Raw genomic sequence first — 71208 nt, forward strand, 5'->3', positions numbered from 1 at the left:
CTTCCCTTCTCTGCTAGTGCATGGGCTGTGCATGAGTGGCAGGCAGTGCCAGTGATACAGGCAGGCTGCGCCCCTCAATGCCCCAAGCACCCTGCCTGCTGCTGTGCCACAGGGGGAGTGTGGGGAGGTCCCCACACCCCACCACACATACACAACCCCCAACATACCCTATGCTCCCCCACACAGCCACACACCCTCACAACCCCCCCACACCCACACCCTACCACACTCCCACCATACACATCCACCATACACACACATCACATATACTACACACACACTACGCACCCTCCACACACCACAGGCACACCCCCCCGCCCCACAATATACAAAACTAAGAATTGATTTTTGAATTATTATGCACTCACCTCTATATACACTATGCAAACACAAATCATGAAAAAACATTTTTTGTAAGATTAAAATGTGTTATAGTATGTGTTTGACTTTTAGTGATTTGTTTTTTTCTGGTTCCAAGACAGCAATCCCCGCTCCCATAAAGAGTATTTCTAGGGAAAGACTTCTGGTGGCAAAGATCTGGGGTTAGGAAGTGGGACTTCCGGTCCCAAGATGGCAACAAGGGGGTGGGGCAACTGTGAAGGTGTGGGACTACCACGTGGCCCTTGACAGCTCACCAAAACTCGTTAAGCGGCCCTCTGCCCAAAATAATTGCTTGCCCCTGCCATAGAGGAAAATTCTTTGCTGGCCTAAGTGATCAGTAGGGATCCATGTTTTCTCTGATTTAAAAAAAATGCCCAATTTTTGGTTAAAGAAAAGTAAAGTAATCTCAAATACACATTTTTTCGCGATTTAAATGAAACACCAGTAATGTGTCTATATTTAGTGATGTTTCATTTTAATCATGGAAAAATGTAGATTCGGGGTTACTGTTTTTAAACTGAAAGTTGGGGATTTTTAAAAAATCAGAAGAAACCAGGTCCGAAAGGCTGGGTGGACTGGTATGGCAGAGGGCTTGGCCACTTGGTAATGGATATGATCAGTGGCTTAGGACCCCTAGCTCCTTGGTCTGCTTTGCACAGGGGTTCTTGAAGCTGCTGTTGCCTAGGATTGGCAGTACCTCTCCTTTGGAACCGTCTCCCTAAAAGAGAGGAATGGAGGGGACAAGGGACTGAGGGATCATTCTGTGCCCCAAAATAAGATGCCTGCATGGAACTGGGACTAATGGTTTCCTAGGAGCTGTGTCACTGGTTCTTCCTCCATTTTCTTCTGTCTGTGAAGTGTTAATGAAGGAAGATCTTCTCTTCAAACTGTTTCATTTGGCATTGCATGTGTGGGGTAGACTGACACACTCCAGCTCTAAAGGAGGTGTGGGGGTTGGGAATATCCCCAAAGCAATGTGGTTGCTGCAAAATGAGATGTCCATTGCTCTGCATATGCAAAACTCAAACAGGCCGTGGAGCTGAGGCCAGCTCCCAGCTGGTGGAGGATCAGGACCAAGCTTTTATTCTTATTTATTTTCCTTCACTGAGTAAAAAGGAACAGCATATGTTCCCCTATTTCCAGGGGCCCTTCCACTTTCTGGAAAACACAAACAGATCTTGCAACTAAACCAAATCCAACAGCAATCTCTCCCTCACCCTATAACAGGAAGGGAGCCAGCCAACCTAATTTGTCCTGCAATTTTTAGGATACCAATGTCCCTTTAATTTTATCCTTCATCCACTCTTCAGCATGCTTATCTATATTAAAAGATAATAAATTCTTAGCTGAGCTTAACACAGCAACAGAATTTGCATTTTCAATGCACAGCTATTCAGATTTCATCCCCTTTAATTATTCCACTTCACGGAATGTATCCAATTTTGCCACTCGCTGTTACGTTTTTACAGACAGGACAAGTCCTAGAGACAGAAGAATGATCAAACTCCAAGTTATTCTGTGTATTTATTTAAATATCACCAATTGCCATATTTGATTTGAAATTTAATCTGTACTTCAGATTGGAAAGCGCCAACTTGGGAAAATTATCAGTCTAACTCCCTTGAATGCACGCATTGTTGATCACATTTAATTTGACTCAGCTTACGTGAAGCATGACCCAGTACAAGGGTATGTTCCCAAGTTTGGCTCACGGACTCAGATCTCTGTTAAATGGCACATCAGGACTAATTTATACATTTTGAATGCTTTTTACTTGGATACGCATAAAAAACAACACAAGGAAAAAGAAATTTGCCAGAAGCACCCCGACCTCCTCCTCCCAGTGTGTTCATCATAATTAAAATATTTTAAAATTTGCTCAGTTTTGTACCTCTTACTTTTCCATTGTTTCCTCTGCTATGTGTCTACATTTTGGACCACAGATTCTTTAAGTTAGCCATCTGCATTGCACAGTGCCACATACCTACTTGGAATTAAAGAATTAATAACATGTTATTTCTAAATCCCTTCAGTTTTCAAATGTTTGGATCAGGCTGGAAGTCCTCCTTTGATACTGTAAAGCTTTTTCTACCAAGCAGCCCTTTCTCATCTCAACTGGAGTTTCCCATAACCAGAAGAAGGGGTGCTTTAGGTTTCCTTGACCAATAACATTATATATTTACTACTATTAAAGTAAATATAATACCTGGCCTATTCACAGTACAGGTACAGCATAGGAAGGAACAAAGCAAGCTTCCTTCTCCAAACCTTTCTATGGGCCAGATACAAAAATCTTCCCTTGACTTCAGTGGGATTTAGGCCAGGGCTTATACATCCCACCACTGGCCTTCATGGACTACGTATAGGATAGCTCAGTGTACATGCTTTTCAGGGATGAATCCTAAGGGGATGCAGTACCGTAGTTGCACCCCCTTTCAAACCACACTGCGGGATCAGCAACTGGGGATTTTTAAGTCACCAAAGCAGGTCAGAATCCACCCCCTTTCAGTGCCCCCTTCCCTCCTCTCCCCTCCCTCCTGTTGCTGCCACTGTCCCTGACTGACCTGGGGTTGAGGGAAGCTCCAGATCCACTCCTGTCTTACTCCAGTTGGGCTGTGCAGGGAGCCAGGCTCAGCTAAGGACAGTGGCAGCAAGGATAATGGGTTCACCCTGGGTGTTTTCCACCAGCCCAGGAAAAGGAGCAGGGAGGGAAAACCTGCCAGCCACTGCCATTGTCCCCTGCTGAGCCGGGCTCCCCATACAGCTGTTTCCTGAAGCCCTGGCTGGAGCAAGGCAGAAGCAGCCAGGACAGTGGCAACAGCAGGTGAGTGTCCCCTTCCTACCACCAGAGGCATAAGTAGAGATGGCAGGGGGAGAATGGGAGGGGAAGAAGAAAGATCACTGAGCATAAAAGGGGTGGGGGTGATGAGAGCATGGTGGAGGAATTCTTTCCTGACTCGGACTAAAAAAAAAAGCTGTTGGCTGCTGTACCTATGGTGTGGCCTGTCCACCTTGGTGCAGGGATGTGTGTGGGGGGGAGCCACAGGAAAAGCTGGGAGCAGAGGAATACAGCCACGCTGTTGCCACTAAAATCCTGAATCCACCCATGAAGGGGTCCTTCTGGTCAGACATCCAACAAGTCTGCCAGTTTTGGTGCGTTTTGTGATGCAAACACTTGTCTACAGAGAACAAGGCTGAGACCATGTACATAAACACTAAACATCTGTGACATGGAAATGACTTTTAGTCCCGGTCTACCAGGACTACAGAGAGAGGCAAAGACTGAAGGGTGGGGGGGTAGGGGGATATTTGAGATTTGCTACCAATCCCAATTACCCATGTTAAAAGCTTGGTGTGATAGTGTGCAAAGAAATTCATGGTTCAACCAACTGAACTGCTCGCTTTGTTCAATCCATTTTCTGAGAGGAAATGGCATGACCCAACACAAAGTATCACATCTATTTTGGAGTGCTTCTGTAACTATACTCTGAGGCAACAAGCTAAAGAGATAAACAACTCAGAAGTTATTTGCTGGGCTTTGTATGTGCGTAAGTATAAAGAATGTGTTATTTAAATTAATTCAAATGTACCTCCTTAAAAATTATCCCCAGATGCTTAAACTCTTCCAGCTTGTTATCTGTTTTATTACCGATCCCAAACTACTTTTTCCCTTCTTTCATCTGGTAGTATCATCCACCACAAACCTCATTAAGATTACAGCCCAGAGGTACCAAACACCAACCCTTAGGGTGCACTATAATCCCTGCTCTCATGGCAATCCCCTAAAGTTTTTAAAGGCCATCAAATGAGACTGGCCATGAGGTAACATATTATAGACCTTACTGCAATATGTATTCTACATGGAATACGTAGAATTGAGTCGCACTCAATATTTCTCCTTACATAAATGCTGCTTACAAAAAGTTCTTGTTAAAAGATTGACTTAGATGAAACTCATTCCTAGAGGTGAATGTATTTCTTTCTTTGTGTTACAATATAGCAAGGGAGATGTGCATGGTTATGTTTGTTTATAAGCTAGCTGTACACCAGTATAAATACAGCAGTAGATCCATCTAAGTCAGTTGGCCCCATATGTACCTAGTAGCAAACAGCATGACTAGTCCTACTTGGTTCCTTGTGTAGGATGTGAGCAGCAGGATCATTAGCAACAGTCCATGATTAGGGGATTCTCAGGCAGGTGGAGGCTTTTCAAGTGTTTCTAACTTTACAGAAAAATTAGCCTAAGGCTTGATTTTTCTCATGTTTTTCTCAGCTTGGTTGCATTCTCCTTGGTGCAGAAAATATGGCAAAATTCTGCTCTGCTATTCTTCCATGACTTACACGCAAAAGGAAAAGTGTTTTTAACCCTTAGGAAACTAGGCAGCTGCCAGATGACAACCAGCTAGCGTTTAGCTAAACTTCTGTACCACTACATCACACTGAACCAGGCTGGAGCAAAGGGCTGGAAGGATGCAAGACCAGTTCAGAACACCTGGCCAACATTCTTGGATGCTGTAGAAGGGTATGAGGGGAAAGAAGAGGAGCAGGCCAAAATGTTTAGCCAGCCCCTCCCCTTTGGGGGACAGGCACTGGGCGGGATCAGGGGCTGTGCTGATAGAAGCATGCCCTGAGGGGAGGCTGTGACCTGCAGAATCAAGTCTCTGGATGTTTGATTGCAAAAAGGCAGAGGAGGTAAGGTCATCAAGCAAATGGTAACCTAGAGCTATCACTTCTCTGTCTCATGATTCAGGATGCTTTAGCTTTTGGTAGTCTGATTTGAGGTTCCATGTCTGACAGGCCTGATTTTCAGAAAATGGTGAATAATGAACTATAAGAATAGGTCTGTTTAAAAGTGCCATAGGCACCTAAACATTGGGGTAACTGAAATTATTAGCAGTTTTAAAATCTTGATTCTGTTTTTCTTGGAACTTCATGTTTCATGCCAGAAACTAATATCCTCTGGCCAGTTTTTGTGCTTTGTTCCACCTCCTCCTGCCAGCAGGTCTCACTTCCTTACTTAATCAAAAAGCCAACAGTTAACTCATTCAGAGCAGCAGTTGCTGGGGCTGAAGTCATTTTGGCATGGATGCCAAAACATAGGAAGCAGACCAGTACTGGTGATGTGCATGAGTGTTGACAATTATTTCACAATATAAGTTTATTTTAAAATAATCTTATGATCTCAGTAAAACTGTCATTGCCATATTAGATGGAGCATCCTGGACTGCAATGATACTGAAAAGGCATTAGGGGTGGTGGTAGATAGCCAGTTAAACATGAGTTCCTGGGGTGATGCTACATGTAAGAGGGCAAACACAATCCTTGGAAGTATAATCAGAGCTGTAAATGAAGTGGAATTTTGTATTCAGCATTAATGAGACCACTGTTGGAATACTGCATCCATTTCTGGTATCTACATTATAACAAGTATACTGAAAAACTGAACAGGGCTATAAAAGAGCTACAAGAATTATTTGGGGCCTGAAAAACCATTTGTATCATGAGAGTCATAAAATAGCTCAATAAAGTTAGCTTATCCACGGGAAGATTAAGACAGGACTTGACCAAGCCTGCAAGTACTTCCAAGGAAAATAGATTTCTAATAGCAGAAAAAGGCAAAATAGTAGAAGGTAAAGGCAGACAAATTCAGACTAGAAATAAAAAATAAATTCTTATTAGTGAGGGCAATTAAACTGTAGAACAACTTCCCTAAGGAGATAGTAGTTTTTCAATACCTGAAGTCTTAAAACAAATCTGGATGGCAGTTTACTAGTTGAGATTATCTGGCTCGCATTATGCAGGTTTCCTTTAGTTTCAAAGCTATGGTCCTGAGACTGATGTTACCTGGCCTTCTGCACTGTAACTGTGTTCTAGGCATGAACAAATGTATTACAACAATTATTTCAATCACCTAAAAGCAACAGCATTTTGAAGAAGTGATGTTCTATGCACAGTATTACTATAAATTTCAGGTGTTTTCAATGACTTGCCATGGAAGTATTGATGCACCTCATTTTATCTGAAATGTATTTTTGCTGGTAAGTAGTGTTGCTAAGGTAAAGCCAGATTATGCCAAGTTTACTTCTACTATGTCATAGAGAGTACTCTGTGGAATAGTGGTGGTAGAATGAAAAATAATACATCACACCCAACAAGATAGTTCTGATCTTACTCAAAGCTTGCCTACAGAGGGGAATCTTTTGGTACAATTATATAGCTACAGTTAATACTTGTATAATAGCTCATAGGGATGTATAATAAATAGCTCATATGGACACTTATTTGGAATAACAATTATCTATTTTGGTTCAATTTGTATTATTTCCAAAATGACAAATGAGAGTAATGTTAAAATCAGTGGCACAGGGAAGAGATCAGTTCAGACATCTGGCAGCCTCTGTAGACTGATTTACTTGAAAAGATTCCTTTCAACTAGGAAATGTAATGGAAACAAATAAAGGTAGCCACAAATCTTGTAAAAATACAGTGAAATGACTAATACTATTACCTACTTAAGTTGCAGACAATCTGTTCTGATAACAGGTAAATAAAGAACAATTGAGTTTTGTTGTCGACTTAGTCTAAATAATATTCAGAAGTGAGCTGATGTTTGCATTTGCTTGTGCATTGTTAAGTTGAAAATACCAGTCATCAGTAACAGAATTTTGGTGCCCTCTTGCGTTTCAAAAATGGAATTTCAGCACATGCCAAAGCTTACCACCTCGTCAACATTAGAACTTCCACTTATGAATACTCAGTAAGAAATCAAATAAGAGAATGGAATCACTTTAAAAAAAGAAACAGAATTTCTAACCGCTGTGTTGTTCCACAGTACTAAGCACATATAATGCCTAATATGGACCATAGTTATAACAAAATATCATACAGGCAATAGCTCAATGTCTTTTTATTTTTAAGCCAACTTTAATAAACTATCTTAGGCGAGTGGTTAGTGGAGTGATCAAAAGGCTTTTGTCTGGATGCCATCACACATCTTACCACAAGGAAAGCTTGCAAAACCATTCACATCTTAGCTGTGAAAATATCCAGAGGCAAACTGAAGACAGGAAATTAGGATGATATCTTCTTTCTGAAACAATTTTGATGAATGTTTGTAAATAATGTAACTTCTGGAATTGATACATATTGCATTTCCTCCCTAATAATCCTTTTTGACCTTCAACCTCAGGTCAGGAAAGCTAGCCCAAGTTTGTTAAGGTTCCCACTGCTCTAAATAAATTTTGGATGTGTTTTGAGAAATTCTAGGACACAGTGTGCTCACAGGAGGAAGCCAGACAGTTGACCACTTCACCTGAATTATATTTTAACTTGCAGTTCAAAGCAAAACTCAGGGAGAAGTGAATCACATCAAGCAAAAAAAGTTTGTAAGTAACCAGTAAAAGCTGAGACCATAAAACTTTAAACAGCTCAAGTACACATGCTTCTTTACTAATAAACACGTAAAGAACATGGGTATTTTGTATAAATTTGTTTCCGTCATGTCAGAGCCAGACAGACAAATGCTACAAAATAAAGTGAGCCAACAGGATAGGATGTTGTACAGTACTAGCTAATGCCATGTTGGAATGCTAAAACAAAAGTTAAAAACAGTTAATTTAATAGCCATAGAAACATGGATTTCACAGTGCATTGTAGGCACCTAGGTAGCAACATGGTTCAAAGCATCTAAAATGTTCTCTAGTACAAGTGCTTATAAGTTATCAGTGAGTGTGCACATAAAGAGGGTAGTCTCACAACATGCATGCAATCACTCAGAAGTCGTCTTCCCACAGGGAGCCTGCCAGGCCTTCTCTGCATTGTTTAGCTTACGAATGCACACTAGATTTTCCATAGGGTAAGCAAATACTTGCATGAGCTTGCCTGTTCTTTCCATGAATGCTGAAAATTTTTCATGAAAACGTTTAGAATTTTCTACTATGATACAGTTTTTGTACTTGCTCTTCTACTGGCTTTCAATAAACCCTGGCTAGAAACTAAACAAATAAAGTCTATGACAACTATGGTTGTGTTTTGCTAAGCTATCCAGGAAGACACTAGAAGCAGAAATGCCTCAATTCCATTTTGCTATTCATCTGGTACGTACAAGACCTTCAATTTTGTTGTAACTGGTGAAAAAAATCAGAAGTTTGCTTGAGTTGCACAGCACATTGGGTTAGCATAGTTAAGGCACATCAGTTTTTATAGCCAATGGCTAGTAGCTCTGGCTAGTATGCCTGCCCACTTCTGGCTTCCCAGCCTTAAATCCTATCTACAGATGGGTCAACTGGCAGACCTTCAACATGAGCACAGAGTGAGGTCCTTGACTTATGCCATTTAGGACCATAGCAGAAGGCTGTAAATACTCTACCAAAATGCCCTGGCACTGCTATTGGGTAGCAGACAAGAAATAAATTTTACTTAACCCAACCCAGTAACAGGAGCAGCAACAACAATGTTAATAATACTCTGTTAAAGGCACAAACAAGTTAGTCTTGATTTTAAAACAACAATAGATGCATTAAAAACATCTCTCTGACAAACTGATAGATTTCAAGGATTTTAAGTCCTCATATTATGCTGCCTGACCCCCCCTACTTTGTGCTTACCAGCACCCCCATTACATCACAGGCAATACAGGACTAAATTTAATCCATTTACTCCTGTATGGAGCCCAATTACTTTTAGAAGTATGTGCAAGGTATCTGGCTTCAATTTGAAGATCTAAAAAATATAAATAAAATGAAGAATTTGCCTGTTCCTTGTAATTTCTTTCAGTGATCTAATCACTCTTAAACATTAAAAAATTGTGTTTTTTTAACAATTTGTAGCTTCAAATCTCCTGTTGTTTTAATTTATCTTTTCTCCTTCTAGATTAAATAATAACTTTCCATATATATTATACTGGCTCACCATAAGCAAATCATTTCTTGATTTTTTTTAACTAAATAGATATTGCTTTATAAGTCTCTTGTTAACTTTGTATTTGAAAACATAAGCAGTAGTTTAATGATGTAAAAAGAATTAGTATAGTTGAAAATGATTTATACAATTTTCATATGCAGGTTTACTAAGAATTAATTAAGTTGCATTACTCAAACAAAAATATCTGGCAAAGTATAAAAGATTTATGTATCCCTTTCTAATGCAAGAATTTGTAGCAAGAAAGAGACCTCAAGAGTAATGAGGCATGAAATGAAAAAGGACACAGAATTCTAGATTCCATGTAAATAATTTTAATTCATTGACTCAATTAGGCAAAAGTTACTTAAAAACATTTTTTTCCTACAAAACATGATTTAAGACCTGAAGTTCAAGTTTTCCCCATTATAGACCCTGTCATTATCAAGGTACAGAAAGAAGCAGAGCTTCCAAATTAAGCCACACTGTTCCACATAGTAAATCATGGATTCATATTTTAACAAGTTATGCTAAAAATCTGCAACACTTTATGAAATCACCTTCAAAATTATGTGAATTGAAATTAGGATGGTGTAGCAAGCTAATGGATGGATCAGTAACCTCTTTTGCTGGGTCACAAGTGCAGAGGCAAAAAGGAGTTTGTATCATCCTAATCATTTCTAATGTGGACAGATGCCTATAAACAGACACATTTTTGGCACTGCTAACCATTGCTGCATGAGAGGCCTATGACTAGAATAGCAGCACATTCTACCAAACTGGATTTATCCTTCATTTTGATTAAAAATGAAGTCGCTATATGATGCTTTCTGTGGTCTATATGTGTATAAGGAAAGACCAAATGAAGCATCACATAACAATATTACTTGAAACCTGTTAATAACTTATACAGCACCCAAAAGTGCACTAGAGTCTTTCACCCACTCCCTGCCAAACACCCACCTAGAAACACACACACACTGTCCCTTTTCCAAAGAGCTTATAGTGTAGTTTCAGGGTGAACAAACAATAAGGAAAGGTTAGGGTAAGGACAGATAAAGATTTTGCCATGAGACCTGATGGCTTAATGAAAGGCTTGGTGTAATGGTTTTTAAAGTAACCACTGACTCACTTTTTCTGGGCAGCACCGTCAGATAAAGAAAGGGACCTCTAGATTACCTAAATCAACAATTAATCTTGCTGAAATCTGGACATCGGCCTCCAAAGCAGAAGTGCAATTCATTTTACATCTATTTGGTTAAAAATGATCAATAAAAAATAGTGACTCTGAGGAACAAATCTCAAATCCTTTTAATTACATGTCTTACTCTGAGAAACAGAAGCAACTTTAAGCTAAGAAGAAGTTTGCTAGCTAGTCAAGAGATGCCACAGAAAGTTCTCCAGGAAAGGAACACATTGACCAGTCATTTACTAGATGAACAATTGTTTACATTTTGTCACATTCATGTAACAGAGTTTATTTAAGCTGCTACCTGTGCACAACGTATGTGTAGTTGTTGTGCAATGTCCTTCTGCAATGACTGATGCGCTGCTTCTATGGGGAGGGGGAATAGGAAGGAGAGAAACAAACCAAGAAAAAAAAAAATCACTAAGGGCACACCCACATGAGTGCATGCGTGTGGTCTGTACTGCATGCAGTTTGCAGTGCCACATGTGCAACTGTTTGTGGCACTGCAAATCTGCAGCATGATGCCAAAATTTGATATCAGGTACTCTCAGTATCAGAAAAAAACACTGAAAAAAAAAAAAAGGATGTGGCTCACGCTCCAGAAGCGTGTGCCACTAGACACAGACGCTCAGTTTTCCAGGGAGACACTCTGGCTGCCAGCCAGAGCATTTACACTGCTTTAGGTATCTCCTGGCTCCTCCAGCAAGCTGGGAGCTGGGAAGAGCAGTTTCCCCGAAGCGGGGCATTTTGCCCCACGCCAAACCCCATGTGCAGGGGCATACGCAGTGGCAAGAGGCAGAAGCAAAAATTTGTGCCACTGCTATTTTTGCTGTGGCAAATGGGCACCCCTGCATGTGGAGATGTATCCTACCAGTGTTTTCTGTCTTCTATGTCTCCCTATCACTTTAACCACATTTAGGAGGGTCAAGAGGCAACATGCTAATTAGCACAAAAAACTAGTGCTAACCACCTAGTAAACAGACAACACTCCTGAACAGCACCTTCTGTTTGAGAATTTGAATATCTCAAAAGTACAAACAGAATTTCAATTTTTGTATCACTTGTAAAGCACCGGCCAGAACACCGTCTTTTTCAGCACGACTGAAAACCCCGCTTTGTTTCTTTGGGACCAGACACTCCTAAAGAAATAACTAGACAGGGGAAAGGAGATTTTTAGATGTTTCACTAATCTATTACAAACTGCAGCAGTTGTATTTCCATAAGGATTGGGACCAGCAGGAAGGAAAGGTCTTCCAGATTAAAGTGAATGCAACTTATTCAGTTTTAGTAGATTTGATACTGAAATAATCAGTATTACAATTGACTATGAGTACATACATGACACGGGATGTTTATTAGAATAATTTTACTTTCTATGTTCCTTTATGGGAGGAAATGGAATGATTTACCTTGCTTGCCTCTCAATCTCTTGAAATAGATGAGGCATGAAGACAGAGGATGTGTCCAGATTCTCAAAGATGGACCCAATTATTCACCTGGGCAAGTCATTCTTGCCTAAGTTGCAATAGATCAAAAGAACCTGAGCTCTCTTTGCATCTTCTCTATTGAAAAGAGGGCGAATCACAAGATTGTACAGCATGAAATCAAAAGCCAATCATTGTGGACTGGGCATGGAAGAAAGATCCTAGTACAAGTCTGTAGCTGGAAAAGCAGATAATTGCTTATCCAATTCAAACCCAAATTGTATTCAGAGAAAGAACTAAAAAGACCAAAGAGTCTGGAAAAAGCTATAGAAAACTACAGGCTCTATATTATGAGAAACTACCTACTGAAATGTTAACAGAAGTTCCTCAAAAAAAGTAGAAAAATGACTCAAGAGTGAGAAAACCATCAATGAAAATCTGAAGACAGAATAAAGACAGACAATTCACTAAAACGAAAGATCCAGAGTCCAGAATAGGTAAAAATTCAGACACGTATGAATTTCAACAACATCAGAATAAGAAAAAGTCATTATAAACCTCAAGTGTCTAATGCTGGGTAAAAGTTTCTCAGAAAACCCTCGATATGTGTATCAGGAAACTCAAGTTGTTGAACACACTGAAGTTTACCTGTCAGGCCTTCCCTACATAGAAAACCTGAACTGATTAGATCAGTTTCTAATTTAATTTTTTATTTAGTTAAAATTGGTGCCATGTTGCTGCATAGACACTTAATTCAGTTTTAAGTGCATCATAATCATTTCATATAAGTAATTATGGAACATAATCTTAGTTGGGACTGAAAACTTTGACTTCAACAGCAGCATTGGTAACTACTTAGGGAAGATGCCAAACATGCTAAAATGTCAATATCAGCCTTGAGTGTCAAAGATGTCACTCCCTTGCTGCATCTGCCTTTCATTTATTGTACTACATCAGCATTCAAGAAATCCTGAGCTGGAGTCTGTGAAGTTACATGTTTCTCTCTACCAGTTAGGACGTTTGGAATGAGGCTAAGCATAGATGCACCTCCAGGCACTTCAGGTCAGTGACTGGCAACCTTTCAGAGCCACCAGCTGGATCAATCTGGCTTGGGTCTGAAATGGGTCAGTGCCCGAAATGAACTTCTAATCACTGCTGCTTTTCCCTGGTGCCCTGCTGTAATGTGAGCAAAGCCACCTGGTACTGGAAAGTTGTGGAAGCTTCCTGCTGCCGCAGACTGGATTCAGCCACAGGCCATATGTAGCAAACCCCTGGTATCAACAGGATGTGTCATAATTTAACCAAAGAAGAAAGGGTGGGAGGGAGGGGGAACTACGTTGAAGTTTAAAATAATGGTTAGAAAGTAATAAAATGGAGCAAATATGCTCACGAAATACATTCTTCAAATCCCAGTAGCTAACAGAAATGAAACTCACACAAAGAACAAACAAGAAAAATCCCTGAGATTAACAAAAGAACATATAAAAGAAAAAAGACAGGTCACAAACCAGAGCCATCTGTTTTATGGGTCCTCGGAGTGAAACATCCTGCGCTTGTGGAAGGTAGAACAGTCTGCAATGAATTTAAGAAAAACCCACTTATTGCCAAAAGTGGCTTGTGCTGAATGAACCGAAGAAATCCATTAATTTAAAGGTACATATTTATGTACTTGTTGTGATCCAATTGCCGCTACATAAATTGCTCCAGTCTTCACATTTACATCCACAAGGTGTGGTTTGACTTCATCAGCCATCTGGATTATGTTTACCACAATACAGTCTCCAATGGATCCTACCGGGGGCGCTGCTAAGATGGATACACGGTTAATATTCAGCTGAGCTACAATTAGATACTTCTCATTGGGAGTTAACCTATAAAAGACAAAGAGAAACCGAGTTTACAGGTTGTTTACAACACCTCATGGTAACTTTGTTTATGTGCTTTGAGAAATCAGTTTTAAACCAATGCAAGGAAACAGCATTCAAGAAATCTACACAGCTTCTGTGCTAAAATTGGGAGCACTGCCACAAAGCATTCCTTGCTCACTTTTGTTGTGCAAGCACCAGATACTAGATAAAAAGCAATGCAGCCATGTCACAGGAACAAAGAGTGGGTGCGTCCAGATGAGCCCGTACGTGCCTCTTGCAGTGTCTCAAACTCCTTTGAGATGATGCAAGAGGCACGTGCAGGAAAGAGTAAAATGCAGGGCAGGGACTGTGCCCTGAGGCAACCAGAGGCTGGGGCCTCCACAGAGATCCTTTGGCTGCCAGAGCATCTCTATGGTTGGCTCTCACCCTAGTGCTGAAGCATGCTGCCTGCCCATGCAGGGCAGGCAGCGTGCCAGCAGCAGGGAGCTGGATCTGGGCTCCAGGACTGATAAGTAAGGGGTCAGGGGGCTGGAGGAGGGGAGAGGGGACCACACAAGGGACCCCCACTGGCCCCCCCCTGCTTCCCCACCCCAATTCCTGCCCTGCCCAGCCCCACCCAGTCCCAGCCCCAGCCCCCTTGAGTCCTGCCCAGCCCCGCCCCACCCCTCTGCCTGCCCCTTTGAGCAACCCCCCCATTCCCTTTCCTGCCCGGTCCCACCCCCCACCTGCTCCCCGAGACCCCGATCCCTACCCTGCCTGGGGGCTTCAGGGGGTATAGCCCCTGTGAGGGGGCTGCAGCCCCTGTTGGGGGGGCAAAACGTATAGGTATTTAGAATTCATTTTATGATGATGAGAGACACTGGTAGGCTTCCAAATTGCTTTAACACTGTAGATATATCAGTAAAACATCGCCCAACTGATCACTGTCTCTGTGTCTCTCACTCACTCTCTATCTCTATATATAGTGGCCTTTTGTTTTAATTGTGGAGGAACATGGGTTTTGGGGTATTTTACAGAGTGTCTTTGGGATTTTTTTTAATCAGGGATTTTTCAGTTTTCAAATAGAGAACACCAGAATTCCTGCTAGGGAGGCAGGTGGCAGGACCCAGGCAGAGGAGCCTGCTCAGAGCTGGCACCTTGGATGCAGCTAGACACACTTTGACTGTTCAAAGCAGGCCACCACACAGGGAACATCTTCCAGGAGCTGTCCAGGTGGCCGGGCAGGGGACACACATGCCAGTAGTGCCACACAAAGGCCAACTCTGCAGCCACAGCCCACTGGCAGCTGGCCCAGAGGGTAGATGCCTCTATTGGCTCTGCAGTCCCCATCCGGGTCTGGCAGGTGCGCAGCAGGTCACAGCCAGGCAGCCCCCCACTGCCAGACTGCTGCACAGGGTAGAGAGTGCAGGGAACTCTCAGGGCTGCTTCAGCAGTCCAGCTGGCACAAGGGGTAGTATACCCAGGTACCAATTGGCCAGGCCCCAGAAGCTCCTGAAAGTGAATAGCCCTGAGCTACTTGCCAGGGCAGCTTCTGATACTGATGGGGCCAGGACAGGACAGCTTTTTATATTGCTGGGGACAGCACAGGTGTTGGCCCTGGGTTCTAGCTCTCCCTGGCTGCAGATCCAGGAGGAGCCAGGCAGGGCTATTTTGCCCCAAGTGGCACAATTTACCCCACACCAAAGCACATGCCCGGGCATGTGCGCTGAGGCAAAAAGCCATGGCTCAAATTCGCACCTTCCATTTGAGCTGCTGAAAGCGCATGTGCATGTACACACCTAGTGTGTTCTAAGAAGCAAACCAAAGACACTGCATGCAAGAGAGGTACTGGGCTGGCACTCAGTGCCATTTTATTGCTTCCTTTCCAGGATTTGGTGCATGTACAGTGGGAGTGAGAAAGTAAGAGTGCTTCATGGTAGCACACAGGGACCACAGACATACCCACCACTCTGCTCTGAACATGAAAACCTGTGGTTTTGGTCATAGTCATTTGTCATTCAGGCTTCAGTCTCTTGTAACTCAGCTATTGACCTCAAGAGAAATGGAAGCCATTCTACTACTTTCAATCTTACAATATTGCAGAGTAGGTGTATAGACTTGCTCTACATGCTGTTGCTCCTTGTTACAGCAAATGACACAAAGAAGGTTTGGGCCTATGCCTATTGTCCTTTAACGTATGATTAGGACTGCAAACATACAGATCTTAACAATGTTCTCCAGTGTTACAAAGCCCAACAACTTCAATTAAAAATGAAGGACTCATCCTGCAGCCTAAACTATACGAGTCCCTCTACCACCCTACTGAGCCTGAAAGTACCACTAAGGATGAAAACCCCGCCCACTTGTTCCCATTCTACATGTATACAAGCCCAGTGATTATGCACTGCAAATATCTTGTGGAGGTTGCAAAGAACCCACCATTGCTGTCAGGCTTGGCAATAGGGGCAGGGTGCACGCTCAGGACTGCATAAACCTATTTTTGCTTCCTACCTGCCCAGGCTGGGAGGACACAAGCCAGGAGTGACTCTGATGGTGGTCCTGGGCTCAGCAGAGAAGTAGTAGTGTCTAGATAAGACAGCTGAATTGGGAACTTCACTGTAACTTAGAGCTGTTGATATCTGTAGCCCTGGAGAATCTCATGCTGCAGTCCAAATCATATATTGAAAGACTACATGTAATCCCTATAAAGTGGGGCCCCATGTAGATGCAAGAACTTGTCTTTATATGATTAAAATCCAATTCTGTCTCAAGTCCATTGACTAAGCACGATATCAAGCATTTATGGTGGCAATGGTCAGCCAACTTTTTGGGCAGAAGGCCAGTGACCCAGTTTGGATCAGAAGCAGGCAAATGGGTGGGTGCTAGGACCCAGCTGCTGCCAGTACTTTACGGCACAGTAGCAGTCAGTGAGCATCCACAGCCACTGCTTTTCCCCAAGGCAGCACTACATAAGCAACTGCTGCCTAAACTCCCTACCGCTGACTGCTATCGAAGCCCTATATCCACAGGTTGGAGCAAATGGCTTCTCAAGCCAGATCCAACTCACAGGCCATAAACTTCTGACCCACGTATCACAGAATCTTTCTAGTAAAAAGTAAATTTCAAAGTAAACAAAATGTTTGCATGGAAATGCATCATTGCAATGCTTACAGTACCTGACAGAATAGGGACCATCTTCTTTGAAACAGCTACTCCAAGCCCCTAGCCACTCGCCTGTGACTTTATCAAAAACCTGGATTCTTTTGTTTGCTCGGTCAGCAACCCACACCTATTGTGCACAATAAAAGTGATTATTAAAAAAAAAGAAAGAAGCTAAATCAAACGAATCAGCTTTTCATACATAATGGGTCAAATACTCTTAAGTACAGAGAACTGGAGCAAGAAAGAATTTCCTCAACATTCATTTTCCAAGCTAAGAAAGTGTTAATGCTCACACAAAAAATTCTTAAGTCACAATTAGATGCATAAATCATCTCCTTCTGCTCCAAGAGACTGACATCTCATCTTCCCTTCTTCTGTGGACATTTTTTAAAAACCTTCAACCAAAGAAGGTGCCTTTTCAACCAAGCACAACCTTACACATACACAGAACATGATTATGCAGCTAGTCAGGACTCCCTCCTATATCTAACAAAGCCACATCAAGATAAAACTGTAAGTTTTCAAGGAAAAGACTTATTCTTTACCCGTCCAACAGAATCCACTGTTACACTGTGAGGAATCCTGAACTGAGCAGCACCTGTACCATTTTCTGCATGCAGCCACATCACCTTGAAATCTAACGGTTATAACAGTGAAAAAATATTAAGGAACATTCATATTACACTACAGAAGTGAACCATTTAATTTAGTCCAAATTATGCTGAGCAATATTTAAAATTTAAGCCAACGCAATCATTTGCCTAAGTCCAAGGGAGCATTGCCAAGAACTTCAATGGTGCCAAAACAATGGACTTTATAATTATGATTATGATGATGAACCAGGACCCCAGAGCATGAGGTTCTGCACAAACACAGAGATGTTTGGAGACTTGTACCTAATTTCAAGTCTTACAGTTCATAAAGAAAAACTCCACTTAGTTTTAAATGCAATAAAGTGCCATTTTAACATTTAGCTACAATCTTTCAGCTGGTATGAGAGAAAGAAGAATATTCATGGTCAATAACTTTTACTGGACCAACTACATACCTGGGAGAGACTTGGACAAGTTTTTGAATGCAGTGCATTCTTCTTCATTATTCAGTGTATGAGCACGTTTTTGCTTAAGAGAATGCTATTATATAAAAGAGCGAAATACTAGACAAAAGTAGAATGTGTCCATATTCTAATAAAGCTGTTAATGCATAAAGTTTCTCATCCAAAATAAGTGAAAATAAAGGATACATTTTTGGGAAAAAATATCATAATAGACAACACAAAGGAGGTCTATTTTTACAGAAAAAGTAATTCATAATAATTAATGCAGTGCATTGATTTAAGAAGTATCTGTTGCTTCTTATAAGCAAAAGGTTTGTTTTCAAGATACACAAATAGACTTGTATCTGAGAAACAACAGTACAGGAGTGTATTATAGGTCCTAACCCTGAAAACACTCACTTTAAATGCTGTTAATTTTAACCATGTAAGCAGTCCGAATCACTTCAAAAGACTCACTCACATGCTTAATGTCAAGTCTCTGAGTACTTGGAAGATCATAACCTTAGTCTTAATCACATCAATTACAAAACAGGTATTGTAAAAATGTTTGGATGCTTATAATGTTCCTAAATTACACACCATCTATTGAATTACTATGGCACTTACAGGTTCTAAATTGGAAAAAACAGAGAAAAAACATTCTCTTTCATGAACTGTATTAAGCAGACCATAGTTGTCAAGAACAAACCAATATAGATCTGTTACTACAACAAAACTTAACAATTCAAATCTCATTTCCTCAGGACCTACTGAAAAGTTCCACTGGTTGTCAGTGTTTCTAATGACTGTAGAAAGTTTTAATTTTACACCATACCAGATCTGAAGGTACAGGAGTTTTTAAAAAAATGGCCCCTCTTCTTACTGTGGAAAGAAGGAGCTAAAAATCAGCAAGACCCCTTAGTTCTCACATCAAGCTACTGAGGTAGAATCAAGTTAGAGTACAGAGGCTTTTGCTGAGTACAAATATTTACCATCTAATCATCATGGAATCCCTTTTCCATCATATCCACTACCATAGGCTGAGCAAAGACTTTCAATTTGCCATGCATTGTTGCGCTGTTCATGAATAACTACACTCTAGAAGTTATGATCAGTACTTTGGCAGCTGACAGAGGAAAATCAATGGAGAATTCTGACAGTTTCATATTATAATCACGAACTGCTTGGTGACATACATGCCAGAGAGGAGCAGGACTTTCTCTTCAATTGGAGGCAGAACTGGAAGAAACGTCATATATTTTTGTAGGGTTTTTAACTCCTCATCCACTATTCCAGCAGCATTAACAGCAACTTACTTGCTTTAGTTGCCTCTATTTAAAAAAAAAATCCACTGCATTCAACAATGATAAGAAAACAGCATGAATGTTTCTGAACATAAGGTAGTTAATGAAACAGATCGTGATCCGTAGTACATTAGAATTGATGGAAGCCTGCAACTAACTTCAGCGGGCACTGGATCAAATTCATAGTTAGCAACATTGAGGTTTAAAAGTAGCATTATTATGCCTCAAAGATTTCACATGTTATATACCATTGGCCAGTTCTGTAAATTCACATATTACATACCATTGGTCAGTTTGAGTAATCTGTTGTTCAAGCCTCCATCTCCATCTACAATATAGATATCCCCATTTTGATCTACAAATATTTCTGCTGGCTGATCAAACTGCAGTGGAATCAGAGCTGAACCACGTTTACCAGGGGTGCCCAAGGTTCGCACTGGTTTTCCAGAAGTACTGTACTGTTTCACAGTATGTCCATACTTCCCTACATCAAAACAAAAGGCATTAATATTTCTCAGTAGAACCATGTCTTATAAACATCAACACAGTGCTACGAAGATAAAATCCACTGTCACTTTAATTTAAAAGTAATAAAACTAAACTAAGGCAACTTTGTAATAACTTAATGAGTGCAGATTAATCTATCTGCAAATCATGTACATATAGGATTGGAGCCACCAGAATTGGAAAGAGAACAAATCAGACTGAGATGCAAGCCCCTTTTTTGAATGAAGGGCTGTGAAAGTTTGCCAAGATTATAAGTCATGCCAATGACCCCAGGGTGCAATTCAGAAGCCTTCAAGATTCTGTATTTCGTGCAGCACTGGAGCAGTGTTCAACAAACTCAGCACCAGAGAACTGTGAACCTGACTTAACATTCTTAGGGTAGTTTAAAACAGATGTTCGGAGGAATACCTACAAAAGTGTTATTTTCTTCCCAAGCCAATCTTTTATTATGCAACAATCTGACATACCATTTCCAACATCTGTGATCCATACTGAGCTATCAGTACCATTGCTGACTACAAAAATACCATGAGGCATTTCAACTGTAGAATTCCAAGCTTGCCGGAAATCTCCATTCTCTGAAAACACGAGAACTTTTGGCACGTTAACCCCTTGCTGTAAAGTATAAGAGAAGAAACCTAATTGAAAAAAAAGATTATTGCAAACAGTCTTATTGTTGGCAACTGTCTAATTTTTAAATGTTTTTCATGTCCAAAAACCTTTACAGACACTAACTCATAGTTCTCAGGCTCATGAGGGGGACAAATATCACTCATCTTATTTCTGCAGCTGGTGAAAGCAAGGAACAGAAAGATAAAAATTAGTGGCTACTCTTACAAAGTTAACTTTTGACATAACTTGAGGTATATATGGTTTGATTGAAGTGGGACAAACCCCTGCAGCTCTCACCGTCTTTACACTCAGGTCTCTCTTCATGCGAGGGTTGCATTCCAAAAAACCCTTGCATAAAGCAAATTTGCACAAAGCGAATCTATTATTGCATGCAATTAATAGATATACATACCAGCCTCACTCTACTGCCCCCTGCCCCAAACCATGACAAATTCAAACAGTAATCACACAAAACAATAACTGCTACATGGAGCAGCTGCAAGCTCCATGCTGCAAGCAGCAGCACAGAGTTTGTGCATCGCCAGGGCAGCGTGGCGCAGGCTAGAGAGGCACCCAGGGGAAGGAAGCAGGCCAGCAGGGAATGCCAACTGTTTGCCACTCCTGGCTCCACCCTACTTCCCTTCCAGCCTGGCGGGCGCAACCTGGTGTGGCTGGGAACAGTGAGGCTGCATGGAGAGGCTACAAGCTCCCTGCTGCACCGGGTCATGCCTGCTGAGCTGCAGAGGCACCCGGGGTGGGGAAGCAGGGAACAGTGGGGCCGCACAGAGAAGGTGCTTGCCCTGTGCTGCAAGCAGCAACACATGCAGTGGGCATGTCATCAAGGCAGTGCAGGGTGAGCACCTTCTCTACATGGCCCTGCTGTTCCCTGCTTCTCTGCTCCCGAGCCTCCACAATCCAGCAGAATGACCCAGTGCAGCAGGGAGCTCGTAGTTTCTCTATGCAACCCTGCTGTTCCCAGTTGCACAGGGTCGTGCCCACCAGGCTGGAGAGGCACCCAGGGCAAGGAAGCAGGGCAGCGAAGAATGGTGGCTGCTCATCCTGTGCTGTCCTGGGGACGCGCCTCCTGCTCTTTGGGGGGTGTAGCCCCATGCCACAGGAGGCACATAGCCAGGGCAATGGGGTGCAGGGCACTGGGACCAGGCAGGGAGAAGGCCGAGCCAAGCCTAAGATCAGGGCCAGAACCCACTGTGCCTGTGGATCTGCCCCTTCCCCTTGGAAGTATGCATGGCAATGGGGAGCCAGCTCTCCCCAGCGAGCCAGTGGAGGCTCTGCCCTGCTCCCCGGTGGGGACCTGTAGCTGCACACTGCGGCCCTGGGCCCCAAGCACCCACAAGCTGGACAGCAGCCTCAGCCCTGCCCAGCTCCCTCCCTACAGGGACCTCAATCCCCCTCTTCCCCCACACTTACCTGTCAGAGCTGCCCTCAAGGCTACTTGGGGCCATGTGCATGTACTGTACATGCATGAATCACCCCGTTTCACTGCCTTCCTTCCACTTCCTCCCAGCTCTCTGCAGGCTGGAACTCTACCAGCGTGTAGGGAGCTCACTGTCAGCCAACTTCACTTAAGATTGGATTATTCTCAGACAAAGCGAATTTCGGGTATAAATAAAGTTGTCGCATATAAGCAAATCTGCACAAAAACAATTTGCATAAAGAGAGACCTGAATATATTATTCTGACCTCTGGATTCATTTAATCTTAAGGAGTGGAGGAAAAGAGGGAGGGTAGTAAACTGTATTCAACCTAAAATGGGCCCAAAAGTTTTAACTGCATCTTTTAACTCTGCACCATCCCAAGCACCTCTATATGCTTCCTATACATCTGTCTGATGCACTACTGAAGCAAAAGCCAGGATCTAGACTCCAACATATGGAGCTCACTAGCATAGTTATTTTTTAATGGAAAAGACCAACAGATAAAACCCGTCAATTAATCTAAAACTTGGAAGCCTGTCGTGTTCTGGAGCAAGATGTCTAGGTCACCTCCATTACTATTCTTGTAACTTCACATCAATGTAATCAATAACACCCAGCAGAAAGTTAACTGGCTCTATGATAACACTATTCATTATCTGTAATAACTTAAAAAGACTTTAAGATGTATAAAAGCAACAAACCTGTAATGTCTCATTAGAACTTTCACATCTAGGGCTACTTAAAAAAATTGTTACGTTAGCATAAATACCTCAGTCTTTTTTTTTAAATAAAGAATAACTACTTGCTAGACATATTTTCATATAAAAGCAAATGTGAATGCCAAAGGAAAAACCCAATACAATACCAATTAGAACAGAAATCTAATGTCTTTACTCACTTGTGCAACATAGACCAAATCACTGATAGGGTCAACGCCAACACAAAATGTTTGACCAGTGAAGTATTCTGGAAGTTTAGGCCAGCTTACATCCAGTTTATATAATCGTTGCTCTATCATCCAAGATGAATAGAATGTGATTGTCCTTAATACCTTAACATATAAAAGTAAATGTCCATTAACTTTGAGCAGTAATTTTGTGCAGTCCTTTAGTATTTTATTAGTTATAACTTGAGGAGACTATAATAAAAAGTACAAAAAGACAGGTAAGTAACTAAGGGCCTTGTTACATTGTGAGCCACACAAATGTTGATTGGCTTAGTGCTATCTTGCAGTCACACCTTCAACTTGAGCTGCACATCCGTGGGGAGTGGCTGGGTATGTGGAACAGGAGCTGGGTTATGCAGATCAAAAGAAAATCCTGCCCTGGAGTGGTGTAACTTTGAGCCACATAATGAGTGCCCTAAGCCACTTAAAAGCGTTAACATGCAGAAAATCCAGGTGTTAAGACCTCTAGGAGCTGCCTAAAATTAACATGCAACAAAAACTCTCCTCAACTTTCAATGGAACATCCATCTAACTTTTACCTAAGCCTTTGAAGAATTCCCTTTTAAAAAAGTCAAGTGAATCAAAACATTTCAAAAATGTAAATCAAGTATGTACCCCCTTAGTATGGGAGACTAGCTTTCCAGAAACAAGGTAGGGTTAACTAAACTCAGATAGGCATAAAGCTTTCACAGGCAACAGGTTACTTTGTGAGATGCTATGATGGACCTGTAGGGTACAACAGTTTTAAAAAGAAAGCAGTAATTTAAACACAAAAGGTAGAAAAGGGAGAGGGAACACTACTGTGAGAGGCAAGAACACTGCTATGGTCCTGAGCTGCGGCAAAGCCTCAATCCGCTGCCAGCATGCCCCTGCCTGGATCCAGAGCAAGCTGCCCCCATTGCAAGATCCCAGGGGCTTCGGAGCAGCCCCCTGCTCTATTCTACCCCACACCCAGGCAGCACAGCTGGGGCTGGTCTCCACAGCAACCCCAATCTTGAGCTTTCACAGGCAGCTAGGGTCTCCATGGAGACCAGCCCCAGCCATATGGGAAATGAAGTCTGGCTGCTGGCTGGATTGCGCATTTTGCCCACCCCTGTATTAGACTGTTTTGCTAAGTAAAGAGCGTTATGAAGAGCTGGTTGCAGAAAATGACCTTGGACAAAATGATCACAACTTCATTCAGTTTAAATTAAATGGAAGGTTACATAAAAAAAGCCTTGTAAATACCTTCTTGATTTCACAGAAGCAGAACTGGATTTTTCAGTTCTTCACTAATTAGTGAAGTCAATGAACCTGAGGAGCTCAGGGATGCAAATGCAGCAGAGATCTAGATTTTTTTTTTACATCAATGCTACTGAAAGTATCTGGAATTTTTATACTAAGCCAGGGAAAAAGCTTGCAGGAAAGGGCTCTGAATCAAACTGAATAAATAGTCACCACAGAGACAATATTATGAATACGCAAACTGTCTACAAGGAACGCAAAAGAAAGTGAGAACTGCCCAAAGTCAAGTTGAATTACAACTTGTTATTAGAGAATATTCAGACACATAAATTCTTCAGCTATATAAATCAAGGGAGAACGAGGGAAGAAAAATAAGAATAGGTAGAGATAAATTAAGAATGAACAAAAAGCTAATTAATTCTTTATTTCAGTTTTCACTAAGGAAATATGGTATTGAACACTGCAAAGGCAAGGTAGCTATCAGGAGTGGGATATGGAAATGGAGATTTCCATAACTGAAGCAGAATCTTCCAGAAATGTAGTTAGATCTTATTTGGGCAGGGGTTTAACAGGCAGGGTTAAGTTTAGGGCTACTGTTCTGTCATCTACTATTTTACATCAATATTTGATCTGTTTTTATCTATGTTATCTGTTTATCTTGTTGTTATTGTAAGTTGCCCTGAGCCATTTTGGGGAAGGTGCCATCAAAATCAAATAAATGAGTAAGTCTCAATACACTGGTATCAGTCTACACTGAATACTCTCCATCCCAGAATTCCAAATGCCCTGGCATATGAAAATGCAGGTTCAGCAACAAGTGTTTTTAATCTATCTGTCTATTAAATCAGAGGTATTACCATTGTGACTGTCTACATTTAAAAAGGAGAGTGGGTGGGAAACGATGAAGGTAACTACAGGCCCACTAACCACCTCAACCAATGGGCAATACTGAAAGAGGAAGTCCCAGACTGATGGGATGCTACTAATAGAATTCCTTCAGGACTGCCTTGGGGCTGATCTTGTTTAATGTTATCATTAATAAACCAGAGGTAGAATAGTGGTAAAATTGGCTGGTGACAACATTAGGAAGCACTGTCAGTTACTGTACAGAAAGAACTGGATGACTTTGTGGAGGGAGTAATAGAAACAGGATAAAAATCTGCACCATAAAGCATCACGCACTTCCAGACTAATAACATTTCCTGTAATATACTGATAGGTCATCTGTTGGAAACTACTGAAGAGAAGGGCCTGGTCATTTTAGTTGATCATAGCATGATTATGAGCTGTCAATATGACAAAGATGTGAAAAGGACAAATGCCTTAGGATGCATCAGACAATGCATTTCCAGGCAAAATACTTGCACTACAGACAGGGAAGTATTCGTGTAATTATTTAAAGCCTTGTCAAGATCTCATTCAGAGTACTGTACACAGTTTTGTTCACAATGTTCAGAAAAGGATAATTCACTCTGAAATAGGTGCAAAGAAGGGCTACTTGATGAAAAGACAAATGGAGAATGTAAGGCACATGAGAGAGCTAAAAGAACTTGGCTTCTTTAGTCTAGCAAAATGAAGGTTAAGATAGCATATGACTGATGTCCAGATACACCAGAATATGAAAACAGGGAAGAGGAAAAGCTGTTCAAATGAAAGGACAAGGCAGATACAAGAGCAAACATATAAACTAACCATGAAGAAATACATGCCAGAAAACAGGCTCCTAACCAGAGCAACAGTATCTGACTACTAGTAGCCGGAGTAAAAAAGTAAGTGGCAGGTGGCGGAAAAGGACCTATGTGATGAGGCTGTCATTTTAGCAGGGACACGTAGTTGTTAACCACGGTAGTTTGAACTCAGGCAGAACGTAGGGTAGGGTGGCACCTTAGGCCCCCTCTACACATGCAGGCAAAGATGTGATGGGATTCAATGCATAATCCACACAATTGCGTCTCCACCATTGTGACGGCCAGAACCCAACAAATTAAAAAGCAATAAATATGTGCTTCTTGGAGGCATTTGGAACTTTTTTCTAATATGAAGCTTGTATTTTTGTAACCCGCAAATGTAACTTGTAACTGTTTGTAGAACTGACTAAGCCTCAAAGACAAAGCTCTAACTGTGAAATTAGCTGACCTAATAGTCTTTTTTGCTTAGAATTTAGCCTTGATGATGATAAAAACTGGATTCAACTGCCCAGCTTATCTAGTACATTTCAAAAAAGAACATCTCAAAAAGGCATAGTCAGAGAATTTTGAAGGGGCTGGAATTAGGCGGGGTAATGTTAATTTTAAACCTGAAGATGTTGTGTTGCAATTTGCTTATTGGATAAACCCAAGCTTGGACAATAACTTATTATAATAATTTCTAATGCCTTTTAACCCCATAGGATAACAGCTATAAAGCAATATTATGAATGGCTATATAACTAAAAATTAGCATAATTAGAATATAAAAGAACACACGTCACAGTAACCCTCGGGAAAGACGGAACAGAAGGGTCATTGCTGTCCCATACCCCACAGATATCTCTTACTCCCTGTGGGAGTGAGAACCAGATCCTGACTGAGGGGCTTCCACCAGTATCCTTCAAGCAGCCCAGTTCAGAGACGCCTGACTTTGCTGATTCAACTTGCCGTGCATCTTATAACCGAGGGACTACTGATAAGTTACTAACTAAGTGGGAACTCTTGGTTAATTTCTTTGTCTGTTTTATTATCATTGTCACTTTTAATCTGTATTGTTATGTTGTTTGCTTATTAGCTTAACCTTTTTATTAACTATTATATATGCAAACTATATCTTTTGTTGTCATAAGTAAAATTCATTCTTTTTTGTCATTTTTCCTTTCCAACATCGCCTTCTCGATCCTGAACCAAAAAGCCCAGTGGCTAATAAAGTTGCAGTGCTCAGTCTGCAACTAAATTGATATACTCACAGTGCCCAGCTGGCCTGTGACACACCATGCTACACATGCATGATAGGAGGCATGACTGTGGGACTGTACATTAGAGTCTATCACATTTTATTGTGGGTGCAAGGGGAGCCTAATCCCAGACTCCCCTTGCACCGGCAAAAAGCACGCTCCCATGGTTGGGAGCCCCATCAGTTGACTCAACAATCTACCTCACACCCCTAACAAATACTATTTTAACATGGAAATGTCTCATATGGGATGCTACATAATTACTGATGCAAAAATATACATTTTTTTCCTCTATGAGTACTCTCTGCACTCCAAAATACATTATGCTCTTTTAAAAGCTGGCCTCAATTTTAAGTTGCTAAACTCTTCCAACTTTAGCTAATATGCCCCTGCTGATCCTGTAATAGAGTCAACTTTATTGTATATTATGCTGTTCAGAACTATGCACAAGACAATTTACCACATGAATCCCAGACCCTACTGTAATGATGTAGCTTTGTGTTGGGTAGTGTGGTAACAAGTGTTAAACCCTGTGCTTAAAGAGCTTGTCTGAACTGGATAATAGCTAAATTTAACTTCCCCAATGTGGTTTTCACTCTTAAGGGGTCTTCACTGCACAACACTTGTATGTATGGCAGATGGATATCAAGATCCTTGCTGACATACCCAGAGCATTTAACATGATTCTGCAGCATTATAGTCAGGGCAAGGGCCATAATCTTTTAGGTCCCAAAACACAGACCTGTATGATATCAGTTGAGAGGGATCTCTTTTAGTGAATTCTGATCATAAACTGTAATCTCTTGGTGATCTGCAATACAGGACAATGCTAGTTCATGTATGCTCTCTTGTATATGTAAAACAAAAGCATCACTGTACTCTGAAGGACTCACACATTCATGCAGTATACTTTTTTTAAATACATAGACTCAGGACAGAAAAGATAGGCTATGCACTTACCCAAACCCAATATAAATGATGCTCATTAGGTACACAACACTTAATAAGCACTTTCAGTGCTGTATATTTAATGAACATTGTTTACAATACTGCGTTTTAGCAGCTCAAGAACTAGCTTCGGTTATTTCCAAGGCCACAGGGATGCCAAGCACACGGGCACCTCTAAGGCCACCCCAACCCACTCTAACATGCATCAGGCAGGGCACATTTGCACCTTATTGGATAACTAGATCAGACAGAAATCTTTACAGCTCATTTCATCAAATGCTGCCTGATGAAGTAAGCCACTGCTTAGAAAAGCTGATGCAGACAGCACCAGATGAAGCAAACTGCTGTGTATGAAAGTCTTTCTAGCAATTATTTAGTCCATCCATAGCAGTGATTCTCAACAAGGGACCCACAACACCCTGGGGTGCCTGGATATCCTTTCAAGGGTGCTGTAGCATGCCATGCAGTGTTAGCTGCGCAAACAGGATTTGCAAGAGAAACCCTAAAATTTCAAGTGGGAATCCAGAACATTAATCCCACTCTGACCTACTGCAATCTTTCCAAGCTCTTTACAAAAGGAAAATGGCTCTAGTATTTTCCTGTAGCAAAACGGTGAAAATTAAGAAATAGCATTTTCTGGGAGGGAAAGTGCCTCAGTGGCCTAGAAGGTGTTGTTAAAACTAATAAAAACAAGTTCTTTTTCACACTGCGTGCAGCTAGGTAGAACTCATTGCCACCAGATAGCTGTGGAAGCCAACAGTTTAGCTACATTCAAAAAGGGATTGGACTGATTCTTGGAGGAAAAGAGCACCAGTAGCTACTAAGCATGGGAGTTAGGCAACAGCCTCTGAATCAGAGCTTCTGAGACCTTAAATGCTGGAGGCTGCAAGCAAAAGACCAACAGAGAAGAAGACACCCAGTTCCTATTCTTTCAGCCTCCACTCTGCCCATTTGACACACATCTCAACATGAGCCACAAAGCAAGTTATCTCCTCCCCCTGCCATTAATAGACGGGGCTACTGGGTATGTATCAACTGGAGAAATAAAAGACACACTAAGGATGGGAGTGATGGGCAAAGCCTCACAAGTACACCAAGGGTGGGAGGCTGAACCAAGCACACCAGACACTGCCCACTGGCCCTCAAACCAGTTCATCAGGGGTGACCACTAGGATCTGGGGGAATGTTTGTTCACCAGAGCGCCCCAAGGGATGATGAGGTTGAACAGTCATAAACTACTGCGAGACCGTTTCAGGCTGGACACAAGGAAGACTTTGTTTACTGTTTGAGCCCCCAAGGTCTGGAACAGTCTGCCATCCTATGACCCCAGCTGACTTCCTGCCCTTTGGGTCAGGGGCTGGATTCGATGATCTTCCGAGGTCCCTTTCAGCCCTAATGCCTATGAAATCTATGAAACCAGGGTGCTGCCCAGTGAAACTGCCTGGAGACATGAACAGAACAGGGGCAGGAACTGAGAGACCCAGGCCCGTTTGACACACATGGCTAACATGGTCTGCCCAGAGAGCAACAGCTAGCCCCCAATGGTTAATGGGGGAGGGGGTCCTGGACTGAATTTGTGGGATAAAGACAACAAAAAACAGCAAAAAGGACTGAGGGTCCAAGCACGCCAAGGGGGCAGCGAGCATAGCACAACGAGCTCAAGGAGCCAGTAGACAGAGCCTCCTTCCTGTTCTTATAGATGCTGAGCTGGGCCAGAGCTGGGGGGAGGAGGGGCTGCCCAGGAGGAGCTCAGGAACAACACTGTATTTTTTTTTTTCATCCTTTCCGAGGCCAATCCCGTCTCGGGCTCAAGGGGCAAAGCCCAAGAGTCACGTTGTAAACCTAAGCAATCGCCCGGGACGGCGGCTCTGGCCCCGCACAGGCTCCCCCGGCCTCGGGCACTCCCCACACGCCCGCTGCCCCGCTTCGTCTTAGCCAAGAGGGGTCAAGCTCCAACCCCGGCCCGAGGTGGGGGGGCGCTTACCTGAGCGCCGGGCACGGCCCCGAGCAGCGCCAGCACTAGCAGAGCCAGAGCCATTGCCGCCGTTGCCCTGGCGACGAGCCGGCAGCGGACCCCACCCCGCGGGCGCATGCGCACTTGCACCACCCCCACGGCCGAAGGTCAGGGTGGGAGAGACAGTCAGCAACGCCGCCGTGCGAGGCGACGCGACGCACCATGTGACTAGAGGACGAGGCTAAGCTCCCTGCTCCCGGAAAGTGGCGCGTTAAGTCACACGACCAATGGGATTAGCCCTCCTTCGAAGGTGTTTCCTTGAGTGCCTGAGAAAAACAAAATAAAACAAAAAACCCAATCATGCTGCGGAGGAAAAAGAACTTTGAAAAGAAACCAAAAAAACAAGCTCCGTTGGCTCCTGCAGCAGTCTCGCGACAAACGAGTCTAGTGGCATGAAGGCATAATCTTCAATCGCCTCACGCGGTCGCCTTCGGCCGCATGGAGGGGGCCTCCTAGGCGTTGCCTTGTGACGTCATCGGCGCGCGACCGAAGAGCTTGCGGACCTCTGAGGCGGGTGGTGGGAGAGCGAGTTGTTGCGGGGCTCGGAGAGGCGCGGGCCATGGACGCCGGGGGCCGCGGGACCCGTTCCCACTCTGCCCCTTGCCCCGGGCCGTCGCCGCGCCGGGGGACCATGAGCCTCTTCCCTTCGTAAGCCGCCTTCTCCCGGGGCCGGGGCGGCTTCTGCCCTCGCCCGTCTCGTCTGTTCTTCCGTGGTGCGTCCCCCCAATTGAGGGGCGCGGCCCGGAGGCCTCCCCCCGCGGCTGGAGATGGACAAGAAGTCGTTCGAGACGGTGCTGGATGAGATCCGGAAGGTAACGCGGCTCCTGCGCGTGTCGAGGCTGAACCTCCCAGCGGGGTCACAAGGCGCTTTACCGGAGCGCTTCCACCCCGAGCGGGAGCTGCAGGTCAGCGTCTCGCAACAAAGAGGGGAGTCGCCCGCGCGGGAGACTCGCTAGCTGTGGCTGGTGGCGAGCGCAGGGTAGTGCAGGCCGGACCCCTGGCAGGGGAAGGCTCCGAGCCGGGCGGTTGGTTACGTTGGGTTCAGTGTGAATGCTTACTAAAACGTATATAGATGTATACATCTAAGAAACCTGCTTACTGGGTGAGGCTATAGGTCCATCTTGCACAGTGTCTTGTGTCACAGGGACAGAGAGCAGATGCTGAAATGGAGAAGGGGCTGGGTATGACCGTGGTTTTCTTCCCCCCCCTTTCTTTGCCACTTGCAGTCAGCTCCCTCCCCCCTATTTAAGGAAGTTTTGACTTGGAGGCTGTATCCCTAACTCTTGTGCTCAGTAGCTATGGATGCCCCTTTCCTCCAGGAATTCGAGGACTTATAATTTACTAGCCAATTGCCCATCAAGAATGATGGGGAGAGGGCTAGGATGGAGCATTGCCACCTAACACCCCATGCTGCCACTGTTCTGCCTCTTGCAGGAACGTGGCTGGGGGAGCTGGGGGCAGCCCTGCTGATCTTGGCTTCCCACCCTCTGTCCAGGCCTCAGCCTGGCTTTGGAATCATGGGGGCGCTCCCCCATGCTTGGAGCACTCTGGCTGTTTCCATCAGCTAGTCAGAGTAGGAATAAAGCATGACAGATGCACAGACTTTTATAATTAATTATTTTATAATATTAGAATAGTAGAAACTATAAATGGTTTTCTTTGGGACTGTTAGAAACAAATAGTTTACAATAAAGTGAGCTTTTGTTTATGTAAACTTACATATCTCTGATGCAGTTAGTCTACAGGGCATCTCTCCTTTGCCTTCTGTACATAAATGGGTGATTGTATAACTAATGAAAGAGTGGCAGGTAGGAGGTACTCACTGCATTTCTCGCTGCGCTTGTCTAGATCAGTGGTCTCCAAAGTGGGATGCGTGAAGACAATCCATTGGGGTGCAGGAAGAAAATATTAGAACTTCTATTTATATTTATTTTCTCTCTCTCTCTCTAGTACATAATATATTAGTACAGTAGTACATGTATATAATTTATAAATAAATAACTATACATATATTGAGGGTGCATGCTCAAAAATTTTTTACGGATAGGGGTGCATGATAAAAAAAAGTTTGGAGACCACACTGGTCTCGATCAAGGAAGTAACATGGATTAAGACAGTGTGTGGATTTTAAACTTGGTAGCTTGTTTCTTGAATGACTCCACATGTAGATACTGTTTTATTTTGGGAAGAGTTCTGTGGGCTCAGCTAGAGGAACAAAGCACTCTTGTTCTTGAACAGTAGTGTCTTGATCTGACGTTAATCAGGAGCTTCTCTGAAGATGATGCTATCATGGAAGCAAGCTCAGTTCACTTGTATTTATTTGCAAGATGCTGTGAAGTGTGAAAGGTGTCAGCAAGTGCAAACAATTACAAAGGTTCCGAAACTTCTGTTTTGTTCTTGTGCATTCATTTCATGCTTGTTGTGAAGTATTACTGTTGGTCTCTGATTCTTCAGTAATACATTTCACTCTTAACTTTTTTTCCCATTTGCTTAGAAAATGATGCTGAATGGCTAAGCAGCTCATATTAAACTAGATAATTCTCTACTAAAATGTTTATATTCAAGCAGGCAAACTTTAAATATATGAACCAATTCTTTAGGACCAAGGCACGAATGTGTTGAATAAATTGCTATAATATTATTTTCAAACAGTTTGTCACTTCTTTATTGACTGAGTTTAAGGATTGTCTTATGCAGCATAGGATAGGGTTACTGGAAAGTTGAATGCTAGTGTAAGTCCATATGGGGTTTCACTGACTCTGGTCTTTACCAGTTGCTTCATGCAACGCACCCTGGTTTTTATCAGCTTATTTTTAAATACAGTTTTGAATGCAAGTAACATGAGTGTCCTAGCTTTAAAGCACTCAGTGTGCCTCCCCCCATAATTATCCTATGACTAGGAGGCCTCGTACAAGTTGGCATTTTTTCTTTCTCAGTTAAAATGATAATAGTTTCTTAAGGGGGAAGTTACCATATTCTTTTAAGAACCAAAATGCTCTGAAGAGTTGGTACAAAGAAACATTCTAGTGCTTCAGCTGTTTGGTGTGTAGCCTCTCTGAAAACACAAGCTGCTGCATGTATTGTTTGGTCCTGGGAAGCTCTTAGTTATCGGCGTACATCACTTTTACAGGGTCATAGGACTATAGGTATATCTCTCTGCATTAACTACCTTCTCACCTGCTGTCCCACCTCTCTTCTGAAACTGAATAGACCCAAAATAGAAGTTCTTAGCTTCTTCTCTTCCATCATAGAGAACAGCAGCCTTGCCTTTTCAGGCCGGCATTCTTGCAGTTACTTGACTCTCTCTCCTTTTCATATTTTGGCATTTGGGCCAAGTGGCTGGATGCGAACCTGACAGCAGTGCAGAGTTGCCGTGGCTGCTCTGTCCGGCTCTTTGGGGCCCGCCAAAGCACGGGGCCTGAGGCAGACAGCCCTACAGACAATTTTCTTTATATCAGTGCTGATCCAATATCGGACTGATGCATGGGTGTACCTATATTGATTAATGGACAAAGTTAGATTAATTGCTGAAGATAAGCATAATCTTACAGAGCACGTCTTTCTCTGCCACGGAGCGCTCTTGGCCTGCACCTCCACAGCAGGCTGGGGGAAATCCTCCTTCAGCGTTCAGTCAGGCAAGTATCTTCGTACGTCCCTCTGGTGTGAAAAGTTACCTTGCCCAATTCCTTCCAGTTACATTACCAATGTATGGGTGCCTCATAAACATGATCATAATAGTCTAAGCATAATCATGATCATAATAGTCTAGTCTGATTGGCTTTATTTAAATATTTTTGTTTCACTGAAGTCTTCAGAGCTGGATCAGACCAGATTCTTCTTTGTAGATGTGAAAGGTGTCATTTAATTGGAGATGCATACATTTAGCAGCATGATACTTCCTTATTTTATTTCTTTTACACTACTGTCTCTCTCTCTCAGTTTATCCAAACATTCAATTCTTCATGCATTTGCTATTGCAGCTTTCTGTATCTGGTTCTAGACAGACTTCAGCCCTGGAGTGTTTATAGATGTGTTGGGGGTGGAGTGCTTTAATTAGAGTAGCTCTGAGAGCACCTGGAGCATCACGTATATCAGCATCCTGGTGTTGAAAAATGGTGGTGGGGGCGCTTTTAGTTAATGTGCCCCTGCCACCATTTTTCAATGCAGGGACGCTAATACATGTGACGAAGGTGTCTGCTGGAGCGTGGCAATTACCACGCTCCAGCAGACTTGATTAATGGAATCTGCTTATTACAATGTATTGGAGCAGCCTTGTTGCGCATGTATAGGTGCCCTATGATATTGGTTTCCCTTGAGATGGAAATGCAGGCTTCTGTTATGCAAAATTAACCTGATTAATCTAATTAACTGCCACCTGGCAGTTTGCTGTTCGAGTCAGATAGAGGCCCTCATATGTATCAACTGCTTCAGTTTTCTGATAGCTGCATACATCACAAATGTTAGTTCTGTGCTAACAATGCCTGTATGTATAGTTAATTATAAGGATGTACTTAAGGAATGCCTGGTTTCTTCAGAAGTAGTTGAAGCAAGGTATTCATCTAAGTGCTTTCAGATGTTCATTTTAATTAATTATCAGGTCTTGGTTAGAGAGCTGCTAAACAGTTAATAATGGAACCAATCTATTTAAAATGTGGGAGGAATAGAAAGAGTGATAATGGTGTTCTTCTGAAGTTTTTAAAAGGGAAATGGTAAACTTGACAGAGAAACTAAAGAAGTAAAGATGCATTACTCTGTAGCTTTAATGTCTTCCCTGTGCTCACAAATACCCATGTTATTCTTCAAGGAGTATACAATTCCTTGTAACAAATGCCATCAGTAACAAATGCTAACTTGCTTTGCAACATTAGACATGTTTTTCACGTGAATAGTTTTTTTTGTTTGTTTGTTTGTTTTTTTGCAGATGGTTGTTATAATTAGGTTTTATCAGTTAATTGCCGTTCTCTTGTGTTTTCTAGGCTGTATTGACTGAATACAAGCTAAAGGCTATTGAATATGTACATGGATACTTCTCTGGTGAGCAGGTAAAGTTCTATATACTGCTCTGTATTTTCATAAAATATCAGGTCCTGGGTTCTGTCTGTATACTAACGTACAGACCATGGAAAATTGGATAGAATTTGACTTACCTGAACATCTGTGTGTGCAGAGCACCTCTTGTCAGCCCTGGCACCCTGCCCCATGCAGATCCAAGGGCACATGCCCTCCTGAGGTGTGTGCAGTGACGGGAGCTGCCCTCTGGACGAGCCGTAGTTCCATCCCATGCCCTTCCTCACTGTGGGGGGGGGCCTCAAACTGCCCCCCCACCCCACCATGTCCCTTCCCTCCCCCTTTCCCTGCAACAGACTTACCAGCTGGATACAGCTCTCCAAGCTGCTAGGCTGTGCTTCTTGCTGCCTGCGTGCTGCACGCATGCACAAGGCATTTATCAGTTAAATTATCAACCACCTCAGGCAAAAAAAGCTGATTTCTGATGCAGTCAATTTTCTTTATATTGGTGCTGATCCAGTAGCAGACCAATGTGACAAATGAGTAGAGGTGCACTGATACATGGAGCTAGTCTGGGCACATGCTGAATGCAGCATTACCAGGTCCAGCCCAGGACCCTTTGGCAGTACCATGAACTGGATGATCCAGCCAGATGAGCCCTTTCTGACCAAATGGCTGTATCTGACACCCCTGCTGCAGTGGCATCTGAGGTCCTTCAAATATATCTGGCTGGAATGCATGACTAGAAGGGCTAGGAGGAGGAGGAAAGTGACCTTTCTGTCCTTCCCCCATATCTGAGTGGCTAGGGAGTGAGCTTGAGTGAGCTGGATCTCTGACTCCCTCAGCACATCATTCTACCAATCGCCCAACAGATCAGGTATTATCCAGTCTTTTCTTTGAAGTGTCTTTTGAAACTGGTATTCTGGGCAGCCTCAAGAGTCCTGTGAGGTATATATTGTCAGGAGGAGAAGAGCAAGCGGGAGAGTGTATGACTTAACAAAGTGAGTGCTTGCTTGGAAGAAAGAGAGCCTTTACTTCTAACTTGGAATCCTGCTCCCAGTGAGGCAGAAGCTTTCCTGTACACTGCTGTTTTCCCCATTTTTTTCCTTGTGATTTAGTAAATACAAGAGACTGGCTTTTTTTCAAAAGGAGCGCTAGAGGAAGGCTAGACAATACCTGACCTTTGGCATGGTAGCTAAAGCATCATGCTGACAAATCAGAGACCTAGGTCTCAAATACTTGATGGTGAGGGGAGGCTTAGAATCACTTTCTCTAGCTTCTCCCACAAGTGTCTGGCCACTCACCTGTTGGGGCCAAAAGATAGAAAGCTTTCTCCCTCCTCCTCCATTTTGTTCCCAGTGCACATGCCTAGTTTGTACGTGTATGTAGCTGTTTAATGTGCACAGGCTTTCATGGCCAGAAATAGAATTCCTGCATGCAGATTACCAAAAATCTGCATGCAGGAACGTGGGCAGTGGGGTTCCGCAGGGCTCGGTCCTCGGGCCCGCACTGTTCAACATCTTCATCAGTGACTCGGACAAGGGGGTAAAAAGTACCCTGTTCAAATTTGCTGATGACACTAAGATGTGGGGGGATGTGGGTACACTAGAAGGAAGCAACAGGCTACAGTCGGACCTAGACAGGTTACAAGGGTGGGCGGATGAGAATAGGATGGGATTCAACACAGATAAGTGCAAAGTGATGCACCTGGGGAGGAACAACCGGCACCATACCTACAGGTTGGGGAACGCCCCTCTTGTCAGCACAGAGGCGGAAAAGGATCTTGGGGTCATCATTGACTCCAAGATGAACATGGGGAGGCAGTCAGGAAGGCCAACCATACCTTGTAATACATCCACAGATGCATCTTGAGCAGGTCCAAGGAGGTGATCCTTCCCCTCTATGCGGCACTGGTCAGGCTTCAGTTGGAGTTGCATCCAGTTCTGGACACCGCGCTTCAAAAGGGATGTGAACAGCATGGAGAGGTCCAGAGGAGGGCCACTCGCATGATCAGGGGGCAGCAGGGCAGGCCCTATGAGGAGAGGCTACAGGACCTGAACCTGTTCAGCCTCCAAAAGAGAAGGCTGAGGGGGGATCTAGTGGCCTGTTATAAACTAGTCAGGGGGGATCAGCAGGCATTGGGGGAGTCCAGGAGCGACCAGGAATACCAGTCACAAGCTGGCAGAGGGTAGATTTAGGCTAGATATCAGGAGGCGCTACTTCACGGTCAGGGTGGCTAGAGGAGTGGTGCAGGCTCCTACCCTGGGGGTTTTTAAGAGGAGGTTAGATGAACACCTTGCTGTGGTCGTTTGACCGCAGTACTCTTTCCTGCCATGGCAGGGGGTTGGACTAGATGATCTGCTCAGGTCCCTTCCGACCCTAGAAACTATGAAAAATGGTAAGTTAGATGACTAGGAAGCATTAAAATGCCACCCTGAATGTCTGTAACCTTGTGTGGGACTATGTTTTTAAAAGCGAGTTTACAGTTTTTCTAGTATATATCTTGTATGTTGAGTATATTTGCTTATTTGTATCTTGTGTATATGTTGAGTAGGAGTACATATGTATAAAATACAAAAGAGCATACATATTCATTTATAAATACATTTCCTAAAAAAGCCAACTCTTTTCACTTGAACTAGGGAACAGAAAGCAAAGTGTATATTGTTGTGTGCACCTGATAAAATATCAATGTGCATATATTTAGCAAGATTGCACTGTTCTTGAAAAGTAAAGTAACTTTAGAGGTATTTGATATTGTTAATAAAATGTACATATATAAAAATGAACAGTATGTTTGTCTTTTTCAGGTTGTTGAGTTGTTAAGATACTTTTCTTGGGCAGAACCACAGCTGAAAGCAATAAAGGCTTTACAGCATGTAAGTTTTTTCATGGGATACTACTGTGAGGTGTTTGCCTGTTTCTTCTGCTCTTAATTTCCATTACAACTACTTTTCCAGCAAATGGACATAATGTATAATTGTGTGCTTACCTCTTCACTTATTTCTCTCTTGATGACATCGTACATGAGAGAGGTGGTTAATTGTGTTAGTCTGAAACCAGTCAGAAGGAAAGAGCAGGTTTGCACCTTTAGGCTAACTTAAAGATGGAACTGCTTTCATAAGCAGCATCTTGCTCGATCTAATGAGAAGGATGATCATCCCTTTGTATTATAATTATTGCTTTCCGCTTCCTCTGCTTCCTGTAGTCCCTTGTCCATATCTGATGAAGCAAGCTCCTGATTACAAAAGCTTATGCATCTCTGATTTAGTCTCTAAGATGCAAATCTACCCTGCCTTCTGCCGTCGTAATATATGGCCTTTCACTCTACAGGAGTGTCATTCTTTCTGTACTGGGTATTACAGAATGGTGAGCTGTCAGTGAGTGAATAACTGCTGTTAAGTTGAGTAAATAGAGTGTGGTGATTGTTTATTTAAATTCAGATATAGGGATTTTGCTCTAGACTCATGCATTAAACTCATGAATTAAAATTAAGGGTGCTGTCTTATAATTTGTGTAACCAACCTTTTTTCTTCTGTTTGTACTTGTCAGAAAATGGTTGCTATCCCAGCATCAAAAATGGTTAACATCCTCAACTGTTTCACCTTTAGCAAAGACAAGCTTATCGCTCTAGAAATCTTAGCTTGGTAAGTATCTCTTATGTGTTGTGTTATAAAATGTTATAGTTTTATGACTGTACAAAAAATGTTAGACAAAGGAAAATGTCAAAGAAAGCATGGTGTTCCATTTTAAGGTGGAAATACAACTTCAAAAAAAAAAGAAATTCATGCTTATGAGTAGAAAAAGGATTGAGTAGAACTTTGAACAGGAGAGGACACTCTCCCAGCATACCTTGGTATTGAACTGTGTCACTCTGTGGGCTCAGCTACATGTGAAATTAATGCACCTAAATAAACTCTAGTGCAGTTTGCACCAGAGTTTATTGTTCCCAGATGCAGCATCTTCACATGTGCCTGGGAGTGCAGTACATTGGGGTGGGGTCAGCCCTGCCTGCCAAGGGACGGGGGGGAGGGGAAGTTGTTAGTCTGCCAGCTTGGAGCTGCTTCACCTTGGTTGGGTGTGCTGTGGAGGGGCTGACTTGGGCACAAGGATGCTACTGTGTGGGGCTAGCCAGCTGGCAGCTCCCACACTATAGCATCCTCATGCCCCAACCGACCCTAGTCACCATCAGCACTTGTGTTGTGGCAGAGTTGATTAGTTTACTCCAGCCTAATAGCACCACTTGTGTAGACATTGACTGTTTACTGTGGCATCTATTGGGCATCTCTGCAATAAGTGTCTCATGTAGATGCACCCTGTTACTGGTGTCCTTTATCTGGCTGAGACCTGACAGTTAGCTAAAACTTACATGGTGTATTCAAAAGCCATTTGGAGACTTAAATCTCAAATTCTCTTTCCATTTACTGAATGAACTCTTCCAAGTATTGAATCTACCTAGGTGGAGCTTTAGCTTGCTCTCCTCTATCCTGAGCCTTGCATCTTCTGCATTTTTAGAACCCAATAAATATTTAATTGCACTTGGTAAATAGTTTTTAAGATGTGAGTTATGTGAATGTCTGCTTAAACAGGTGTGCTTGTTTGTTGAATCAGAACAGTATTATAAAGGGTTTTTGTGGTTTTCCATATAAACATTCCTTTGGAATAGTTATTGCTCCCATGGATCTTTTTGTTATATCAATTTATATTTATTACAGATTTCAGCACTGTCTGTTTTGGAGGGCTGTTATGTTAACGATCTTTTCTATCTATATTTTGTGTAAGGGATGTTTTTACCCATACATGAAGTGCTGTTTTTATAGCTTCATGACGTTGACCCGCTTGAGAACTTCTTAGCATGTAAACTCCTGACATGAATAATTATACATTCTTAGGAGGTGTTAGTCTCTTAAACACTTCATACAGGGCTTTTTATGCTTATGCTGCAAACCAGCAGAGTGGAGAAAACTCAGTCCCAAGGTGAGTCGCATCTTTAATACCGGCGTGCTGAGGTGTTTCTGAAAGCTTTTACCAGCTTTTTGGCTGGTCGCATTAGCATTACATTTCCTTCACTTTAATGTCCTTCGTTCCAAACTGTAATGGAAAGTAGCTATACTTCATAAGGGTTCTCACAGTTCTCCCTGATGCTGGTTTGGAACAACTTTGGAAACAATGACCCCTCTACTACTAAGGTCTTGAGGCAGAGCTTGTATGTTAGGGTTGAGGTTGCCTGGTGCAGTTTGTTTTGTTAGGGGGTAGTAGCTTATTCCTCTAATTTAAGTTTAATTGGGGAAACTCCACTTCCATATGGAAGCATCTGAAATGTTTCATTTCTGCAAAGTATGGAGCTAATTACTGAGACTCCTTTCTTTTTGATTCTGGGGAAAACTAGACATTGGATCAGCAGAACACAGGCTGGTAGGGAACAAGAAAATATGCCAAGTTGGAGAGCTTGCTGCTGTGAATGGGTTTGGTCACAATGAATCTGCTAACCTAAACCTCTCGGTGCAGTTCATTCTGTTTAATTTGGTTGTTTCTGATCATAAATTCAGATGGGTATTCTTTTATGTAGTGTATACATTTAGAAAAAATTGGGATACAATATTTCAGTCAAAGTTATGATAGGCATCCTTTAGTCTGAGGTTTTTTTCATTTATTGACCTTTAAGGCAAAGAAATCAAGTTGTGTGTACTGTTAAGAATGATTTTTATGTGGACTGATTATATTTCTTGAATATATTGCTGAGAACTGTTTGGGGGGGAAAAAAAAAAAAGCCCTATTGAAAAACTAAAAAGCCCTATTGAAAAACTCTTGATATTTCTGGTAATCTGTGATAAGTGGATAACTTGACAGTAACTCTTTTTAATTAATGGCTTTCTTTGTAGCAACATGGTTGATGCTCAGAATTATCGTCTTGTTGAAGATCTGTTCAGGATTAATATGTCAGAGAAGAAAAGGTGCAGGAGAATTCTTGAGCAGGTATTAGAGATATCGAGTTATTTCCATGGCCTTTATCATTAATAGCTACCAGAAAGTGCTTGAGGAGATTGAACTAGAGAATGTGAATCTGCAAGAGAAATAAAAAAAATAACTGGGTATGCAGAGAGAGGAAGGTTCTGCCAGGCATTAAGATTATGTACAAGAATGGGTATGGAAACCTCAGAGAATTAGGGGAACTATCTACTTTAAAGACATTTCAAGTGCTGTCATTACCTTCAATATAAGCATAATTGAGCCCAAAGGAATATCAAAACAAGACAGGAATAGAGCATGTGATATGCAGTGAATAGGAAGGAACAGCAAAAAAGAACTGACATAAAGGGTTAGGTAAAGTTGTGGAGAGTTTAGATCTGAGAGCTCCTTGTAGACGTGTTCCTTCTTAATGTAGTATGAATAGCATGACACAGAAATTATACTTTTTAAAAATGCTGAATTTCAGACAGTAAATATTACTGTTCTATTTAGGTTTGTAGTTCTTTAAATCAGTTTTCTTTTGTTGTATTGCAGGCTTCCAAAGTAGGTTGTAAAGCACCTCATGCCATGATATCTTCCTGTGGTATGATTCCTGGAAACCCGTATCCAAAGGGAAAACCAAGTCGCATAAATGGGATTTTTCCAGTAAGCATAGTCCTATTAAATAGTTTTTTCATTAAGTGTTCATTGTGTGCAAATACAAATAATCCAGTTATATTTCTGTTGGACTCTTGAATAAACAGCACTCCATGTATGGGTAAGTGTGGCAGGGCATTGTGTGCACCTGCCACTTTAAGGGCCTGGAGCTGGCAGCTGCCAGGTGCCTAATGAGAGCAGCCATTTTAGATTCATGGCTGCCCATATAAGCAAGGCAGTTCTGCTGCTGGAAGCAGGCAACAGCCTTGCCTGGCTGGAGGGCTGCTGATATCACCTGGAAGTAAGGGAGGAGCTGTAGGGGATGAATAGGAGGCTCCTGGTCCTGGTCCTGGTCCTGGTCCTGGGTACGATCTAAAACTGCACCCCGCTGGGAGTGGGTGGCCCGGTGCGGCTCCCGGTGGCTTGGGAGCCCCCAGGAAATGCCAGACCAGTTACCATCCCGGTGAAAGGCGGGTCGGGGTGCCTTAACCCCTAACCCCCACAACTGGGTGTGTTACCCCTTGTTGGAGGGTTGGGAAGGTGGACCCCGAAGAGTAAGGGCTATTGACTTGGGGGCTGTCTGAACTTCCCCTGACTGGTCCATGCTGGGGCCAGGGCCGGGGGGCCCACCGCTAGGAATGCCCAAGATTCATAGATTCATAGATGCTAGGGTCGGAAGGGACCTCAATAGATCATCGAGTCCGACCCCCTGCATAAGCAGGAAAGAGTGCTGGGCCTACATTACCCCAGCTAGATACACATCTAACCTTCGCTTGAAGACCCCCAGAGTAGGGGAGAGCACCACCTCCCTTGGGAGCCCGTTCCAGACCTTGGCCACTCGAACTGTGAAGAAGTTCCTCCTAATATCCAATCTAAATCTGCTCTCTTCTAGCTTGTGGCCATTATTTCTTGTAACCCCCGGGGGCGCCTTGGTGAATAAATACTCACCAATTCCCTTCTGTGCCCCCCTGATGAACTTATAGGCAGCCACCAGGTCGCCTCTCAACCTTCTCTTGCGGAGGCTGAAAAGGTCCAGTTTCTCTAGTCTCTCCTCGTAGGGCTTGGCCTGCAGGCCCTTAACCATACGAGTGGCCCTTCTCTGGACCCTCTCCAGGTTATCCGCATCCTTCGTGAAGTGTGGCGCCCGGAATTGCACGCAGTACTCCAGCTGCGGTCTGACCAGCGCCCGATAGAGGGGAAGTATCACCTCCTTGGACCTATTTGTCAGGCATCTGCTGATGCACGATAAAGTGCCATTGGCTTTTCTGATGGTTTCGTCACACTGCCGACTCATGTTCATCTTGGAGTCCACTAGGACTCCAAGATCCCTTTCCACTTCCGTGCCACCCAGCAGGTCATTTCCTAGGCTGTAGGTGTGCTGGACATTTTTCCTCCCTAGATGCAGCACTTTGCATTTCTCCTTGTTGAACTGCATTCTGTTGTTTTCTGCCCACTTGTCTAACCTGTCCAGGTCTGCTTGCAGCTGCTCCCTGCCCTCCGGCGTGTCCACTTCGCCCCATAGCTGAGGGCCTGGGGTTCTGACTGGCCTGGAGGTGGGCCAGGGCTAGTAGTTCTGGTGGGGGGGATCACACCCAAGGAAGCAGCCTGGTATGATGGCAGAAGTGTCTGCCGGAGGGGAAGAATCCAGGTGGGGTTCAATAGTAGGATTCTGGGGCCCAGCGAGGGGCCCGGTGATAGTGAGAACAACGTGATGCCGTCGGCGAGGCTTGGGCTGCAGTGTAGGGGAGGAAAGGAGCTGCAGATAGCACCCCTATGGGCAACCTCCCGCTTGATTAACATCTGTTAACTAATTGACATCAAGGCATGGCAGGCGAGAACGTGGATGGTTAGCCCAGGAACAGATGGGCGGGCCACAGCAAAAGCGGCCCCGAGCAGGCCCCTGTTACAGCAAGACACGTTTTTCTGCAAGAAGTAGATAAGATGCCATAAATATGCTTGATGGAATTGTAGGAACTAAAAGTTGACTGTTTGTTTAAAAAATGAGTTGTGAGACGACAATTTAGATCCAATACAGAGTTGATCTCATTAATACTTTCATTAGGTCTAGTGCAGTTTTAAATATCCCAAACAAAATGATGCTATATGTAGTGATGAACTCTGCTGATTTGTCTTTGTAGTGGTGAGGTCCGCCAAGAAGAGAATGTGGGGGAGTTTGGGTCAAAAGAGATGTAGGTAGCTTATGAGCTGTGCAAGGAGCAGGGAGAGAGGTGAGCCACAGGAAAGGCTGAGAGCCACTATTATAAAGCAGCCTAATTAGAGTTTTCTTATTTATGATTCCAACAGCATGAAACAGATCTTTTTGTTAGCTGTTATGTTACTAATTTAACATGATTAGAATAGCTGTGCATTTGAAAACAATTTAGAGAGGCTATTGTGTAAACCCTCATGTAGTGAAACTATCTCCACACCCTCTTGTGTTTATTTTAAATAAATGCTTAATAGCAGGTTGTTTTCATGTTCTAGGGAACACCTGTCAAGAAGGAGAATGAAGACTGCAGTAATGAAGGAAAGGGAATAGCAGCCCGTATACTTGGACCATCCAAACCAGTATGTCTTAAAACAGTAGTATTTATAAAGCCAATTATGAAATTTAAAAAAGAAAGGGGGAGGACAGAGCTTTTTCTCTTGTCTTATTAATATGCACTGATGGCTTTATTTATGCTGTTGAATCTTGCATAGTAAAAATTATGCAGTGACCCCGTATTTTTGTACTTTAAAAAACCAAAAGGGCCAAATTCCTATTCGTATAGTTCTTCCCTAAAGAAATAACATTGGTCTGTTCAATATCAGTAGGATTGTGTGGGGCTTTTCCCTTTGTTAGAGTAACATGCTACTTAACTGTTTTCTCACTATTGCCTCTTGTTTTTTTGTTTGTTTGTTTTCTACATAGGCTCCATCAACCTACAATCCACACAAACCTGTTCCATATCCCATTCCACCATGTCGGCCACATGCAACTATTGCACCAAGTAAGACTTCTTCATGTTTTACATTGTTCTTGTGGTTTTAGCCATTTGCCTTTTTATTTTTTAAATGGCTTTGTAGTGATACCTTTCTGCCATAAACACATTTTAACTTGATTTTATTCTGTTTGCAGGCTCTTTTCATACTAGAAACAACATGCATGTCAGGAAAAGATTAGAATATTAACAGCTATTGAGCTGTTAGGGCTTGTTTGATTATAAATATTTGACTTCTGTACCAGAAAAACCAAGGAAAAGTTTGGGGCTTGTCATATAGGTGCTTTCTTTAAATCTGGCTGGGATGGGGTGGTAAGGATGATGTTCCTTTTTATAAGCCCAAAGGTGACATCTTTAAGGAGTGAGTTCATTTCCATGGTTTTAAGCCACATTTAAGCATGTCACTCTTAATGTGACTGTAGTTAATAAGTTGAAACCTCTCTTTCCTGTGATTGCTTTTAAATAGTGTCCATAACCAATGTGTAAGGTGATGGTAGAAATCATGTCAATGCATCTCCCATGTCCTCACGAAGATTGCAAATCATTTCTCTGACTCTTGGTCCACAGACATCACAGTCTGGGTGATGGGTCACAAACTGGCTGGAGGGCCGCACCCAGAGAGTGGTGGTGGGTGGGTCATTTTTGACCTGGAGTGATGTGGGCAGTGGAGTCCCCCAGGGCTTGGTCCTCGGGCCTCTACTGTTCAACATCTTTAACAGCGGCTTGGACAAGGGGGTGAAAAGCACCTTGTCCAAATTCGCGGATGACACTAAGATGTAGGGAGAGATGAGTATGGTAGAAGGGAGGGACAGGCTACAGCTAGATCTGGACAGGTTACAGGGTGGGCGAATGAGAATAGGATAGGATTCAATACCGACAAGTGCAAGGTACTGCACCTGGGGAGAGAGACCCAGCAGCATACCTATAGGTTGGGGAACTCTCTTCCCGTCAGCATAGAGGCAGAAAGGGATCTTGGAGTCATTACGGGGATTCCAAGATGAACATGGGCTGCCAATGTGAGGACATGGTCAGCAAGGCTAACCACACCTTGTCATGCATCCACAGATGCATCACAAGCAGGTCCAAGGAGGTGATCCTCCCCCTCTATGCGACACTGGTCAGGCCGCAGTTGGTGAACTGCAATCGGTTCTGTGCACCGCACTTCAGGAGGGATGTGGCCAGCATTGAGAGGGTCCAGAGGAGGGCCACTTTCATGGTCAAGGGGCAGCAGGGCAGGCCTTATGAAGAGAGGCTACAAGACCTGAACACCTGTTCAACCTTCACAAGAGAAGGCTGAACTATAACTTATTGGGGGGACCACCGGGGAATGGGAGAGGCCCAGTTTCCCCGAACACTACCTGGAATAACTATGAATAACAGCCACAAGTTGATTGAGAGTAGGTTCAGGCTAGACATAAGGAGGCACTACTCCACAGTCAGTGCAGCTAGGAAGTGGTGCTTGCTCCTACCTTGGGGGTCTTCAAAAGGAGGCTAGGTAATCACCTAGCTGGGGTCGTTTGACCCCAGTATTCTTTCCTGCCATGGCAGGGGGTCAGACTTGATGATCTGCTCAGATCCCTTCCAACCCTACCAACTATGAAACTGAAAAAAAAACTTGACAGTTTTAGCTTGATGGAAGTCATATACACGACTCAGATGGAGAGAGTATATTTCAGAAAGGATTTTGATTGTACATTTATTTTCAGCAGGCTTGAGTATTCTTGCCCCTGCTGTGTGTGCAAATTTGCAAAGATAAAATGTGCATATGCACCCATTTTGGGATTTATGCATTTGTTTCTTATGTCTGATGGTTTCTCTTCACTGCAGTACCTCAGCTGTAGAATAAGACTATATGGTAGCTGCAGCACAGTAGTTCAGTCTGGTTACACTAAGGGCCTCTCTATACATGCAGGTAAAGGCGCAATGGGATCTAGTTCGCGATCCATACAATCACACCTTCTGCCATGCCAGATGTGCATAGCAGGAGGCATGATTGTAGGATCATGTATCCCATCAAGCCTTACTGCTGGTGCAGGAGGAGCCTAATCCCTTAAACGCTTCTTGAACCACATAGTTATTTTTGTATTGTGTTCTTTCTGTCTGCTCTTTCTTATAAGCAAGCATAGAATTGAAAGGAAAAGCTTACTCTCCTAGACTACTTCAGAGTGCAGGAATTTCATTCATTCATCCTGGTTTCCGATTCACTCTGTTCTGTGAACCAGCAGAAAGCTGCTCTTGTAAAAACTTTCATTGGAACACAGACCACTCAGTCTAACATCTAGCATTTGACTAGTACAGCACAGAGTTTCATAGTTAGTAGTGTCAGAAGGGACCTGAGCAGATCATCAAGTCTGACCCTCTGCCATGGCAGGAAAAAGTACTGGGGTCAAATGACCCCAGCAAGGTGATTTGTCTAGCTTTGTCTTAAAGACCCCCAGGGTAGGAGCCAGCACCACTTCGCTTGGAAGTTGGTTCCAGATCCTAGCCACCCTGACCCTGAAGTAGCGCCTCCTGATGTCTAACCTGAATTTACACTCTGCCAGCTTGTGACCGTTATTTTTAGCCACTCCTGGTTGTGCCTGGGGAAACAGGGACTCCCCCCAATGCCTCCTGGTTCCCTCTGACTAGTTTGTAACAGGCCACTAGATCCCCCCTCAGCCTTCTCTTGTGGAGGCTGAACAGGTTCAGGTCCCGTAGCCTCTCCTCGTAGGGCCTGCCCTGCTGCCCCGATCATGCAAGTGGCCCTCCTCTGGACCCTCTCCATGTTGTCTGCATCCCTCTTGAAGTGCGGCGCCCAGAACTGGACACAGTACACCAACTGCAGCCTGACCAGTGCCTCATAGAGGGGGAGGATCACCTCCTTGGACCTGCTCGAGATGCATCTGTGGATGCATGACAAGGTGCAGTTGGCCTTCCTGACTGCATCCCCACACTGCCGGCCCATGTTCATCTTGACATCAGTGATGACTCCAAGATCCTTTTCTGCCTCTGCACTGACGAGAAGGGAGTTCCCCAGCCTGTAGGTATGCTGCTGGTTCTTCCTCCCCAGGTGCAGCACCTTGCACTTGTCAGTGTTGAATCCCATCCTATTCTCATCCACCCACCCCTGTAACCTGTCTAGGTCCAACTGTAGCCTATTCCTCCCTTCTAGCATGCCCACATCCCCCCACATCTTAGTGTCATCAGCAAATTTGAACAGGGTGCTTTTTACCCCCTCGTCCAAGTCACTGTTGAAGATGTTGAACAGTGTGGGCCTGAGGACCGAGCCCTGGGGGACCCCACTGCCTACATCCCTCCTGGTCGAAAATGACCCATCCACCAGCACTCTCTGGGTGCGGCCCTCCAGCCAGTTAGCGACCCATTTGACTGTGTAGGTGTTGACACCACAGTCCCCTAGTTTTTTAATGAGAATGGGGTGAGAGATAGTGTTGAAGGCCTTCCTGAAGTCCAGAAAGACTACGTCCACTGCTACCCCTGCATCTAAGGTTTTGGAGACCTGGTCATAGGCCACCAGGTTGGTCTGACAGGACCTGTCTCTAATGAACCCGTGTTGGTTGCCCCTAAGCATAACCTCCCATGCTGGCCTGTCATAGACATGTGGCAGGATAATTCAAAAAGCTTACCCAGGATCAAGGTTGACTAATTGGCCTATAGTTTCCCAGGTCCTTCTTCCTCCCCTTTTTGAAGATGGGAACCATACTGGCCCTCTTCCAGTCCTCTGGCACTACACCAGAGCACCACGAGTGCTCGTAAAGTCATGCCAGGGTCCTGCAATGATCTCAGCTAATTCCCTCAGCACTCCGGGGTGGAGATCGTCAGGACCTGCTGATTTAAATACATCCAGTCCCTCCAGAAGTTCCCTGACTAAATCTTCACTGACATTTGGCCTGGGTGTGCCTCCCCTGGGGCCTGAGGGGGTCCCTGTGCGGGGAGGGGTTGATCCGGTCCCTGCTCAGGAAAATGAAGGCGAAGAAATTGTTAAATAGGTAGCTTTGTCATCTGGTGTGAATACCAGATTTCCTAGTGTGTCCTGCAGAGGCCCCACGTTACCCAGTACCTTCTTTTTGCCCCCTATGTATTTAAAAAAGGATGAATTGGTTTTGTTTTAGAGAATTAATTGGTTTTGTTTTAATCTGCTAAAAAGTTTATCACCTCGAATATGTTCTTTTAAAGGAAAGATTTAACTCATCTGCTGCTGAACAATATATGTATTAACGGGCATATATTTAATGGTTGTGTTTTTTAGGTGCTTACAACAATGCAGGTTTAGTTTCCATGGCAAATGTTATAGCTCCTGGCTTGCCAGCTCCTCCACCATATACCCCTAATCAAGTGGTATCAGGTAAAGTATGTTTGTCTTCGAAAGTAAACAGGACTACTTTGATTTTTTTTTTTCCCAATTGATTGCAGATGGATAATAACTAGTTTTCATTCTCTGTGTAGAAAATGAAGACCTTTCCAATCAGACAAAACCTTCCCAAAATCAAGGTAAGGTGCATCTTTGCAGGGAAAGTGTGCTCTATTTCAGTGTAATTTCTTTCTTTTTAGAAAGCATAAATTATTTTTAAACCTCAAGATTTTTATTTTATTGGGGCCTGATTTTAAGTTTCTAAAGGGGGTTTTCAAATGTTACCTAGACACCAACGCCCAATGAAATAACGCATTAGTGAGCTCTTAAAAATTGCAGTCGTTTTCCACTGCAGTATGTTTAAGTGCCTTTAAACATCTGCCCATATTACATAGATCCACTCAAACTTCGCATTTTTAAGTGTGCACAATTGTCTAGAAAATAGGCCATTGACTTAAGAGACCATACTTTGAGTGCTTTAAAATGACATGAATAGTAACTGTTGGTACTTGCTTTTTGTTTAATTTAGGGGCTGACTGTGTAGTAGTTAGACAAACAAGACTCAAATGGGAAACTTGAATGCAGAACCGATAGATTTTTATTATATGTTCATACTGTCTAGCTTGTAAAAATCCACATGTGGAGAAGCTTCCTCCCCACTGGTATGTGTGTCTGTACTCTCTTGTCTTCTACTTAAATTTCAAACTCTTTAAGGCAGTGTCTCTCTTTTCTCTGGCTTTGAACAGCACCCAGGATCCATGAGTAAGTCTCCTTGGCATCATGGCAATATCAATAAATAATGATGGTGAAACTCATGGTCTACTGATCACATGGCTGTTGTGAGCAGCTATGCCAATGAGAAACCAAACTCATCTAAGTTAGTTTTTAAATTTTGAACTTATCTTCAGTTTTGTAGGCCAACAAAATAAAGGGACTAAGTTTAATATGGCCATTTCAAAGCTTTCTGGGAATATACTCTGTTTATGCTTTCTCTTCCCCCTCTCCCATGCCCAGTTATAGTTGTACCAGTAGTAATATTTAGAGGTGCATTTTGATGTAGCCATGTACTTGCATGTTAGTTATACAAGAAAATCAGTACCCAGAAACACCAGTTCCCAAAATAATCCTTGGGTGCATAGACCTGCGTTTCTCTGATACTGACTTGGACTCAGAACCAAGGGCGAAGATTATTCTTAAATCTTTAATTTCAAGGTTAGGGTGAGTTGGGAGAAGAGCTCATGTTTTGGGCTTGTGGTTCCTGGCTTGTAGCAAGGAAAAAGGAAAATTATTTTATTTGGCAATGGCTAAGATGTTTAAGACTTTTTAAAATATAAAACAAGTATTTGCAGATCAGTCTAAACAATGCCCTAAAATATTAGAGTTGAGTGGCTTGTTTGTTTGTTTTCTTGCCGCTGCGCAGCACCAGCAAAATCTAGAGCCAGGGGTGCTGCCCACCAGCCCAAGCAAGAACCTGAGGGCAGCTTGCCCAGGACCTGCTGGGAGGACAAGGCTGCTTTTGCACAGCATCCCCCGTGGAACCTTGGAGATGCATTCTGGCCCTGCAGGCCCTCACTGAGCCACATTCAGACCCCGGTCTCTGCTGGCAGGCATCACCCAGGCCTGTGGGGCCAGTGCATTTCCCAGGTGCCTTGGGGAGTGTTGTATGGAAGCAGACCTGCCCTCCTAGCACCATGCCGCAGGCTCTGGGCAAGCCATGCTAATACCCTGGCAGCTCCAGGTGCTTGGTGGTGTCAGGTGAGTGGGTAGGACTGCTTTTGCCCAGCAGCCACCACAGTTTGAGTGGGGTTCATTCAGCCCCTGCCTCCAGGGGATGGAGCCTGGCTGTGCGCCTCCACGCTGTCCTGTCCCACCCTGCCATCAGGCTCCTGGAAGCTGTGGAGGGTGGGGTAGGAGGAGAAAAGGAAATGTGCATCAGGAGGCTTGATGGCAGGGCAGGATAGCATGGATGTACACAGCCAGGTTACATCCCATGCCGCTCCCCCAATGCAGACACGGCTGGCAGGTTCCTGCTCCAGGCGGGGTGTGGGGCTTGAGGGTGGGCTGGGGCTAAGGAGTGTGTATGTGCAGCCCTTAACAGCTTGGCAAAACTTGTTAAGTGGCTTTCCATCCCAAATAATTGCTCACCCCTGGATTAGGCATAAAAGAAAGAAACTTTCTGTGCGACAGTTACACCAGCAGTGAATTTGGCCTTCTGGATCAGTGTTCAACAAAAGGTTATTTAGGAGATAACATTTGTTATTTAAAACATAAGGGTCAGTTGCTAATGAGTACTACCTGCCTCACTTTTTTCCCCCCCACAAGGGAACATGTTAAATTAGATGAAAACTAAACCCTGATATGCCTGGATTCAGACTTAGTGCTTGTATGCCCGCTAATCTGCTATTGCACCATCCTGCTTTCCTCCAGTGAGCACTGCTGACGTCTCTTTATTTTACTGTGGTGTAGGGTTCATATAAGCAGAACTTCACGGTGTTAATATAACCCATTTGTGCTGAGAAATGGGAGGCTTGATGCTCATTGGGAACGAACTGCCCATAAAAGCAAGTCTCTAGAAACAAGTTTTATTTTGAGCTTAATAAGTTTCAGTCATGATCTATGACACAAACAGTGTTTCAGAATCAAATAATGAAAGATTTCAATCTACATACCAGTAAAGATTAAAAGTAAAATCTCTTAAGGCCTGTACTAGACATGCAGGTAAGACAAAATGGGATTTAATGCACAGTCCAGTTTTAGTACTTCCTGTCATGCCACACATTTGTGGGATCACACATCAGATCCCATCATGCCTTATTGATGCAGTGGGGAGCCTGGGATCATGATCCCGAGTTCCCTCTGCACTGGAAAATAGCAAACTCCTACAGCTAGGAGCCCCCTGGATCTGGGACCACATGGTGTTTCTGTGTTCCCCCACTCTCCCAGCCGGGAACCCTATCGGGTGTCAGGACTCCCAGCCACAAGGGTGCATCTAGCTCAGGGGTGGGCAACTATTTCAGCTGGAGAGCTGCTTAATAAGTTTTGGTGAGCTGTCAAGGCCTGCAAGGGTGGCCTTGCCCCTTAAGAAGCGCCCTGCCCCCTGTTTGCCATCTTGGGGCTGCAAGTCCTGCCCTCTAACCCCTGACTTTTTGCCACCAAAAGTCCCTCCCCTTGCCCCTGGAAGTACTCCTTTTGGGGAGGGGGCTTGCCATCTTGGAAATAGGGGGGGGGAAAATTATATACTAAAAATCAAACATCCACAATAACATTTTAACTTTATTTTTAAAAAAATATTTGTGTCCTTATTTGTGTGCATTTGCATCGTGTATATAGAGGTGATGCATAATAGCTAAACATGAAGTCTTACTCTTGTATATTGCAGAGGGGGTGGGAGTGTGTACGAGGGATGTAGGGAGAGGGTATGAGGAATTTGTGGATGTAGGTGTGTGGGTATAGGTGGGTTTGTGGGGATATGTTGGGTATAGGGTTTGGGGGTGTGTGGAGGGGGGGGTACTTTGGGAGGGGGTGGGGTGTGGCAGTGAGTGGGGCTGCTCCCCAGAGGCTTGTGCAATGTTTGTGGTTGTGGGGTTTGTGTGGGAGGGTTTGAGGGCATGGTGTAGTGTGCATGGGAAGCCCCCACATGTGCCCCCCCTGAGCCTCTCAGCAGCTGCCTCCACCCTGCAACAGCCCAGAGCCCACATACCCTGTGGCACTTCCCTGCCACTGTAAACCGCATGCAACCCCAGCCCACTTTGAACTGCCCTGGTCCCACACCTACTGTGTACTACTGCTGCTGAGCCTGGATGGGTGAGTGGGGGCTGTGCCGAGTCAAGGCTATGCACATGGGTCCCTACCAGTACCGTGGTGCTGGCGGCAGCTGGTAGGAGTCCAGCTAGAAGGGCAGTCCAGCTACAGAACCGCCCCAGCCCATCTGCATGCTCAGGGGGCAGCAGGACATGCCACGGCTGGGTAGCACCTGGGCCAGGTGGGACCCAGGGACCTGCTGTGGGCCAGATCTGACCCGCGGGCTGTATTTTGCCCCCCTTGTCCTGCTTAATGAGTTTTGGTGAGCTGTCAAGGCCTGCAAGCCCCCCCCCCGCAAATCTAGCCACATGTTCAATTAATGGCATGATACAAAACAGCCACAAAGTTATTACGTATGTTTTTATCATGCCATTGATTGAATGTGTGGCCAGGTCTCAACTCGAACTGTGATTAACTGGTTAATCACGTATTAAGTGCAAGTGTAATTAACTGTTCTGTAGTTGTTGATTGAATTGTTAATCCACCCCTCTTTAAAATCGTGGTGCACATACTTTATCTGTTCAGGAGTAATTTTTAACCCTCAAATGGAGCTAATGAGGAGGGGTAGCAGTATTGGTCCTAGACTGTAGACTATTAGCCACTTACTTGTCTTGATCTTCAGGAGCATGTTTGAAGATGCACACTCTTCTGCTAGTTCAAAGTGATAGTAAATGCTATGGAATGGTTTGGAAAAATAGTGCATATACTGTGTACAATATGGGTAGTGTGACTTAAACATATATACATGTGTTTTGACTTTATGGCTTTCCACGTAGATTGTGTGCATATGTAAATTTTGTATGTTAGCTACTGTGTATCATACTTGAAAATATAATTGTATAAGACGCATTTGTATTGAACACAAACATTTCTGTCGGTTTCAAGTATTCTTACCAGTTTTATTTCTTTGCAGCTTTTTCTGCACAAGTGAATCAGCTCTTTACTCCTCATGGTTCTAATCCTTCAACATCTGCTGCTACTCCCATCCCTACCCCATCACCTGTCAAGGCAATAAGCCATCCATTAGCACCTGCAACTCCACTCATCCCTGGGATGAGCATGTCTACCCCGGTTCTTCCTGTTTTCCCAGGACAGGTGTCCTCTTCCATTCATACATCTCAGCCATCTACCCCAACCCCTACTGTCATTAAATCCCTTTCATTGCCTGGTGTTCCTGTTACGTCTGTTCATAGTGCAACCTCTACCCCCATTCCTGCAGTTTTCTCTGGCCTGGCTTCTGTACCAGCTGCTGCACCAGCTCCGCACAGTTCTTCCACACCATGTGCTACACCTGCACCTAATGAGGCTTTTGCATCTGCTGCCGCACCATTTGCTGGCCTGCCTTTTCCTGCAACCACCTCAATTGCTTCAGCTAATAATTCTGCTCCATTGTCATCAGTTTTTGCTGGCCTCCCCTTGTCTTTGCCCCCCACTCCTCAAGGCATTTCTAGTCCTGTTCCCTCTGCGATTGCTAGTTCTCCTGCCACTACCATCTCTGGTTCGCTAAACCTGCCTAACCCAATTTTGTCTGTCTTGAAAGGACTCCTGCCATCGAACGATACCTCGTTAATCAATTCATCTGCTTTAACTTCCGTTGTGACAAGTGAGCTTGCTTCCTTGTCTGCTCTTACTAATCAAAGCACTGACCCTCCTGCTTCCTCTGTAAACAAATGTTATACTCCATCTGCCACACCTACCCCACAACGCTCTTCCACTCCAGGGCTTGCCATTTTCCAAGGTCTTCCTTCTCCCTCCGTGGCCAATCCCAGTTCCACTCCCCCAACATTGCCTGCACAATCACCTTTAACTACTTCACCCTCTATTATACCAGTCAGCTGTGGCTCCTCATCCTCCCTCTTGCATGGCACCAGCCCCACTAATACTGAGCAGCAAATTTCATCAGCCCCAGTGCCCACAAGTATCCCAGTTCTGGTGAAAACAGAACGCATGAGCCCTACTCTCTCAGCCTTCAAAGGTCCTTCTCACTCAGCTGGCCCTTCTCATGGCACTTTAGGATTGTCAGCACTTGGGCGTGCCTATACCTCAGCTACTTCTGTACCAGTCAGTTTACCCAGTTCCCTTAATCCAGCATTATCTGGTCTCTCCTCTTTGAGTGCTCCTTTAAACAGCTCCACTTCTCTTGCCTCAATTTCCTTGGCCACTCATGGTTCCTCAGCTCCGATTGCCCCTGTATTTAATGGACTTCCTCCTTTCACATCCCTGACCAGTAACTTTGCTTTTACTGGTAACCCAGCACTTACACCCCCGGTCACTCTGCCAGGGTCTTTGTTAGCTGCTCCGTCTACTACTGCTTCAGCTGTATCTGCTGCTCACGTGAATACCACAGCAGTCGTTCTCTCGGGACTTGCTGCTTCAGCAACAGTCTCTGCTCCACCCTTTTCGCTTAATTTGTCTAGTGCTGTTCCCTCCCTATTTTCTGTCACCCAGGGGCCTCTGGGATCATCAAATCCATCCTTCCCTGGTTTTCCTGTCTCTAACACACCCACTGTCACTCCTGCTCTCCCTTCTTTCCCTGGCCTCCAGGCATCTTCCACAGTAGCAGCAGTTGCACCGTTGCCGGCAGCTGCCACAGCTCCATCTCCGGCTCCGGTCCTGCCAGGGTTTGCCTCGGCCTTTAGCTCAAACTTCAACTCTGCACTTGTTGCACAGGCTGGGTATGTTTCTGTTTCAGAAAGAGGTCAAAACCATTCCTTTTTCTCCGGAAAAGTGTGTTTGTTTTTAGACCTAGATGGTATTTTCAGTCATAAAAATGAAGTACTTTTTAATATTAAAAGAAAAGAGTTCCTTACGGCAGCAGGCTATTTCTATCTGTCTCTAGCAGTTAGATGAGGAGGCCAGTCTATATTTAGTAAGTAGTCTGTAACATCCCAGTTTCCGTAACCTATCCTGTAAGGTGCTGAGTGTCCTTAGCTACCAGTTGAGGGTACTGGGCACCTCTTAGGCCATGCTAGGATTTTGCATGAATGGGCCCAAAATAAGTACCAGTGGACATACATGGGTATAAATAGGAGGTAATGTCCTAGATTTCTCTGCATTAAGTAAAGCATCCAGTGCTATTTTTTTTTCAAACAGTGATGCCTAACTTTCACCTGCAAATACCTTCATGTGCAGACGGGGTACTGGCTCCCATGCTGAAGCGCATTTGTATATGAATGTCCTGCCTAGTGCATGTACATATGCTGTAGGTGAAGGCTGGGTTTCTGTTGGGAAAATTTGGCACCCTGATGTTTAGAAAATGAGGTGCTGTTAGCATATATATTATGAAGTCAGAAATTTAGAATAGACTAAGTTGAGAACGTGGGTGTGTAATAATAACTGCTGTATTTTAATTGATTATTTCAGCTTGACTTCGGGGCTTCAGACCCCAGGAAATACAGTTTTCCCTGGTCTTTTGTCTCTTCCTGGCATCCCTGGATTTCCTCAAAGTGCCGCACAATCTTCCTTGCAGGAACTGCAGCACAGTGCGGCAGCACAGTCAGCACTACTACAGGTAAGGTCCATTTTGTGGTGCTAGGCTGCACTTGAGAAGGTGCTCAGTTGTTAACTCTTCAATATTGAACTGATTTTAAAGCATGGCTTCTTATAAGGAGTTAGCCATGAGGTTGCTCAACTCGGTCTGAAGATCAGTCTTATTTCTCCAAGAAATAATGCACAGCATGCACTGCACATCTGGTTTCTTCTGTCAGCTCTGGATGTGTCAAAGCCTTTCTGAAATGAGGAGAATGAACAAATTTAAGAAGACCTACTGGTAACTTTCTTGATCTAGTTGTTGGACCATGTGACTGGAAGACCCTGGGTTCTGTTCCTGATCAAGAGTAATTCCTTCTTGAATGTCTGTCCATATAGATTCAGAGGGGACCCCAGACATTTGGACGTAGGATAGCCCCTTTATTGTCATGACCATAGCCATGGTCCTAGCTGCCATGTTTGCCAGATAAAATGCTGCTCGGAGTGCTGCTTTTACAGTGCTTTTTTTGCCTTTTTCTTAGCTTTGTGATTGTGATTGATTTCTTCTTCTGGAAGAGAATGTCCCCCATAACAGGGAATCAAGCTTCTGAAGAAGTGCTGGATAAGTGGAAGTTCTTCTTAGGCTCAGTGGGTGTATTTACACAAGATGGTTTTACTGCACAGCAGACTAATTTACTGCATAGTAAAGCATTGCCATCTACATGTGCATGGCAATTAGGGCGTAGTAGAGTAATTTACGTCACTGCTGGATAGTCCTGTCAAATGCAAGTGGTATCTGGCAGCACAAAACGCATATGTTGACAATGACATTGGGATTAACTTGTTCTGGCTCAAATTGAGCTGGAGTATATTCAGTCTCATTAATTGCACTTGTGGATGTATCCACTGTTGCATACACCTTTTATCCATTCCTAGGATCTTCCTGGGAAAGAACTTGGGCTCTTGCTTTGATCTCTCCTGAACAGCCTTGAAGACCAACCTTTTCAGAATAGTGACAAAATTCCTTAGCAGCTAAGGAATCAAGACAGCTGAAGTTGGTTCTTATTGTTTATACTTCAGATGGTGCTGCAGCCCTAACAGTGATGGATGTTTAATAAAAGCCAGCAATATGAGTATGGAGCCAGTGTGGACCAAAAGTGAATCTCTCTGGGCAGCATATTAAGTACCACTGTTCCTTTTGTGATCTTAAGCAGACCACTTAATATATTGCCACTCTGCTTAAGGTGGGGCAACTGCAAAACACACAAGCTGCTACTAAAGAGCAGCTAATGTGTTGCAAGTTAAAGGAGGCAGGGGCTTATTACAAGTTGTTCACTTTGGACCCTCAGTTTAGAGCTAAAATAAAGTTAGGAAAGAAGATACATGGTCTACAAAATAGTGAAACTCTTCTCAAACCTTGTCCTGCTTGAAGCCTTCTGAGAGGCCACCCCTCTAGAAAATGAAAACATTTCATCTTCCTTCTGTTTACTCTCCCTGTGAATCAGAAATTTTTTTCGCTTCCTAGCATTTCAGGGGAATAATTCCTCTGTTGGAACTTTGTTCAGCTTCCCTTGTCTGTAGACTGTCGGATATTCCTCTAATATTGCTTTAATTAAATGTTCTTATTTGTGCTAAAGAATAATTTTATGCATACCTTGTTTTGTTCTTTGTGTTTTTAAAAAGCAGGGACTTTCTTACCTATTTGTTTTTCTTTCTTGAAGGCACATCCAGCTTCAGGTCTGGAGAGCTATCCTGCTCAAACTGATGGTTTTGCCAGCTATCCCTCTGCACCAGGAGCACCATTTTCACTGCAGACAAGTCTACCGCAGAGTGGATGGCAATAAATGCTATCTTCTTTCTGACAAGAGAGGCATTTATTTGAAGACTACAGTAGTTGCTTGACACAGACTGGCCCTGTCCCCATTGAGCTCAGTTGCATAATGTTCACTGACTTCAGTGAGAGCATGACCTGATTTAGAGTTGGGGAAGGAGAGGGAAGACATGAAGAGGGTAAAGTGATTCCGGGAAACTGATCCTATGTTTGATTGCAAACCAATTCACAAATACTTTTGCTTAACAAAGAGAACAGGGTCTGGTCTGGTAAAAACTGGGCATCCTTGACTGTCAGTAGTCCTAATGAGTTGAATGTTTGGTGCCTCACAGGATCAGGGACTTTAAACACTGATTTTTGTAAATAAAACAATTGGCAGCTAAATTATATGGGGATGACAGTATACCTACTCTATCTTTTTTTGCCCCTCAGTCTTACATTTTGTATGGTAGAGTGTGGTTAATGTAGAAAGAACACCTAGATTGAAATTAGACACTTAAGGCTGTAGATGTTCCTTTGCCTAGATGCATAACTCTTGTTAATGTCAGTGGGAGTTGTGTGCACAGAACAAAGTCCTTATATGGCTCTTAGAATCTATTCTCTCCTTTATATGCATGAATAATTCGTATAGCATCAGTAGGATGCCATGGGGAGACTGGACTTGGTTTTTTTTAAAATGGTACATGAAATGTTGTCATGGGCCTGCTGCTGAATTGAATTCTAATCTGAGTCAGACCAGAAGAAAAGTTAGAAATAATGTTGTACTGTATTCAGATAGAAATGAATTGCTTTTTAATTGAGTGTGTTTTTAGCTAGGCAGGAACACTTACAGATCTGCACATATTCTTTTAAATATTTCTCCAGGGTATACTTTTGAGCATTGCCCCTACATGAATTATAATAATCATACCCTGAGCAGGTTACATCTCCTGATTTGCTGTACTACATAACTTCTGTGAATGTTTACAGTCATGGGTCAAATTCTGCTCTCACTTGTACTCCTTTAACCCCAATAAATATATCCAGGCTTTTTGTGTAACCAGCTTTGACAGTCAAGCTACCCCATGAATATAAGTGGACACAGAACTTAGCCCTTGGATTTTTAGTATTTTTCCTTGGAAAACTTAAATGATTTTAAAGGCAAATAACTGAATGAACTCTATAAGCTAGAGAAGGTATGATGGTATATAGAACAGTCTTGCTTTGTTGGTGAAATGCAGTGTGCACTCTCTTCATGATTTTAGTATCTGTGGCAATGTGTAACCCAACTGAATATCATCTATTTAAGAGAAACCCTTGTTCCAGTTATAGAAGATGATAGAGAGGACTCTGATATCTGATTATGTGATTAAATTAAACTGTAGAGGATGTACTGTAGGACAGCTCTGTACCTAGAGTTTTACTTTTTTAAAGATGGATTCTGCTGGAAGATGTTGCTAACATATTTTCCTTCAACATGTGAACAAACTTTTTTAAAACGTAAATGGAAATTCCTGTATTGGTTTTTAACACAGTTTTTTAAAATAAAAAGTTTACAGTCATGGCACAAGGCTCTGCTGACTATATGTGCGGTACGTAAACTAATAGGGCCAGTAAACAAAGAGGTTTGCTGAACTATTATAGGCTGGTTTTATTTCACCATGACACTTTTATGACATGGAATTTTGATGGTATGCATAACACAACTACCTATGTAAAAGTGTGATTGGAAAAAATATTTTACTAAGGCTGAATTTACACATTCAGATAATCTGAGAATGAGAATTCTCTCACAGTTGTTGTGATTGAAAAACTACCCGTAGCCACATGTACAGACACCTGAATGCTGAGGCCCTGAAGAGTGGAGAGCTTGCATTGTGCAGCTGCAGAGAGAGGGGTGGAACACACTCTGTGTGCACACACCTCAGTATGCTCTGCAGGCTTCTTTAGTCTGCCTGGCAACAGATGACAGCAGTTCATTGGGAACACCAGATTTGCTAACCCAGACTACCCATGGTCAGTCTGTGGTGTCAGCATGTACAGACATTTGCTTTCCCAGCAGCAAGTCTCCTGGAAGTAATTTTAATCTTGGTGGTTCCCACATTATTTTTTTTCTCCTGGAGTAGCAGTTTGTACTCTGGGAGAAAAAGCCTGAACATCTACTGGGAGAAAAGCAACAACCCTCCCAGGAAGAAACTGAATTTTTTAGATTCATAGATGTGGGGTCGGAAGGGACCCGAGTAGATCTTCAAGTCCGACCCCCTGCCCTGGGAAGGAGAGAATACTGGGTTCATGTGACCCCAGCTAGGTAATTATCAGGCCTCCTCTTAAGGACCCCCAAGGTAGGAGCCAGCACCACTTCCCTTGGAAGTTGGTTCCAGATCCTAGCCGCCCTGACTGTGAAGTAGTGCCTTCTAATGTCCAGCCTGAACCTACTCTCAAACAACTTATGGCCGTTATTCCTTGTTACTCTGGGAGGTGCTCGGGGGAACAGGGTCTCTCCCATTCCCCGAATCCTGTCCCTGGATCATGGAAGTGGCCCTCCTCTAGACCCTCTTGATACTGGCCACATCCCTCCGAAACTGCGGGGCCCAGAATGTCTATATGAAACCTAAATTTGTCTGAATCAGACCAATATTTAAATGCAATATATCTGATATTGCTTACCAAATAACACTTTTTAATCTGTGTAATGTGGCAAGAGCAATAAAAGTAAAACCTGTTTTATCATGGATGTTCTTGAAATAAGCTTCCCAGGACATGCAAATCTTTCTGACACTGCAGAAAAAGGGTTTCATACATGTGTTGTTTGAGAAGCTTAGTGGTGCTGTATTTGAAGCCACTATTTTATATTAGCAAATAAAGACCCTATTGTAAACCCTGTGGGCCAAGTCACTACCAACGCTCATGAAAATTGTAGGTAAGAAAAGTTTCATTCACTTCCCTTTGTTGCATGTTGTTTGTATCAATGTGGGGACAGAGGGAAGAAGAATATAGTGTTTCCCTCAGCAGAAAAAATAAGCATTCACTCTAGAGCTAGAGACCTGCCTAGAATAAAATAATAAGGTTTTGGCCACTGATCTATCAGTACTGATCTGATATCAGACCAATGTAAAGAAAATTGGCTGTAATGGAAATTGGTATGATGAGGCTGATAAATGCCTGTGCATGCAGCTGCAGTGCAGCATGCAGGCAGTGAGGAGCACAGCCTGGCAGCTTGGAGAGCTGCAGCCACCCCAAATTTCACCATAGCCCCCTCCCAGCACTACTGCTGCCTGCCCAGCACAGCCGTAGCTCAAGCCCCACCTCCACCCATTTACTGGGAGCAGCCAGGGCTGTGCTAGGCGGGCAGCAATGGCACTGGTAGGGAGGGTTATGGGAAACCTACAATGAAATTTGGGGTGGCTGCAGCTGCTCCCCCATAGCCCCTACCAGTGCTGCTACCACCTGCCCCGAGCCCAGCCCCCACCAAGAAGAGTCTGGCACAGTCTTGGCTTCAGCTGCAGCCTGCTCCCCTCCATGCAGTGGGAACTGTCCCCCCACCCCACAGACATGCTGTGGCTCCCATGCCCTGCCCTGCTCCACCCAGCTGGGCAGCATCTGCCCCAGCCTTTGCCCCGCTCTCTCCCTCACCACAGAGAGCATTGATCTGCCTGCCCCCCAGACCCCTCCTCCCATCACAACAGACTTACCAGCTGCATGCAGCTGTATCAGAAATTGGATCGGTGTTGGCTGATAGGTCTTTTTAAAAATTGCCTATCAGTATGGGCCTCCAAAAATCTTTATTGGTGCGCCCATACTAATTTGGCTTCAGGATCTTGAACTGAGCCCGGATTACCGCATGGCAATTTGGGAAAGCTCATAGCTCTGCGGTGTCTTAAACTATCAAAACTATCAAAGAAAGGCCCTGGAATTTTTTCAGTCTTGGGTATGGAATGTCCTGATCGAAATCCCCTGGCGGTACGGAGCCCTTGCAACTCCAGCTTAAGCCAGTGCGGATCAGTGAACACCTACTTCCTCTCAAATTGGGTCTACAGTTCATTTTAGGCTGGCAGGTGCTGTGTGGGTATATACCCTGTCCAGAGCTTGGCACTGGCTGTTTCTCAAATGCTTTTTTAATATTAAAAAAAGAGACGAGGTTTGTTTAAATTTAGCTTTTTCCTGAAGGTAAAAATCTGCAGTCTACAGTCCAGACCAATACAAACTTCCATGGTCTTCCTTCCTACTTCTCTCCTGAAGAGGATGGTTTGCCCATGGTTCTTTTTGATGGCTTCTTGACCTGTACTTTCAGAAAGCCAGGAAAAGGACTGTTCCCCACACAGTTCACCCGAGATCTTATACACGGCCTGATGCATACTAGGAAAGGACTTATACCTGACCTGGTGATACCATATACCAGAGGTTCTCAAACTGTGGTCAACGGACCACCACTGGTCCACGAGCTCCATTCAGGTGGTCCGCAGAAAGGCTGCAGAACAATCAAGACTGTCTGTACTTGTAAGACTGCTGATATTAAAATGAGTTGTGTGCTTTGATTTGTAGAACAAAAAAAAAGTTTATTAAGTGGTCTACTGAAAGCCTCAGTAATTTTCAAGTAGTCTGCTGGGAAAAAAAAGTTTGAGAACCACTGTCATATACTATTCTGAAACATCCAAATACAGTTGAATTTGATATGAAAATTAGGAAATGAAGAGTTAAAGTAATGCTTTAAAAGTAGGCCATACAAATGACACATTTCTGCAGTGCAATTTTCTTTGCCCCCATTTGGGCTGCTGATAACCACAGGAATAGTCAGCTTTCTCTCATGTTACTTGGCTAAGAGAATTAGGCTGTGCCCCACAAATGTGGTTTGTAGTGTTTATCTGCGTATACTCCAACAGACATTTACTCTTAGATGAGATCTACTGAATAGAAATTGGTTGGATCAGGTTGACAGGGGAGTTAGAGTGGATCACAGTGAATCATTTCTTTTCCACAAGTAGCACAGGTCTGCCCATGTCTTGTGATTATGATGTAAGTATTTCTTGCAAATTTCTACCCTGCCTATAGATTTCCTTCCCTCCTCCATTGGCAGACTGTCCCTCCCCCGCCCCCACCCCTTCCATTGACTGTTTTTCCCAAGGAGACAAGCTAGTGGGACAGGCAGCCAAGACAGATTTCTTCTCTCAGGAACCACTCTGCCATAAGGAAAAAGGGCAGAAGGATCCCTGCAGCTTGTGGCCATTTCCACTGCTCTTCCACCATCCTCTTCCAACAAGACTAAGCTTGGGAAGTTGCAGAAGAGCCTGGAAGCTGCAAGTGATGTTGACAAGACTGCACGTAGGATGCAGAACTGACATGGGATCAGGGGCTGGGCAGAATGGATTTAGAGACCAGACTGAAAAACTGATCTGAAGATTGGGAGTGTGGGATGGAATGAATTGCTAGTCAGGAGGTGGGCAGATGAGATGAAACCGGACATTGGGACCAAAATCACTTTTTTCAGTAAATATCAAAGAATAGGCAACATTTACTGTCATCTTAATGGAGATGAGGAAGGAGAGTTTGAAACTTGCAGTGTAATCTTAAAATGATGAGTTTTGGGGCCAAAGTTATTATATCAGTTGGTCTCACTCCTGAGAGCTCATCTCTGTTCTGTGGAAATGGTGGGCAGGCAGTAGAAAACTAAGGGCACTTTACATGCTCTGGGGGCGGAGGGGCAGCGCTTCAATTAAAGTGTCACAGTGTCTCATCTATCAGCGTCACCACACTTCAAAATGGTGGCGGGGGTACTTGAATTAAAACTCATTTGTTGAGCTATACTTCAAGCACCCCCGCTGCCATTTTGAAGTGCAGGTACGCTAATACATGAGACACGAGAGGCTGCTGGAGTGCGGTAATTACCATGCTCCAGCAGACTCAATTAATTGAATCTTCTCCAATGCTCATGTATAGGCAACCTATGAGTATTGAAGTTATTTAGCTGAGGTAAGCTGGCCTGAATTTAAAGCAATTGCAAAATCAGGTTGAGTTTATTTTGTGTGGATAGTAGCAGGGTTAAGGCTAAAATATGGGAAAGAAATTGAGTTAATTGTGCATTTTGGGCCACTGTAGGTTTTTGTGGTCAGCTGACAAGGAAAGTCTATTTTTTCAATTCAACTCAGTTAAACAAAGGCGGCAAAATAGCATGTTGTATATGAACCTGACAGATTATAAGGATATCAGCTATGAAAGAACCACAGATAAATATCTGGAAAGCACTAAATTATCTAATTTAAACATATTTTAGAATTATTAACAAAATTCTCATTCTTTTCCAAATTATTGCTATGAGATAAGCACTAAATTGTCATATTTAATTATGTCTAAACATTTAAGCTACTTTAACTATTATATGCAAAGTCAAATTCTTAAAACTTTTCTCATTTGTATATGAAATTTAGGAACAAATCCAGCGATTTTTTGTGTATGCACTGACATTGACTAAACCCCATACTTTAATTCACTTCAGAAAGGCCACTGGAATTGCTGCAAGAAGGCACCATAAAAAAGTTATCCTAATTATTATTAAAAATTTTGGTTTTGTTTGGATCATTTTTTGAAAAATAGAGATACACTATCAGAGTCCAATTAAAAATGAACTATACACTTCCAGTTGGAATTCTAATTATATATATAACATATGTGCTTGACAACTGAACATGAAGAAATTGTTTCCCAGGGTTCTTGCCATTTAAATAAGATTTCATATAGCAAGTGAGAGCAATAAGCTCAGGGGAGAGGAGAGGATATGGTGGAAAGAGGTTTGCAGCAGTGAGAAATCAAAGGTACCTGTTGCATGTATATCCCCCGGTTCATTTTCCTAGTTAAAAGTGAGATAACAAGACTTGGAATGGGTGTGTGTGTATACATGTGCTTCCGCGAGGCTGGGAGGCGGGGCAGGGGAGGAGCTGGGGGCCAGTTCAGGCACTGTCTTGCCCACCTAAAAGAAGGGAGGACCTAGCCAGCTTGCAGATTGGGGGTGAGCAATTATTTTGGCTGGAAGGCCACTTAATGAGTTTTAGTGAGCTGTTAAGGGCTGCAAGGATAGCCCTGCTCCTTGACACCCCCACCCCCTGGTCACCATCTTGGGACCTGAAGTGTTGCCCCTGATCTTTGGCACTGGAAGTCCCTCCCCTTACTCCTGGAAGTACTCCTTTTGACAAGGGCGTTTGTCATCTTGGAACCAGAAAAAAAACAAATTATATACTAAAATTCAAACATCTACAATAACGTATTTTACTTTTATTTCAAAAAATATTTTTGTCCTGATTTGTGTGCATTTACATTGTGTACATAGAGGTGATTGCATAATAGCTCAAAATGTGTTACTCTTGTATAGTGGGGGGTGGGGGATGGAGGGGTACAGGTGGGTGGGTATAGGGTTTGTGGGGGGCTGTGAATGTGTGTATGTGGGTGTTTGTATATATGAGGTATGGGTGTATGTGGGGAGGAGGGTGAGGGTGTGTGAGGGTGGATGGGTATGTGGGAGCATGTGGGTGTGTGTATGGATGTATGGGGGTGTGGGTGTGTATGGGGCTTTGAGGGGGCTGTCGATTGTGGGGTATGTGGAGGGAGAGGGTGTCTGCAGGGGTTTGTGGGGATGTGGTGCATGTGTATGGGGGGTGTGCATGTGGAACCCCCCTACAAACACACTCCCACATTGTGCACGGCTCCTGCCCACCAGTGGCAGCAGCAGGCAGCAGGCCCTCGGGGCACTTAGGGCCTGCAGCAGGCAGAGCTCCTTGGCAGTGTGTGGTGCCAGCAAGCCCCAGGACTGCACATGGCCAGACCACCAGCTCCATCACTCAGGGCTCACATGCCCAAGGCCTGCACTGCCAGGGGAGCACCGCATGATGAAGCTGGTGGTGCAGGTCATGGGGCTTGGCTGGGGGGGCAGGGAGAGGGGTAGAGCTGGCCCAGCTCCATAGCATAGAGCTCCCTGCTCTTCCCATGGTCTGTACCTGGCAGTGAGTGGGGCCCAGCTACTGGCTCCATTGTATGAGACTCAACCCAGAGGCATATGGCTCAGACAGAGAACCCAGGAACTACATGTGAGCCCGGGGAGCCCTGCACCCCCACTGGCCCAGGCTCAATACTCGTGCCACGCCACCTTGGGCCCCCGCTGGCATGGTTCCTGTACTCCCACTTGCTGCCCTCACTTCTGCTGCCCCTCTCAGCCCGCCCACTCACCTACCAGCACCGCTGCCCTTCTCCTGCCTCCACCTGCCACTGCCCTTTCCCTGAACCTGACCCCAGCTCTGCTTGCCTACCTGTTGCTGCTTCCTGCCCACCACTCTTCCCCCTCCTGCCACCCTTTCCTCACCCGCCACTGCTGCTTCCCTTGCTGTGGGGCCAGGATCAGGGCCATTCCACAGACAAGGGTGGGAGTGCAGCATGTGCTGCCCCCACAGGAGTGAGCAGGGCTCAGCCCTATGTAAACACAACAAGGGCAGATGCAATGAATTGGTAGGCATCTGCGCATAGGCTGGATGAAATCACCTGGTGGACCAGATCTAGCCCATGGGCCATATTTTGCCCACTCCTGCTGAAGATCCTGTAAAACCAGCAGCCCCCCGACCAGGTGCCCCTCTGGGAAAATGTTTAAGGCTGCCCTTCTGCAGTAACCAAGGTGGGGATAAAAGCTAGGCATGTTTTTTTGTGGGTGGTGGGGGATGGGGATGGGGTTGGGGTTTGGAGGGGGCATTGGGAGTGTGGGGGGATCTTCCCTGGGTGAAGTGGGGCAGTAGAAGTGGGTGGGTAGGGGTGAGAGCATAGGAAGAGTTTTCTTGCACCTGGATGTGAGTGGGAGTTGGGAGGTGTTTGATGGGAGGGTTTGCTTGTGTGTGGGTCTGGGCAGAGAGGCAGTGATTGGGAGTGAAGGGGAGATGGAGTTCTGGGATTTGGGGATGTTGTTTGGGGAATTTTATCTGTGGGTTATTTGTTTATGGTAAGCTGCTTCAAGTCTTTTGGATAGGGCAGAATATAAATTTATATATATATATTTTTAAACTTTTGGAGCTGGCAGTGCTGGAGAGATGGAAACACTTTGGAAGATAAAGCATGCCTCCTTCCAGTGCTGGGCTCTCTAAGTTACGTCAATAGTAGTGCACAGGGATCTTCTTCTTGTGGGGATTGTCAGCAGTTTGATGCATGTGACCATGGTCTCCATGGCTTAATGAGGATGTAAGTGAAAGTAAAGTTTCAAAAGAAACCCCATGGCAAGTGAGAAGGGCTGATAATGTTTTGCAAATATGAGGTAGGCTCTGCTTTTCAGTATAGGCCACATACTGTTAGGTCCTGTTCACCATGCCTGACTTAAACTTTCATTTTGCCTTAGCAAAGAGAAGATGGTAGACTGCCCTACAGCACTGATGTGTTGTTCTGTTCCTTAGGTGTCCTGTTGAACTTCTGATGGTAGGATTCTACCCAATGTATTATCATCACCATGTAGAGAGGTATAATGTTCCTCTGACTTTGCATCCTGGATCTCAGGTGTTTTGTATGTAGCTGAAGTTGAAGTACAAAAAGAAATGCAGAGTTACTTCAGCAGATAAAATAAAAACACCATCTACTTAGTCACCTTCCAAGAGATGTATTTACAACAACCATAGGGATTTCTGAATAGACTTTAGGGAGCAATTATTATTACTGTTATGTTTGAATATGTTTTTCTCAGGTATCAAGCAGATGCTGATAGGGGCTATGCAGATTTTGAGGATTAAAATGACTTATAATGAAAGAAGTAATTTTTGGCAAAATCAGATCATTCTAAAATTGGGGGGACATGCTGAATGGCTGCAGTTGAAACATGCAATGAGCAAGTATATTCCCCTCATAACTGTTTGGCAAGAATACAGCATTGTACAGCTCACACCTGTAAAGCTATGATCTCATACTCAAACATCCTGGGGCTTGCTACTTAAAATCAATTTACTACATTTTATTTAAACTTGTGTTATGACAAATTGAGGATTCTGACTGTAAACTTATGAATGCCCGTTAGATTTTGGAAACTCTCTGATGATTGAAAATTTCAGTATTGTTTAGAACTACCATTTTTTGTCAGGAGAAGACCATACTTGAATCTGAAAAGGGTCATCAATTTGGAACATCTACCTGATGAAAATAACGAAATTGCTAAGAGCGTACTGAGGTTTCCACATTCCCAGTTTCTGGCTATTGGGATGGAAATTTGAGACTAGATCCAAATAATTTTTGAAGGCACCTTTACGTGGGTGTTGCAGTGCCTGAAACCAAACCAACCACCCTAGAGAACAAGCAGAATTGACAAGTTTTAGGTAGTTAGGACCCCATAGAACAGATGGAAACCGTTAGTAATCTACAATGGACAATCCAAATCACCTAAGTGTTGGGCAGGAGGTATCTAGTACTACCCAATATGGTCATGTCTGAATGTCTGCTCCCCCTCAGAGCTTAGGCATCTGACTCAGCACCTCAGGGCTAAATGTAAATCACTTCATCACCTTGGGACAGAAGAGGTGACAAACTCTTCAAAAGCTGCATTCAGTTCAGTGTAAAGTTCAGCATTCAGAGTGCTACTCTGGGAATGCCCCTTATGGGCAGAACTTGAGGGGACTCTGCATAAGCTACTAAGGATGCTTGGGTGGGGGGATCTGTGCTGCTTCTAGGGTCAAGGGCAGCTGGAATGTGGGTTTGGCAAACCCCAGGTCAGGCTGACTTCAGAGTCTGGACGTTTCTCAGACCAATGGGTTTAGAAACATGATACACAAACAGCACTTACACAAGTTACATTTTTCATGCGATTGGGTGTGTAAAAGCATACTACAGCAGTGACATAGCACACATGTATGGCTACTGTGTGCTTTTAAAATGCCTGATTGTCCAAAAAATCAACCCTCCTCCAACAAAATATTAGATGAAAGTGCTCTAAAGCACAGCACCTTAGGGAACTTGTGCTCCTTCTAGGGGTATTTTTTTTCACTTTGGGGGCTGGTTCCAGTGAACACCAGCCCAGCCCCACTCCTGGGGCTGTCAGTGAGGGGAGGAGGGGAAGGAGAGGAGAAGGGAGCAGCAGGCAGCTGTCAACTGGACATGGCTTGGCCAGTGCTGGAAGGGGTAATAGTGAAGTGGCCCTCCTTGTCTTACTGGCCCAGCCTGGCTTCTCCCAATACCCCGTATGAAGTAGCAGCAAGGGGCCCCACAAGGTGAGGGGGCTCCATTCCACCCTGTTCTCCCCCATCCAGCTCCAGCCAGGCTAAACAGAGTCAGTAGCTGCCTCCTGCTCCCTCCCCCTCACTTCCCCGCTGACAGCCCCAGAGCTGGGGAGAGGACAGGGCTGGGGAAAGGGGTGGGTTGGCAGCCTTCTCCAAGGTTACTGGAGTACCCACACCTGTTAGTCAGGGCTGTTGCAGGCACACTGAAACCCACCTGACCCAACCGGTTTAATGTCTGTTGGCTTACAGGTGGGTGGGGATGGAGCTCTAAGTCATGGCACTCTATGTAAAGTACCATGAATTAGAGCAGGGGCCCTGAACATCTGTAGACACCCAAGGTATAGGTTCAATATATCAGTTTGATGAGTACCTGAAGACAGGGACTTAGCCAAGATAACAGGTAATCTCCAAAACTAAATTAAAACTGTTTGCGGCACCAGGGAAGCAAGTGATAACTACATAGCAATGTCATAACTTATACATGCAAAGTTGTGTCTCTTTATGAAGTAAGATGAAATAATATTTGTCCTGCCTCCCTACCATATGCTGTTTTCATGCATAAATTATACTTGGTTTGATGTCAGGATTAAAGCACAAGAGCCATAGAAATTCTAGAGCAGCAGTTAGCAACATATAGCTTTTGGGCTAGACGCAAAGAACAGAGCCACTGGATTTGGCCTGCAGAGCTGTGAGGATTCAGTGCCATATTGGCAACAGTGAGCTTCAGCAGCTGGTGACTTTTTCTGTGCCTGCACTAGGGCCAGGCAATAAGGAGCTGCATTAGAGCCAGGCAGCGGGGGGGGGGGCGGGGAGTGCACCCTTGCCAAAGACAAGGAGTGGAGAGAAATAGTGTCAGCAGCTGAGTTCATTGGTCACACGTAGTGGGTGCACATGAGTGCATGTGCACCCCCTATGAAAAGGTGCTGCCGACTCTGCCAGCAGTGCCTGTGGGCAGTTGCCATTTAGTACCCCCACCCCCCCGCTCCTGACACCACTGGTGGCATTTGTGGGAGGTCCGCGATCGCCGCTGGCCACTGTTGCCACTGCTGGCAGCATTTGTGAGTGGTCGCTGATCACCAGTTGGCGCTCTCCAGCCCCTACTCCACCACCACCAACACTGCCATGCTCCCGTCACCGACACTGCTGCCACTGCCTGCCAGAGCTTGCCATGTCCCCCTAGCTTCTGGGGGCACATGGTGTTCATGGGTGAGTTGGAACATCAGTCCAACTTGGACCTGAGCTGGGTTGTTCCAGCCTGCAGCTCCAAAGGTTGCCAGCCACTGGTCTAGAGAATGCCCACATAGCCTTGTAATCCTGGATTTAAAACCTGAAGAGCTTTACATTTGTTCAGTATCTAGGATCATCATAAAGTAGGGCTGTAAGGGACCTCATGAGGTCATCTAGTCCAGCCCCTTGGTCAGGGCAGGATCATCCCTGACTAAACCATCCCAGTGAAGTGTCTTTCTAACCGCTCTTGAAAATTTCCAAGTATGGAGATTCCACAGCTTCCATCCTCTCTGTAATTACCTTTTAAATATTTGAAGGCTGCTATTAAATCCCTTCGCAGTCTTCTCTTCTCCAAACTAAATAATTCTAAGTCTTTCAGTCTTTCCTCATATATCTTTTTCTCTAGGTGTCTCATCATTTTTGTTGCTCTCTACTAGTCTCTGTCCCATCTGTCCACATCTTTCTTGAAGTTTGAGACCCAAAACTGGACACCGTATCAGTTGTGATGCTTCACCAGGTGTGAGGCCTCATTAGTGCTGAACAGAGTGGAAGAATCACCTCCTCTCATTTGCGAGTAACACTCCTGTTGATGCAGCCCAGTATGACTGGCTTTTTTTTCAGCAAGAGCACATTATTCTAATATAACTGTAACAGGGTGCTGGGGTAAACCCTGTTACTTAAGGACAGAGAATGGCTGCAGAATGATGTCATTAATCAGTGCCAGCTGTGGGGAATCCCTCACCTGGAAGGAATTGAAAGGAACGATGCAGAGGCGGAGGATGCCACCGATAAAACCCAGCGGTATAGGGAACAGGAAATCACCCAAGAGGGCAATGAGACAGTGAGAGAGTCCAGCAAAGAGAAGGGGAGACACCTGCTATGACGGACCC

General features: G+C 44.0%; 2 protein-coding genes across 3 annotated transcripts; one reads left to right on the top strand and one right to left on the bottom strand.

The window, feature by feature from the left end:
• Nucleotides 1–9598: 9598 nt before the first annotated feature.
• Nucleotides 9599–29953, bottom strand: NHLRC3 (NHL repeat containing 3). Its single transcript, XM_090027076.1, has 7 exons — nt 29825–29953; nt 22695–22847; nt 20216–20363; nt 19525–19725; nt 17447–17538; nt 16916–17028; nt 9599–13763 (listed from the first exon to the last, which is right to left on the bottom strand). The coding sequence occupies exons 1-7, from the start codon at nt 29930–29932 to the stop codon at nt 13535–13537; spliced, it is 1044 nt and encodes a 347-aa protein (XP_089883202.1). The 5' UTR covers nt 29933–29953; the 3' UTR covers nt 9599–13534.
• A 574-nt stretch (nt 29954–30527) lies between these two features.
• Nucleotides 30528–59439, top strand: PROSER1 (proline and serine rich 1). Of its 2 annotated transcripts, none has more exons than XM_090027052.1 (13): nt 30528–30666; nt 34831–34896; nt 37672–37740; nt 38414–38508; nt 40744–40837; nt 41366–41476; nt 43952–44035; nt 44379–44457; nt 48695–48790; nt 48892–48936; nt 53511–55272; nt 55961–56108; nt 57787–59439. In XM_090027052.1, exons 1-13 carry the CDS (start codon nt 30622–30624, stop codon nt 57907–57909), a joined length of 2817 nt encoding a protein of 938 aa, XP_089883178.1. In that variant the 5' UTR covers nt 30528–30621; the 3' UTR covers nt 57910–59439. The 2 variants fall into 2 exon arrangements, with proteins under 2 accessions (XP_089883178.1, XP_089883187.1); XM_090027061.1 differs by having other exon boundaries at nt 30590–30666; nt 34831–34888.
• The last annotated feature ends 11769 nt before the right edge of the window (nt 59440–71208 follow it).

Source organism: Crocodylus siamensis, chromosome 1 (genome assembly GCF_052110815.1).
Source record: "Crocodylus siamensis isolate JL-2025a chromosome 1, ASM5211081v1, whole genome shotgun sequence".
Lineage (NCBI taxonomy): Eukaryota > Metazoa > Chordata > Crocodylia > Crocodylidae > Crocodylus > Crocodylus siamensis.

What these genes read in the sequence shown, in the direction of transcription:
- NHLRC3 (XM_090027076.1), bottom strand. Translation starts at nt 29,932, where the DNA reads ATGCGCCCGCGGGGTGGGGTCCGCTGCCGGCTCGTCGCCAGGGCAACG. An exon ending in GATCACAGATGTTGGAAATG is followed by an intron (nt 19,726 to 20,215) that starts GTATGTCAGATT and finishes GTTTTGATGTAG; the next exon opens with GGAAGTATGGACATACTGTG. An exon ending in CAGTGGATTCTGTTGGACGG is followed by an intron (nt 17,029 to 17,446) that starts GTAAAGAATAAG and finishes TGTGCACAATAG; the next exon opens with GTGTGGGTTGCTGACCGAGC.
- PROSER1 (XM_090027052.1), top strand. Translation starts at nt 30,622, where the DNA reads ATGGACAAGAAGTCGTTCGAGACGGTGCTGGATGAGATCCGGAAG. An exon ending in TACTTGGACCATCCAAACCA is followed by an intron (nt 44,036 to 44,378) that starts GTATGTCTTAAA and finishes TTTTCTACATAG; the next exon opens with GCTCCATCAACCTACAATCC. An exon ending in AAAACCTTCCCAAAATCAAG is followed by an intron (nt 48,937 to 53,510) that starts GTAAGGTGCATC and finishes ATTTCTTTGCAG; the next exon opens with CTTTTTCTGCACAAGTGAAT.